The 60,948-nt window shown below is 39.0% G+C and overlaps 2 protein-coding genes and 1 long non-coding RNA gene across 3 annotated transcripts; all 3 read left to right on the top strand.

The window, feature by feature from the left end:
• Nucleotides 1-21,139: 21,139 nt before the first annotated feature.
• Nucleotides 21,140-26,094, top strand: LOC130466773 (uncharacterized). Its single transcript, XR_008926928.1, has 4 exons — nucleotides 21,140-21,263; nucleotides 21,996-22,146; nucleotides 22,386-22,574; nucleotides 25,868-26,094. It is a non-coding gene; the product is annotated as an uncharacterized lncRNA (long non-coding RNA).
• A 10,662-nt stretch (nucleotides 26,095-36,756) lies between these two features.
• On the top strand, nucleotides 36,757-37,419 carry LOC110804452 (uncharacterized). The gene has a single exon (XM_022010045.1). It carries the CDS (start codon nucleotides 36,757-36,759, stop codon nucleotides 37,417-37,419), a length of 663 nt encoding a protein of 220 aa, XP_021865737.1.
• Nucleotides 37,420-37,782: 363 nt separating this feature from the next.
• On the top strand, nucleotides 37,783-38,451 carry LOC130467213 (uncharacterized). The gene has a single exon (XM_056835651.1). It carries the CDS (start codon nucleotides 37,783-37,785, stop codon nucleotides 38,449-38,451), a length of 669 nt encoding a protein of 222 aa, XP_056691629.1.
• Nucleotides 38,452-60,948: the final 22,497 nt, after the last annotated feature.

Here is a 60,948-nt window from a genome sequence, read left to right on the forward strand (position 1 = left end):
CCTGGTGTGGGGATCTCTCAACATACACCCGCAAGGTAGAGATTGAGGGTTCGGGGGACTGTAACTACCGAGAGGAGTACTTCGCTCGTCGATAACTCCTGAGGCAGGATATCCTTACTAGCTCAGCATAAATAATTGAAGGGACATGCGTTAACTATTAAACTAATCTGAGTTGATTTTAGCAATATGCAACATATAATACTAATTCGATCGTGATTATCTGATTTAAATAGCATTAAGGGACCTACCATGATAGTCCGATTTCCCAAAAATATTATATTTATTAGGCGTGATAGAACAATCAGATTTAGTTAGTTTAACAGTTCATAAAAAGGGCGAGTAAAGCAATTAAATCATCGAAAAGGGACACATTACGACGCACCCTTGAGAGGTGCGTCACGGTTCTCAGAAAACTAACCACTTTGACTTTGCTATTTCTCCTTTTTATTTAACGAATCTCAATTATGGGACAGGATACATTCTGTTCGATTTATGGATCGATTGCGACAGAACGCGTGAACAATTTCGCAGCGTGAGGCTTAGGCTAAGGGTTGGAGTCAATACTCAGAACATAATTGTGTGTGTGTTCTTTTTACGTCGAATTTAGGGCTGTATTTATAGGGAAGAGTTCGTGGAAAGATAGAATTGCAGAGTTCTAATCCATAAAGAATTAGGAAAAAACACGTACCCAGGTATTTTCAGCGCCCAGCTCTGGGCGTCAAAGATTTCGGCGCCCAGCACTGGGCGTTGAAAATATAACCCATGCAATTTCAGCGCCCAGGGCTGGGCGTTGAAATTGATGTTTGGGCTGTTTTCTTAGTCAGATTCGGATTCCTAGAATCCGGAGTGTTTGAGACATAATCGAGTCTTTTAGTGCGTATCAATTTCATGACGGAATGCGTCTGGGCCCGTTACGAACTCTAGGCTCGTTAGGATTTAATACATAACTCTTATTTCCGAATCATATTAGGAATAGGATTCTCGCAGTTTTCTATCTCATTTAGGATTTACGTTGGAGTGCAACACCTAACTCTGACAGGTTTCTATCTTTTATGACTTGCCACTTTTAGAAGCTACCCTTTACGACAGTTACTATTTTTAGCATGTTTCCATAAATAGCAGGTTTCGGGTAAAATGAAAAGGGGAATTGAGATTCGTTATTTTATAGGAGATGCGTTGTCAAGTGGAGATTTATGTTTTCATCATCGAACCTTTCCCTTTCGGGAATGGGGACAAAAGTAGGTGTCTACAGTGGGAGCTGAGATCGTCACAAGCAAGAAATGAATACTCCGGAAACGATGATATTGCCGGAAACGGAAATATGGATCGTATCGGAAATATAAATATTATCCAAATCGTAGATTTTGCCGGAAACGGAAACATGGTACGTATCGGAAAATATTATCGGAAATGGAAATATTGCCGGAATCGGAAATATTGCCGGAAACGGAAATATTGTCAGAATCGGAAATATTATCGGAATCGGAAAATAATTCCGGAATCGGAAATATTAAATATTGTTCGTATCGGAAATGAATTCCGGAACCGGAAATTTAATCGGAAGCATATCGTACGAATAAGCATCGGACGAGGCCTGCCGGACGAAGGCCCAGCACGAAGCCAGGCCATCGCCCAGCGAGCAAGGACGCGCGCACGCCCAGCCCAAGGCAGCGCCAGGCCCACCGCAAGGCAGGCCCAGCGCGCCAAGGCAATGCTGCCCAGCGTGGGCTGCGTGGCCCGAGCGCATGCGTGCGGGTGCTCTCGTGGCTCCGTGCGTGTGTGTTTGTGTCCATGCACAATTCCTAAATCTATTAGGATTTGGTGTATGATTAAACTCCTATTTCTATTAGGATTATTTAATTCATTAGAGTCCTTGTAGGATTCTAAGTTTAATTAAATCGTATCCTACTAGGATTCCAATTCCCTTTCCAAACCTCTAAAAATAAGGGCCTAGGGTCATAATTTATACGCACGATTGAAGTATTCAAAGGGTAAGTTTTTGAAAGAAAAATTCAGCCACTCTCTTGCACTAATAGCCGAAAATTCCTAAGCACCTTAAGGGCGATTCTATTTGGTCAATCTTGAGGCGGATCTGGACGTACTGTGGACTATCTACGGAGGGACGACACTTGGAGTCCTAAAGACTTGTTCTTGTTCGGTTCGGGCGCGGCTAGGGAAGGCACGCTACAAAGTGTATGCATCTATACTATGCTAAATGATTATGTGTAAATAATATGCTTTCCTGGCTTTATGGTTTTTCCGCATGATTTATGTATTGTCATATGTATCATAACCTAACAAAACGATCCTACCCCGCGTTTATTTCCCCATCAAGTTGGGACGACCTGAAAATCAGCATATTAATGTGAACGGACAGAACCGCATAACGAATCTTGGCTCCCTTGGATGTTTCATCTCGGGAGTTGGGACTAAGGATACCCATCGCCAACCGGGGGGTGCATACGCTTCGAATGTTGTCCACTCGGCACTTTCGCTAGTAGTACACCCGTCCTAAACCCAATCGCTCGCCCATTAGGTCCCTCTCATTGGTGCATGCCCCCTTGGCTTACATCGTGATTGACCTCTTGGGCGAAATTCGTCTGTTGAAGGCACTACCTCGACCGGGGCATGTGTTGGATCTGCGATAGAAGCGGTACCAAGCCAGGCGCAAAAATTACCCATAGAAGCCTATCATAAACTACATGACATATTATTATTGCCTCATGATGTAATGTTAGTTATGTGTAGGGAAATATGTGATTGTGTGTGACAAACAATGTTAGAAAACCAACGACCTTAAAAAATTGCCCAAACATTCATAAACCAATTGGCCAAAGAGTTATACCGAAATACGTGTTCCGCAAACCCGAACGATCGCCCCGAAAATAAGCGACATTCGGGATGGGACGTTATTAGGCAAGCACGCTAAATTAAAGTCGCATAAACAAAAAATAGACGTGAACAGAGAACGAGAACCAACCAGGGATGCATTTTCAACGCCCCAGGCTGGGCGCCAAAATTTCTCACGCCCTAAGCTGGGCGCTGAAGTTGCTGCCTGGACTTTTGGTCAGGCGCAGCAGCCTCGGTGCCCGCGCAAAAAAATATGTAGCAAAAAATAAACCGTTCGTAAAAATTGCTGCAAGGGCGTATGAAAAGAACTCGATTCTTAAAGCGACTAAAAATATATAAATAACTCTTCGAGTCGTTGTTAGGCCTCCTACGACGACAATGCTCGGCACCAAAACCGAACATGCCAATAACTATGAATGTCACAATGGGAAAGTGTTTCGAAAATCCAAAGAATGACCAAAAGAAAGAACCAAAAGTGTACCAACAAAAGAAAGAGCGAAGAAACCAATAGAGAGAGTCAAAGTCTAGACTAAGTAATGCTTGAAACTTTGGGGCCTAAACTTTAGCTTATCTTATGCATAGGACTGGTCCTGCCACTTGGTGCCGATCGGGAAATCAAAGGTTAGTGCGTCTCGAAGATACATCGCCAACACCAGGTTTAGTGACTCCAAGCTCCGTCCCTCATCCTTCATTTCAAGGATCTCCGCTTCCCCAACCTCGATCCGCACCCCCAAACATGTCCATCGAAGAATTGCGAGACCAGATGGCCCAAATGACCCAACTCATGGGCCAACTGAAAATGGAAAACAAAGCCTTAGCGGCTGCACAAGCCAAAAATGACCTCGATAACTAGAAGAGGATTGAAAAAATGGTCCTACAGCAAACCATGGGGAGCAATTACTTCTCCCTTGATCCTGAACCTTTTCCTGGCAAACTACCAGAAAAGTTTAGTTCATCTGACTTACCAAAGTTTAAAGCCACGGACAATCCCCGTGATCATCTATTGAGCTTTGTGAATGCTATGAACTTGAAAGGCGTGGATAACTCCATGTATTTACCTGCCTTTCCTTTGTCCTTGGAACCTGTGCCTCTCAAATGGTACTACCACCAGGACCCTAAGCTCTTCCCCACTTGGGAAGACTTTGTCAATGTCTTCATCAAGAAATACCCGTCGAACATGGATTTTCAAGTCACCATGCGCGAGCTGGAAGTTCTCTTCCGAAAGAAAAATGAAGGTTTCACAACCTACTTTGCTAGATGGAGGGACCAGGCGGCCCAGCTAATCAATAGGCCTCCCGAAACAGAATTGGGCCAAAAATTCATTGACAACCTGGACCCGGCTTACCGACAACACCTTAGGTACCTGGGACTTGACACTTTCAAAAGAGTTTATGATGTGGGAATAAAGATCGAGGATGACCTCGCAAAAACAATACAAAGTAAACCCGTATACAAAAGCAACGCCTACAACAGGGGCAACACATCCCAAGCCCAATAAGTCCATGCTGTAGAGGAGACTCCCGCCCGAAGAAACCCTGGAAGATGGGTCCGAGACCGAAAGTTTTCCCCACTCGGGTCGACTTTGGTACAAGCCTTTGAAAGACTAACCAATCAAGGAAAGTTGAGACCTATAGGCCCCACCCGTGACCCTCCTGTCAAGGGAAAATATTGGGTCGAAGGTACTTACTGCAAATTCCATCAAGGAAATGGGTATGACACTGAAAACTGCTGGAATCTAAAACATACGATCTAGGACATGATAGAGGATGAAGTGATACCTCACCCTAACGTTGGCAAACCCAACAACAACAAAAGCCCACTCGGCTCTTGTCACCTCTCTCTCGACCAACCAGAAAATGAGAACTTCGACCCTACGGTGTATATTACACCTCAAGGTGCACCACTCGCTGTGGTCCCTATGGATCGAATCGAGAGAGAAGTGTGCGGTGTGTGGAATGATGATGCTGAAGATATCTACCTGTCTCAAGTCTCGGGCCAGGACCTCTTTACTGAAACTTGGCCCGGGTATGCTCTCATTGACACCACCCCTCAGGAACCCGAAGTTGACAATCTCACCCGATCCGGAAGGATATATCAATCGGATATTCGCCCACCTCCTATGGACGATATCTCAGTCAGAAAAACTCCTGAGAATGGACGGCACACCACCGTCACGGAAGTCATTGAAAATCCTCTCTTGAAGCAGCTAAAAAGAACCAAAGCCGAGATTACCATCTGGGACCTCATGTGTACTTCAAAGGAACATCGCGAAAAGCTTATCCGCTAACTTGACCTCATCTCGGTACCTACAGATATCACACCTAACTCATTGGTTAGCCACGTCACAAGTAATGCTGGAGAAAAGGCCATAGTTTTCACTGACAAAGACTTGCCCAAGGAGGGGGGTGCTCATAATAAAGCCCTCTATCTAGTGGTCGGATGCAAAGGACAAAACATCCCCCTAGCGCTCGTAGATAATGGTTCAGCGGTTAACGTTTGCCCGTTGCGAACCGCCCATTTCTTGGGGCTAGGAAATGACAACTTCCAAACCTCCACGCAAGGGGTACGAGCCTATGATAACTCTCGAAGACCTGTGTTGAGAAAAAGCAACCTTACCATACAAACCGGGCCTGTGGCACGCACCACAGAGTTTCAAATAATCGACATCAAGCCCACTTTCAACCTCCTCTTGGGGCGACCTTGGCTCCATGACTTGGGGGGTGTGGCTTCTACCTTGCACCAAATGGTTAAACTTAACCATAACGGGGTAATACTGGAAATCCGCGACCCTCCCCTCGACATCAATTGTACTATGGTTGGAACGGCCGAAACTGCAGACGACCTTTATGGGTTTCAAATGGATGAAGCGATCCAGTTCGTCGTAGATTATGATCCAGCATTCCTAGACCCGCGCGCATCCTGAGTCGTCCCTAGAATGCTGTTAGCTCAAGGTTATTTCCCAGGAACCCCATTGGGCATAAGGAAAAAGGAATGCACATTCCATCCTTTACCCAACAAATCTACTCCCTTTGGCTTAGGCTATGAACCAACGGAGGAAGATATTGCTGACCGTCTGTCTAGGCTACGCCTCAACAAGGCCAAACAAACCACCCTCCTTCCCCCATATCAAAGGACCCTTAACGGGATGTTCATTCGGGAAGGAGAAGAACACCCATGCTGTGATTTCCCTGAAACCTTCGTTCAGGATGGCTTGCTAAAACCCGGATTTGAAATTTTCCATGACTGCCACACCTTGGATGAGGCACCCCACCTCACCAAGACCAAAACAACTGAAATATTGGACAACCAGACTCTATGGACATTGTTTAACGAATCGAGGCCTATGGAGGACGAGACTGTGAGGACTACCCTAGCTTTACAAGATGAAGGTTTCGATCCAACCCGGTTAATCTCTCCTGCATCAACACTAGAAGAGATCGAGAACGGATGGGTGAAGACATATCAGTGGGTCAATGCAAAAGGACCAAAGTTTTACGAGACTAAACCCAAGGCTTGAGCCATATAGAGCACCATAGTAAAAAGCGCCTAGTAGTTCTTTAGATTGGTAGAAAAAATAAAGGCTTTAGATGATCCTAAGACCCCTTAGAATATAAGTTAATTTTATTTCAAGTGTGTTTTCCTTACTTTCCAAATTAATAAAGGCGTAATATTCCTCCTAAAAACTTTAACACTAAAAAAAAAGAGCACCAAACGTACTTGCAAAGAGGCGGCCCACTCTAGGCCCAATAAACAAGGCCCACTCGGTCTTGAATCGTGACATCGAAATTCATCAAACCCCAAAAGAGAACCACATTATCATATTACCAAAACATAAGGGTCTAACCCATGCAACCCAAAGAAAGCAAAAGAAACCATACAAATGTTACTCAAAAAAAAAACTCATAAAAATAAATGCCGCCCCCGGCATCAACACGCACCTCAGCCCACTCAAAAGCCTATACAAAGATCTTCATATCCTCCACACACTAACCCCATTCTCAAAAAAAAATCGAGTCACGAATAGAAAAATTAATCCGGACAAAAATGCTTCTCACGCTAACAGTCAAAAAAGCCTCCGAAATAGCCTCAAAATTGATTTTAATACGAGTAAAAAAGCAAAAGCACAAAACAAAGAGAAAAGAAATAAGTGCAAGAACATATGAAGCAAAGCGTCGAAAAACGACCGCCCAGAAGTCATTTTCAGCGCCTTGGGCTGGGCGCCGAAATCTTTGACGCCCCAGCCTGGGCGTTGAAACTCTCTGCTTACCTAAACTTTTTTCCAGAAAGTGTTCGTCATTTTATCCGCACATAACGGAAAAATAACGAACACTTGGGGGGTACAACACGTATCTAGATATGCGTACCAAAAAATAACTGTACAAAAAACATGATTATCTAGATATGCGTACCCAAAAAAATACGGCAAAAAAAAACAGTAGACGAAAATAATGATACTTCACTCATTTGACCGATTAAATAATATGTTTCCACCTCAGGGCATATCTATTAAGACCCGGCATCCTAGAATTTATTCTAGCTAGAACTACGCGCGACCTGATTCTGACAAGATACGTAGGCAATCCTTACCAAGGATTCGGTCCGATAAAAAAAAAAAACATATATAAATTGTGCAAAAATTGTTAGACATATATATAAAAAATAGAGGGAGAAACAAAAAATGAAAATAAAATAAAACACGCCTTTATTAAAAAATAATAAGAAGGAAAACAAAAGTGCTAAGAAGGAAAAACAAACACAACTGGAATAAACAAAGGGCACCTACACCCTAGCAGGAACTACACTATTCTAGTTCTTCCGGATCATCAAATAAAGTCTTGTAGAAGGCAAGGTTCGCAGGATCCACCCCCACAGTCTTCTGCGCTGCCCCTATATCAATCTCCATAAGAACCTGCTTCTGGACGCTAACTTCCAAAGATGCCAAGACTTGAGAAACATTCTCAGTTACAGCCTGCTCAGCCTCAAGGGCACAGACAATGGCGGGAGAAGGATTATCAACATCAACTAGATTAGTCACTGTTTCTACAGGCGGCTGAGCCTTCCTAACCCATACATTGTTCCGGCGACGATCTCCGCGAGAGCTTGCATTTCTTTTAGCAATGGCAGACCCCTTCATGTTAGGCATCTTCTTAGGCCTAGAACTGGAACGGGGAGGAACTTCCTTTCGCTTTCGATCAGGACGAGCTTTCACAGTCTTAATACCATGGGTGCGAGGATTGGCAGAATCACGGCCCTCATATCTAACCCGAATACGAGGTATCAAAAGCTCAGCCGGCTCCCCATTTCGAGCCTCGATCCTCACAGCTTTATCATCGGAGCTCATCCACAACTTATAGTTTTCAGAAAGACCCACAAAGCCATTTGTAGTTACGCCCCAACACGGGAGACCATCATAATACTTAGCCCATGCTTGAACCCGTGCTTATGAAAAGGCCGCTACTTTAGGTAGTACCGTATCAGAAAAAGGGATGGTCTGCCTTAAGCCGTATTGACGCATGACTCGGTAAGGAAAGATATTAATGGGCCGGGATAGCCCCAACAAAGAAACATAAACCGATACATCAGGACCCCCCGTCATAGTAGTCAAACCCCACCACGGTACCACCCACTTAATAGAACATATACCATGAGTTAAAAAGGAGGCCCACTCGGCCTCGTCCTGGCCTCGGTGCAAACACTTCCGGTTCCCCAAGGCTATAGGGCGATAGTGTTTAGGATCGACAGGAATTTCTAAGAGCCTAAGTCGTTCCATGAGCCAAATCTGCAAAAAACAGGTACGATCAGATCAAAAAATAATAAATAAAAAAACGAAGCCTGGGGCGCAGTTTCAACGGCCAGGACCAGGCGCCGAAAATTTTAACGCCCAGCCCTGGGCGCTGAAACTCAGCTCCAGGGAGGACGAGTAAAAAAGAATGCAAAAAAGATGCGCAAGGAAAAGATCGATTAACTGCAGTAATAGGGGGCTCCCCTTAAAATATTCAGATTTGGCATCCTTCTTCAGCTCATCCGCACTCAGCAAGGTCTCGGCAACAACCAACGGTATGATAGAATAGCAACTTTCCATCTGGCTAATCAAGGGGATCAACCTTATGTCACCGAACTCACCATTGTTATTCGACAGCAAATAATGATTCAACAAGAAAAATACAAGGGCTCGAATGTTCAATTTTTTTCCGGTCATATTGTTACTAGGTCTAAAATGATGTTTTACAAGCTTTGCCAAATTAACCTCATCACCTACAACAATCTCAGCAAGTGTGTTAGCATCTAGTCTTAGGAAAGCCCCTATGGTTGTTTTACCCTCTTCAATGGTGCCAGGGGTGGCAGGAGTAGCATTAGTAGGAAAACCAAGGATCGCGGCAAATTCATCTGGCAAAGGACATATTTCGTTGCCCCGAAAGACAAAACATGATGATCGGAATCCCAAAAGCTTAGGGATGCATGCAGAAAGTTATAATCAATATTAATTTGTTGTAAGCCTAGGAGTGCCTCTAAGTGGTATTCTTTCAACAAAGCCTTTTCTGCAGGAGTAAGGGCTCGTAGCCAACGCCTAACAGCTCGTTGGAGTGAGAAGGGAGGAATCGACATGACAAAAGCAAGGAGGAATTAAAGCTAAGCAACTTCAAGAGAGAAGAAAATTGAGAGTTATAGAAAATAGGGACGTATCTAGCCCCTATATATAGCTGAAGACATCAAGTGACATCCTGATCCCATTCGGAAACGCGTAAAGAAATCCGAAAACCAAAAATCGCCAGGAGAGGACTTTCAGCGCCCACGGCTGGGCGCCGAAATAATTAACGCCCTCCCTTGGGCGCTGAAAATGCAGCCCAAGGCCAAAATTTCACAAAAACGCGGAACAGGAAAAGACTTAAAACCGTGTCGCTAGACGCGAGGCCCTACTGCAATTAAGATCAAGCCCAAAAGCACCTTTAGCACCCAAATATCAAAAAATGAATGTTAAAACTTGGTCAAAACTTAGACTCGTCTCAAGGAATATATGTGTACACTTTTCAAAACAAATATGAGCAAAATAAATATCAAGGTCATTCTTCGAAACACCAAAAAATAATATATTGTTAAGTCGCTGGTTTCTCAAAAATGAAAAATGTTTGTTTGTCAAAAGATTAATCCGGGCCAAGCTAAACCGAATATTATTGGAAAATAAACTTTGTCGCCCGGATACTGAAGTCGCACTCCACGACTTCGTCAAAATAGCATACCACTATAAAGGTCATTCGCACATACGAGCATGACCCCAGGCATGATTAAAAGACGTTATAAGCTACGTACCTCTCTTGGCAAAAATGACCGACGAGCCCAATTGCTTGGGGGCTCGCGAAAAAATATATACTCCAACAAAGAGTGTGCAAGGTTAAAATCATGTTCCCGGACTACGCTATACACAGTCCCGTGTTTGGATAATCTCAAAAAAAAAACAACGGTATTTAAAAAAAAAATATATCGTTAACAGAAATATACACAGTGTGGGCCCACTTATAGGACACACTTAATCAGGGAATATTGCGACCCACGGACAGGTTGTAAACACAAAAGCCCTTCTACATAGGCAAAATGAAAAGAAAGTAAGAAATTCAAAATGCGCTCGCCTACCTTCAACGGGCGGGGTGTGCGTCACTAGCCGCGCAGGTCCTCAGTTTTCGAAAAATAAAGTGTTCAAATTCAAAATAGGCTCGCCACCTTCATCCGGCGGGGTCTACGTCACAAACCGCGTAGGTCCTTATTTTCAAAAAAACAACAAACAAATTTCAAAACAGATTCGTCCTCTTCTATCGGACGGGGCGTCCACCCTCAGCGGACAGGCTCGCCATCTTCAGCCGGCGGGGTCTATGTCACAAACCGCGTAGGTCCTTATTTTCAAAACATAAAAACAGATTCGTCCACTTCTATCAGACGGGGCGTCCACCCTCAGCGGACAGGCTCGCCATCTTTAGCCGGCGGGGTCTGCGTCACTAACCGCGCAGGTCCTTAGTCGCTGCAGCGATAACTTTTTTCGATTTTCCCTTTTTCCAAAAATTAAAGGATTGGTTTTCCGTTTTTCCAAAAAAGAAAGATGTGCTGGATTTTCCTTCGTTTTACGTCCCATAAAAACAAGGGTGTTTTCTCGTTTAGCTAGCCCTGAAAATGAGAATCTTTAAAAACACTTTTACCTCGTGGTTGGGCTTGGCCAGGCCCAATTACACTTTATAGCTTTGATTTCGAAAACATCTGTAGCTACTCCCAATGACAAAGTGAGGGAGTTTCTACGTCTCTTTAGATACTTCCAATGACAAAGTGAGGGAGTTTCTATACTATCCGTTGACAAATCCCAATGACACGTGAGGGATATGTCGACACTTCAAGTGATGACCCTTAAGTCAAATGTTATCACTCGGGGGCTCGTGAGACCCTCGCAAAAAACAGGTCACCATGACTTGTGTGGCGCACTCCGTCTAATACTTTGACCATCGTCTTACTCCAAGACTCAGTCAAAGTGGGGGCTAACTGTAGACACCTACTTTTGTCCCCATTCCCGAAAGGGAAGGTTCGATGATGAGAACATAAATCTCCACTTGACAACGCATCTCCTATAAAATAACGAATCTCAATTCCCCTTTTCATCTCACCCGAAACCTGATATTTATAGAAACCTGCTATTTATGGAAACCTGCTAAAAATAGTAACTGCCGTAATGGGTAGTTGTTAAAAGTGGCAAGCCATAAAAGATAGAAACCTGTCAGAATTAGGTGTTGCACTCCAACATAAATCCTAAATGAGATAGAAATTGCAAGAGAATCCTATTCCTAATACGATTCGAAAATAAGAGTTACGTATTAATTAAAATCCTAACGAGCCTAGAGTTCGTAACGGGCCCAGATGCATTCCATCAAAAAATTAATACGCACTAAAAGACTCTATTAAAGTCTCATACACTCCGGATTCTAAGAATCCTAATCTGACAAAGAAACGGCCCAGACCCTATTTTCAACACCTGGCTCTGGGCGCTGAAATTACCTGGGACGTGTTCTTTCCTAATTCCTCGTGGATTAGAGTTCTACAATTCTATCTTTCCACGAAATCTTTTCTATAAATAGGGCCCTAAGTTCGACGCGAAAAGAACACAACACACAATTATTATACTGAGTATTGACTCTAAACCCCTAAGCCTAAGCCTCACGCTGCGAAACTGATCACGCGTTCTGTCGCAATCGATCCAAACATCGAACAGAACGTATCCTGTCCCGTAATTTGAGATTCGTTAAATAAAAGGAGAAATAGCAAAGTCAAAGTGGTTAGTTTTCTGAGAACCGTGACGTACCTCTCAAGGGGCGTCGTAATGTGTCCCTTTTCCATGGTTTAATTGCTTTCCTCGCCCTTTTATGAACTGTTAAACTAATTAAATCTGATTGTTCTATCACGCCTAATAAAGATAATATGTTGGGAAATTGGATTATCATGTTAGGTCCCTTAAAACAATCTAAATCAGATAATCGCGCTCGATCTAGTACTATATGTTGCATATTGTTAAAATCAACTCAGATTAGTTTAATAGTTAACGCATGTCCCTTCAATTATTTATGCTGAGCTAGTAAGGATATCCTGCCTCTGGAGTTATCGAAGAGCGAGTACTCCTCTCGGTAGTTACAGTCCCCCGAACCCTTAATCCCTACCTTGCGGGTGTATGTTGAGAGATCCCCACACCAGGGATCACAAGGGAACTTACGGCCGTCGTGGTCAAACATAATTGCATATGTCACGATAACCGGGTTTTGTCAGTTTTTCTCATTGTCGTTAAAAACTGAATGGCGACTCCTATATTACTAGTCAATTGGGTGTAAACTCACAGGAAATCCAATTACACTTGATTTGACAAAAAGAAACGTCACACCCACGAGGGACAAGGTCACGCATTAGCCTCGTGCTTTTTCGACCCCCTCACAGCTTGATCTCAAAATTATTAGCACTTGTAGTTGGTGCTTGAATCCCACACGTAGCTTCAAATGCTCCCGGTATTCCCAAGTTCTTAACCGGGAGAGCCATGTTCTCACTAGCTTGCTCACTCACTTCTTGTTCCGTGTCAACACTCAAAGCTTCAAACCGATTATGATTTGACGAGCTAGATCGAGCACGCCTAAGTCTCCTAAGAGTCCTTTCCAATTCAAGGTCAAGAGGATGCATGGAGGATCCTTTGACGAGCACGTCCCCTATCAAGCATAAACACTCAAGAAAACCGTGAGCAATGCAAAGGAAACACTAAAGCAAGAATAAAATATTTTTTTGTATTTTCAAATAATGAAATAGTCTCAAGTAAACTCAATAACAACGACCGTTCCCCGGCAACGGCGCCATTTTGATAAGCGTGTTTTTCGTCGTTGATAGAAAACCACCTATGCAAACAATATTTATATAGCCACTTCAACTACCGGCAAGAGGTAAGCAAAGGGATCGTCCCAAAGAAACGGTGAATTATTGAGTTGGAAGTCAATCTAGTTCGATCAAAGATTTGTTTTGAATTGTCACTTTTAAGAATCTAAAAACAAACAAAGAATTATGTAAAATTGAATCAAGAAAGGGAAACGTTAGGGAGTCAGGAATAGCCTAGGGAAACCAGGGGAAATCAATTCAACTATTTAGCAATGGTGATCATGCAACGAAATGGTGATTAGGCAAATGGCATCTAAAGACGAACCCGCCACCTCTCGGATAGGGAACGTTAAGCGTCTAATCCACGGAAGAGCTTTCGCCTAATCCGAGATTAAACTAACTAGCATATAATAGGTACCGCCATTTGATCACACAAGATAGGCCCACAATGTCTTGCCAAACTTATCCTATGGTTCCACGGGAATCTAATCGAATAGCATTTGCAACTACCACTCAACTAGCATGGATATCCTATCATCAAATCTTATTTAATCACATGAATCAACCAAGAATCAATAATCTATTTCCCCTAATTCATCCCCTAGTTTCTCCCCTTTCCCTAACCTAAAACTACTCACTAATCATTCTAAAAATCAAGCTATCCATTAGTTCAAAACTAGCAAACATGAAATTTAAGGAGAAGAAGTAGAGAATTGAGAGTTCAATTGCACAATCAAATCACAAAATGAAAATCAAAGTAACTTCACAATTAAAATCAAGAATTCAAGAAATTAAGGAATTAAAAAACAATTAACAACAAAGCAAGTGCAAGAATTAAGGAACTAAGAATTTAATTGCATAAAGAAGAGAAGAGTTGAAGAAATTACAGAATTGATGCTTGGAATCAAAGAGTTTCTCTCTCTAACTTGAAGAACAAAAATCTCAAAACTTCTAAAACTGTATTTCTGAAAATAAAGGCGTAAATTGAAAATAAAGAAAATCTTATTTATATTAAACCCCAAAAATAAGAGATTTAAACTCGAAAACTGAATCCCGCGCAGCCGTGCGAACGGGCAGACCCAGGTGCGATCGCACCAGTGCGATCGGTTGTGCATCTGTGCGAACGGGCTCTGCGACGATTCTCCTCCTTCGTGCCGTGCGATCGTGCCCAACAACCGTGCGATCGCACGGCTGTAACTTGGCTAATTCTCATAAAATCCTCGTGTGCTTGCACAGGAATTCAGTGCGAGCGCACAGAAATTTCGTGCGAGCGCACACTTCTGTGGTGAAAACACACAAAATCCCTTGGAGTTCCTGCATCGATTTTCCGGATTCGTGCGAACACACACTTTTGGGGAACGAACGCACATATTGCCTTGACCTTGGAGACAACTTTGTAGACCCGTGCGAACGCACGTAAAGTCCGTGCGATCGCACAGGACCTGTTCGAGCAATTCTCAGCTATTTTCCATCATTTTCAATATTTTTACCTGAAAAGCGCAAAGATGGAATAAGGGGATAAAAAATGCAGCAAAACTATATAAAACTATCCAAAAAGCATAATAAAACTCTATAAAATCCTAAGCCTAGACCGACATAAATGCCGCTCATCACCAAACTATGTTGTTTGTGAAGGAAATAATGCCCTTGGTCCAAGTATGCATTTAATGTTAAGTCTAATAAATGCGGTTCAGTATTAATTAAAAAGTTAATAATTCAGTGAGATCAAGTGAGCTGAATGCCTAGCTAGAGGCCGCTTTAGTTCAAGTGGAATTAATTATATTAATCCACAACTTACTCTTGACTGAACCCGTAGGGTCACACAAATAGTACGTAAACGGATCAAGTATTTAATGGAATTAAATACTCCATCTATGGATATTCGGAATCGACGGATCTTGGTTTCAGTGGGAGCTGAGATCGTCAAAGGCAAGAAATGAATACTCCGGAAACGATGATATTGCCGGAAACGGAAATATGGATCGTATCGGAAATATAAATATTATCCAAGTCGTAGATGTTGCCGGAAACGGAAACATGGTACGTATCGGAAAATATTATTGGAAATGGAAATATTGTCGGAATCGGAAAAATTGCCGGAAACGGAAATATTGCCAGAATCAGAAATATTATTGAAATCGGAAAATAATTCCGGAAACGGAAATATTAAATATTTGTTCGAAACGGAAATTAATTCCGGAATCGGAAATATTAAATATTGTTCGTATCGGAAATGAATTCCGGAATCGGGAATATAATCGGAAGCGCGTCGTACGAATTAGCATCGGACGAGACTTGCTAGACGAAGACCCAGCACGAAGCCAGGCCTACGCCCAGCAAGCCGAGCGCCCAAACACACGCTGCCAAGCCACGCCAGGCCCAGCGCAGGGCCAGGCCCAACAATGGCCTTGGCGCGCGCGCGCGGGCTGATGCTCGTGGGCTGCGAGCAGCGCCAGCTCGTGTGGGCCGCAAGACCTGCGCGGGTTTGTGCGATGCTCGTGCTCGTGCAACGTTTGTGTTTCAATACAAATCCTAAAGCTAATTGAATTTGTTCTATGATTAAATCCTAATCCTAATAGAGATAGAATTTGTTTAATAGAGTTTTAATAAGATTCTAATTAAATAAATTAGTATCCTAATAGGATTCCAAGTCCTTTTCCATAACTCTATAAACAGGTGCCTAGGATCACATATTAAAATCGAGAATTGAAGTATTCAAAGGTAAGATTTTCAAGCAAAAATCAGCCACAAACACTTGCCCCATTAGCCGAAATTTATAGTACCTTAAGGGGGATTCTAGTTGGTCAATCTTAAGGCGGATCCAGACGTGCTATGGACTATCTACGGAGGGACGACACTTGGAGTCCTAAAGACTTGTTCTTGTTCGGTTCGGGCGCAGCTAGGGAGGGAACGCTACAAAGTGTGTGCATCTGAATTATGCTAAATGATTATGTGTAAATAATATGTTTCCTGGCTTTATGGTTTTTCCGCATGATTTATGTTTATTCATATGTATCATAAGCTAACAGTGGTATCACGAGCCTCTTATTATTTTCATAATCTATATTGCATGAACATGGTTAAATTTTACAAATTTGCAAGGAATTAAAGTGGTGATTAGTTTTCGTAATTAATTGCAAATTGCGTTTATTTAATTATATGTACGCAGTTTTTCGACAGAATATTCATTACTCAACCAAATCGAGTGATTTTTGTGTCGATTTCGCATGTAAAAGCCATTCTAAAATTTTGACAAAAAGAGTACTTTCGGCCGAACGCAGAATTCCCAAATTCGAAGCCTAATTATGACTTTTCAGAGGTTTAAGTTTTTCGAACCCAAAAGTTTGTAAATTTAAGATGTTAAATTGAATATTTGCGATTCTTGTTGATAAATCTTGAGTTTTTGATTGACCTACAGTATATGTTTAACAATTATGAATGCCTAGACTTGTTAATTATACAACCTAATTTGTAATTATGATTAATTTGTTGAAATTCGAATAATTTAGAATTTATTTGTTTTTCATAATTAATTAATAATATAATTAGGTATCCATGATTAAAATCCACCGAAAAAATTGTTAATTTATGTTAAATTTTAAATTTTTTTGACCTAGATTTGAATCCATGTTGATCGAAAATTAATTAATTAATAAATTTTCGTTTTTTCGCCCTAAAATTATGAAATTAATATAATTTATTAATTTGTCGTTAATTTAAATTTAAAATTTTAAATTTTTATGAAAACGCTCATAAATGATGCACGCACAAAGCAAAGGAAGCTACGTGTTACCCTTAAGAGGTGTTGTATAGTGCGGGCATGCAACGACGAGCAAGGGAGCTCGTCGCCCATGCGGGACGAATGCAACGAGCAACAAGCAAGAGGCGCGCGTGCGAAGCAAGGGAGATGGGCGTGTGCGACTCAATGGGCGATGGGCGGAGGGCGTGGCGTGTGCCCGGCGAGCAGACGCGTGTGGGCAGCAAGCGAGCTGCGCCACAGCGCGCGCTGCCTCGCCCAGCGAGCAAAGCAGTAGCGTCGTGCTATGCGGGCTGCGCGCAGCGTGGCTTGGCATGGCTGCGATGCGTGTGGCCTGCTCGTGCGCGCCTAGCGATCAGTTGATGGGGCGCGGCTGCCTCATGACTCGATGGGGCTTGGGCGCAACCCCAGGGCCTCATCGTGTTACGATTGACCCGTTTTGAATTTTAATTTGAGATTTTCAGTTCGGAAATCATTTTAATTAATTTTAAAATTGATAATTTAAATTGTATTCTCGGATTTTAATTTTGAATATTATAATTTTTATAAATTTTATTTATACTAATTATTTTACTAAAATTAAACCTTGAATTAATTTAAATTCATTTAATTAAACTAAAAAATAAATTAAATAAATGGATTCAATTATAAATTTATATGAGCTTTAAATTTTAATTAAATTTGTATGTTTCCGGTTAGACTAGAAATGCAATTTTATGTTTAAAATTAGAAAAGAAGATGAATTTATTGGTTTAAGTGGGAGCAATTTTAGTCACAAACTCTTGATTAGGTCTACAAATCCTTTAAGGTTAAACAACTTGATTAGAATTAATAAGGACTGCATAATTGGTAGATTATTGGTGCCCTTGATTAATTGCTGCAAATATTTATGTGATGCATACAATGTGTTTTTACTAACAAAGTCTATGTGGGCCATTCATGATAATGAATGGGTGAATGGTATATATTGTATATGTACTGTTTTGCAGGTTATGAAGTGACTAGTATGGCCCAAATATGATAGAAAATATGGTTTGCGTACCATTAATTTGAATGTAATTGGTCTAAAGCACCAAATTTGTTTTTCAATTCAAATATGGTCTGCGTACCATCAAATAGTTGTAATTAGTTTAATTATAGCCTATCCTATTTGAAGAAAATGGGGCCTCCCACGGTGAAATTCAAGACGGAGTTTCCAATCCATTTTCAAGACGAACTTTGAAGTTGAAGCTTCAAGATGAAGTCGGGCCATACTAGATCACAATTATCTTATGCATGCTTTAAGTTATTTATTGCTTTTAAATATGTCTTAAATATGCATGAGATTGTGTCTTGATTATGTTGCATGATTAAGGATTTTAGTTCACTTAAAATCTAACCAACATAGTAAGAGCCTTAAGTTCCAAACTTAAAAATTGAGTTAAAAGGTGCCATGCCAAAATAACACTTACTTGGATAACCTTTTAATTTACATCAATCTAGTAATAGATTACGCTCAGCGAGGTGTTACCTATTGATCCTAAAGGGGTAAGGTACACAAATAATTGTGAGTACATGTTAGTTTTGGTGAAACTCAACCCGATATAAGTATGGAGTCCTTTTATGTCGTGGCAAAATCGATAGGTTTACCTAATAAGTTCTTAGAAGTACCTATCAACCAAGAGTAGTTTCTAGACTATTAGCAAAAGGATTTTTCTTACCTACAAGATTTTAGAATTGAGTCTAAATACATAATGTGCTTAATTCTTCAATGGGTTTTAGGATCTTGGAATCATTTTATTCACACCTGCCGGAACACATAACTTGAATAAAATGCTTAATGAACATTGAATTATGCATTTATGCTAGAATTTAAGTTTATTAAGAGAAACTGTGAATGATTATTTATTTGTTTATTCTTTTTCAATTGTAGTTTTAATTATGGCAAACAACAATTCATTCAACATTCGATCAATTCTCTAAAAGGAGAAGTTGAACGGGAAAAACTTCCTTGACTGGCAAAGGAACTTGCAAATAGTTCTTATGCAGGAAGAAAAGGAGTATGCCCGAAGCCGCAGGCGAAGGGGTCACTCAGGCAGCCCTCAATCGTTGGATTGATGCCAACAAGGATCACTAGAGGAAAAATTGATATGTGCTTCCCTTCAAGTGCGGCTCATTTATTAAATTGGCAGCACTAGAGAGCAAAAAAAAAAAAACATTTTTACAAGTGCGGGCTCATTTTAAAAAATTGGCAGCACTTGAGTTCAAGTGCGGGCTCATCTTACAAACGAGCAGCACAAAATATTTCCCAAAAATATTCATTTACCGCGTCTCTCTCTTTCCTGTTCTCTGGTTACTGCTCTACCTAAAATCATTTTCCCGCTTCTCTTTTCCCCTCTCTGGTTTCTCTCCTTCCTCTCTCTCTGGTTCTTTTCTGGACATTCGAAAGTCACAACATTCACTGTACAAATCGCACTGTTTTCCCTCACCGCCGCGGCGCCACTGCTGTTCCCCCACCGCCTCGTCGTTTCTGTCCCCCCACCGCCGTGTCGTTTTTGTTCCCCCACCGCCGCGTCGTTTCTGTTCCCCCTCTTTTTGGATTGATTAATTTAGATTGTTTGAGCTTTTTTGCTGCTATTGTTATCAATAATTATATAGCTTTTCTCTATCATATTATAGAGCTATTTGGGTTTAAATTGGGTTTTATGATTTAGGGTTTTTACTGGTTTATTCTTGATTTTTTCTGGGTTATGTTTGATGTTTTGATTTAGGTATTGGATGTCAAGATAATCAAACTAGCGAGTACGGAGTGTGATGTTGCTTGAAGTTTGAAAGCTTCCCTAATGGTTCTTCAGTTTCCAGCGATTTTTTGTGTGTAGATTCTCGATGGTTTTCCTCTATTGGGCTAGCTTGGAGTCGTCGGTACATTTTTTCGGTGAGTTAATAGCTCTAGCATCAATTTGTGATTAATTGCTTTTGGAACTTTTTTATTTTTGCGGTCTATTTCATGTGAAATTTTTTGTAGAAATCTGTAAATTTGGATTAAATTTGTAACTTTTGAGTTGTTCACCTCATGATGGCAATGGTAACGCAAATAGTTAGATGTTTCTTTTGTTCATTACTACATCCAGAATTTTTTGTTTCCTGAATTTTACCACTGACGAAAATTAGAAGGCATGCTTGGGGAAAATTGTTGTATTCAGTTATGCCAGTAATCTCCTTTCGAATTCATCAATATTATTTGGATTATCATGATTAGGGTTTCAATTTTACCTTTTTTAATTGTTTGCTTTGGAGCTGGAATTACTTTAGTGTTGCTTTGAATTATGAATACATTCATACGGAATAGCAAGATTTATGCTTGAGTTTGGATGTGAGCTCAAGATTTATGCCCCGCTCTGTTTCCAGTTTCATTGACCACTACCACCAATCCCTGGAGGCTCATTATTCTCTTTGATTATTTCCACATCATTGGGAACTGCAAAGTTGATATGTCTCTGCACTGTTGAAACTGCTACTTGAGGTGGTGATGATGTCCTCGCTGTTTTATTTTCAGGTTGAGAACCATCCCATTCAACTTTATGCTTTCCAGGTTCCCATACCTTGCTTGTGGCTGCCTTAGTAGTTTTAACCACCCCTACCCTCTTCCTATGTTAACACACTGTCAAGATTGGGTTACTTCTATTCTATAATTTTCTCTACTTATATTTCTGTTTCTCGTCTTTCTGTTATCTGGTTAGGTTTCATTCATAAAGCTTCTTTTTTTATTTGCTATAAAAGTGTATATATGACTTATCTTCCAACATTGTGAACTCAATTACTTAAGAACCTTAGACTATAGTCAGACTTTGAATTGTTGTTGTTTGTTCTTGATTAAGCTATACGTTTTGGCTTGCAAATGTAATTAGCTTGAAGTTTTATGAATTCAGATATTTCAGTTCCGAAATATCAAATTAATAATTAGCTAATTCTCCACTTGCATCCTTATTTTGATTAATAATTAGTCATGCGTGATTACCTCAGTTGTTTTCGTGGTTGCTTATACTGTATCCGTTTCAGATGGAGTACTACTTTAGTTTAAAAGATTCAGAATCAGCCAAAGAGAGACTTAGTAATGTTGTTAACTACATAGTTGGCACTTTTTTCTGACTTATTCTAATTTTTAATGGAGCAGTTAAGCATACTGTTAAGAGCGTGGAATTTTACATAACAAGAGCCTTTGTTCCAACAGCTGGTTTTTCATCTCTGCTTCTCTGCATCATCACGTTCTTTAGGAAGAAACAAGAAAAGGTTCCAGGTAAATAAACCGTTCATCCAAGAATACATTTTCAGGTGTTACTTTTTATTGTCAGCTTAATGGTGGTGGTGAGATAGATAATTACCTGTACCAGATTTTATGAAGTTCCAAAATTTGGAATCTAATGTTTACGGTATGCCTACTATCGTGCAACTTTGCATAAGCAGAACCGAGGTTCCATATTTAAAAGTTCACAACTATCTACTTTAGGAGTCTTGTGTTGTTTTTATGTTGTCTAGCAAAGTATGAAGTCTTTCTTATGTGTACCATATAAAAGCCAAGTCTCCAAGCGTTGCATCTGTTTTTCTCACAATTGGGTTGAGCTTGAGTTCTTTCAATCAAGCTGGGTATTTCCTCAATATACAAGTAATGTTCCCTTTTTTTGTTACAGCAAATAATCTGCTTGCTTGAGCTTGAGACAGTTCCTTCAGTCAAGCTGGGTTGAGCTAGAGCTCTCTGTATGAATTCATTTATAATGATTGTCTTAGAATAATCTGCTTTCTTAGTAATTATTTATGTGCTAGCCTTCAAAGCCATGGAATTTTGAATGATCCCTAGAAAACTAATGCACGCGGCGGTGTATTTTTTCATTTTCTTTTATTTTACATACATTTTTGTCTATACTAGTAGTAATCAGATTCAAGGTAATTATTTTTTCATTTTCATTCTTTTAGTAATTTTTAATATACTAGTAGTAATTCGAGGATCCTTGTTTCTGGTTTCTTGTAACAGCTATGGACTATCTTGCCCTGCTGCTGACTTCGAAGAAGATTCTGTTTCTGCTACTGTAAAGGATGTCCTTTCTAAGCAGGGGATTTTCGTCATTAATGTGGCCTTAAGATCTCCATCCATAAAAGAAGTGGTTGTATCAAGGATGAGAACGGTAAGAAAATCACCTAGGAATTTGGTATATTTTCAGTAGAAGCTGTGTGCGAACTGCGAATCAATATTTAGTCTGCCAGCATGGATTCTTTGCTTGTTTGACATGTTTACTGTTTCAAATTTCAGTAGTGTTTGGCCAAGCTCGAAACTGAAATTTGGCAAACAAGGTGTTTCATAGAAGTAGACTGAAAACACATGCAAATTCATGCATGACAATTTGTTTGTATATTTTCTTCAAAGGTGTACCAATACTGCACATTGTTGCACGTTTCGTCGCTCCCTGGCGTTTGCACTTAGATAAATGAGAAGGTTCAAGCTTGGGGGGAAGACATCAAGCAAACACCTTTCAGTTTCAGTGTTCAAGCAAGCTCAAGTACACCTCATAAGTTATATGGCAGAAAAGCTCACCGAGCCAGCTACTAATTTCGGGTAATTAATAATGATTTTGTTGCATTAATTACTTGACTAGTTCAGCCACATCTTACTTTTTATTTCATGCTTGTTGCATCCTTCACATGCTCACCCACCTGCCTTACAACATTTATTAGCCACTATTGTTCACATGCTTTCTCTCTTTTACTCTCATTCACACATTGAGGGCAACGTGTATCGGTGTATGCTGCTTATTCTTTTATCAGTTAATGCAGTAGCTAAAGTCAATTCAATAATGAAGTTCTATGTTGGTGTATATATTGTTATAGTCAATATCTATTCATCATGGCCGTGGCTGAGCTCGTTTATTTTTGCTAGTTTGCCTGATGCGATATGATTCTGCCTGCTGATATGATTCTGATATGCTTCTTCCATACTTTTGACTTAATCTTCTGTTTTTGATCAGCTTTTGTTCTACTTCTTTTATGATCCTGTGTTTTTGTTCCGATATGCTTATGTTTTTAGTTCACAATATGTTTTATTTTTGTTAAGTTGGTGATTGTTTTATTTTAGTTCACAATATGTCAAAATATGTTAGATTTAAACCTCGGTTGATTCCTTTAGCACTTGATTAACAACCCCCCGGTTGATTTCTTTAGCCCATGTGCGTAGGTACTTAGGTTCGATATTTAGGTTCATTATTTCAAAGTTAGGAGTGAAATAACTTATTTTAGACAAGATATGAGTATATGACCTATATTGACCGAATCAGCCCTAAATGTGCAAACTAGGTGGATTTAAGTTTATTAGTTGAAAGTTGGGAGCGAAATAAGCCATTTTAGTCAAACTATGACCTATAATTAACAAACTAGTCTTAAATGTGCACAACTTGACCAAAGTAGGTAGGAATCACTCTTAGAAACATTAAATAAGTCTAATGAACATGTAAAGGGTTTAACATACTTATTTCGGTTCATTAGTTGAACGTTGGAAGCGAAATAAGCAATTTTAGTCAAAATCTGACCTATAATGATAAAACGAGTCTTAAATGTGCATAACTTGACCATATTGGGTGATAATGAGTCTTTGAAGCATAAAACTGAGTGTATTAAAGACGGAAAGGCTTTAAAATACTTATTTAAGTTCATTAGTTAAGTGTTGGGACTGAAATAAGCCATTTTAGACAAAATTTGACCTATAATGATCATACGAGTCTTATATGTGCATAACTTGACCAAAGTGGGTGATAATGAGTATTTCAAATATAAATCTAAGTGTATTAAACATGTAAAAGGTTTAAAATACTTATTTAAGTTCATTAGTTGCAAATTGAGAGAGAAACAAGTCATTTTAGTCAAAATGTGACATATGAGTATCAAACTAGTTTTTAATGTGGATAACTTGAATAAAATGGGTGATAATGAATCTTTTAAACATAAAACTAAGTGTATTAAACATAAAAAAGCTTTAAAATACTTATTTAAGTTCATTCGTTGAAAGTTGGGATCGAAATAAGCCATTTTAGTCAAAATGTGACCTCTAATGATCAAACGAGCATTAAATGTACATAACTTCACCAAAGTAGGTGATAATGAGTCTTTGAAACATTAAAATAAGTATATTAAACATGTAAAGGGTTTAAAATACTCATTTAGGTTCCTTAGTTGTAAGTTGGGACCGAAATAAGTCATTTTAGTAAAAATGTGGCCTATAATGATCAAACGAGTCTTATATGTGCATAACTTGACCAAAGTGGGTGATAATGAGTCTTTCGGACATAAAGGAAAGTGTATTAAACATGTAAAGGGTTTAAAATACTCATTTAAGTTCATTAGTTGAATGTTGGGACTGATATAAGCCCTTTTAGTCGAAATTTGACCTATAATAATCAAACGAGTCTTAAATGTGCATAATTTGACCATAATGGGTGATAATGAGTCATTGAAACATAAAACTAAGTGTTTTAAACATGGAAAAACTTTAAAATACTCATTTAAGTTCGTTAGTTGAAAGTTGGGACCGAAATTAGCCATTTTAGTCAAAATGTGACCAATAATGAACTAACGAGGCTTAAATGTGCATAACTTCACCAAAATGGGTGAGAATAAGTCTTTGAAACATAAAACTAAGTGTATTAAACATGGAAAGACTTTAAAATACTCATTTAAGTTCATTAGTTGAAAGTTGAGGCCGAAATTAGCCATTTTAGTCAAAATGTGACCGATAATGAACTAACGAGGCTTAAATGTGCATAATTTCACCAAAATGGGTGAGAATGAGTCTTTGAAACATAAAATTAAGTGTATAAAACATGGAAATACTTTAAAATACTCATTTAAGATCATTAGTTGAAAGTTGGGGCCAAAATAAGTCATTTTAGTCAAAATGTGACCAATAATGTATTAACGAGGCTTAAATGTATATAACATCACCAAAATGGGTGAGAATGAGTCTTTTAAACATAAAACTAAGTGTATAAAACATGGAAATACTTTAAAATACTCATTTAAGTTCATTAGTTGAAAGCGGGGACCGAAATCAGCCATTTTAGTCAAAATGTGACTGAACGAGACTTAAATGTGCATAACTTTACCAAAAGGGTGAGAATGAGCCTTTGAAACATAAAAACAAGTGTATCAAACATTGAAAGACTTTAAAATACTCATTTAAGTTCATTAGATGAAAGTTGGGACCGAAATTAGCCATTTTATTTAAAATGTGACTGATAATGAACTAACGAGACTTAAATGTGCATAACTTCACCAAAAGGGTGAGAATGAGTCTTTGAAACATAAAATTAAGTGTATCAAACATAGAAAGACTTTAAAATACGCATTTAAGATCATTAGTTGAAAGTTGGGGCCAAAATAAGCCATTTTAGTCAAAATGTGACCGATAATGTATTAACGAGGCTTAAATGTGTATAACATCACCAAAATGGGTGAGAATTAGTTTTTTAAACATAAAACTAAGTGTACAAAACATGGAAATATTTTAAAATACTCATTTAAGTTCATTAGTTGAAAGCGGGGACCGAAATTAGCCATTTTAGTCAAAATGTGACCGATAATGAACTAATGAGACTTTAATGTGCATAACTTCACCAAAATGGGTGAGAATGAGTCTTTGAAACATAAAAACTAAGTGTATTAAACATGGAAGGACTTTAAAATACTCATTAAAGTTCACTAGATGAAAGTTGGTACCGAAATTAACCAATTTTATTATTATACGGTTCATTATTTCTTTGTTATGAACAATTTAAGTCTTAATTTATTGTACGATTCAATATTTATAATATAACTAAAGTGTATATATATATATATATTTTGATGGTCGATCTTTTTAAGGTATTCAATAATCCGAGGGAGCGGCATTTCACCTTTGAGGAGATAGATGAAGTTCGAGAAATGTTGGCAAACTTCATTACCAGTGATTGTCTTTGATATTTTCTTGTACTGAATCTTAAATTATGGATGCTAGTTTTTCATATGATTGTAATGTAATCGACTTTTATATTCACAATTATATACTATTTAATTTAATTATCTATATAATTGGATACTTTTTATGTGACGTATGGAGGTTAATCAGTGCCGTGGTCCAATTGTAATATGTAGCAGGAAAATCGGTTATATAACAAATCTAGATCAAGTGCGGCTCATTTATAGGCCAAGTGCGGCTCATTTATAAGCCAAGTGCGACTCTTTTATATATCAAGTGCGGCTCATATTTATGCTTGTGTCGCCCATTTCTATGTCAAGTGCGGGCTCATTTTCAAATTTGGCAGCACCAAATATTTCAAGTGCGGGCTCATTTTCAAAATTGGCAGCACCAAATATGTCAAGTGCGGGCTCATATTCAAAAATTGGCAGCACAAAATATGTCAAGTGCGGGCTCATTTTCCAAATTGGCAGCACTTGAAACATCAAGTGCTGCCAATATTTTGGCAGCACTTGAGAAACATCAAGTGCGGGCAGGCCATGTGCTGCACATGTAAAAGCCCGCACAAAACCCCTTAAAATGAGCCCGCACTTGAGGTTTTTTCCTCTAGTGGATGTGAAATGTCTAATGCTTGCAACCATGAGTGCAGATCTACAGAAAACGTTCATCAACTCATATGCTTTCACGATCATCAGTGAGTTAAAGAACATGTTCCAAGATCTGGCTCGGGTCGAAAGATTCGAGACTCATAGGAAAATTCTTGAGACCAAACTTAAGAAAGGCGAGCCCGTAAGTCCACATGTTCTCAAAATGATTGGACTCATTGAGAATATGAGTCGGCTGGATCAGCAGTTCTCTCACGAAATGGCTGTAGACACTATCCTCCATTCTCTTCATAACGGGTATGATCAGTTCAAGCTGAACTACAGTATGAATAGTCTGGACAAAACGCTGACTGAGCTTCACGGTATGCTGAAGACCGCTGAAAAGACGCTCAAAAGTGATAAGCAAGATGTGTTTATGGTGCGTGGGGGCAAGTTCAAGAAATCTAGAAAGAAGAGGAATGCTAAGAAATGTGGCAAGAAGGCCAGCCCAACTAAGAAAACTGGCGCCAAGTATGAAAAGAGGAAGGTCAGTCAACCCACTTCTGAATCCGAATGCTTCTATTTGCAAGAAGAAGTGGCATTGGAAGAGAGATTGCTTGAAGATAAAGGAAGATCAGAAAAACGGAACAGTCGTTCCATCTTCAGGTATTTTCGTTATAGACTGTATACTTGCTAATTCAACTTCTTGGGTATTAGATACAGGTTGTGGCTCACACTTATGTTCCAATCCACAGGGACTAAGAAGAAGTAGAAGGCTAAGCAAGGGTGAAGTCGACCTACGAGTGGGAAATGGAGCACGAATTGCTGCATTAGCTGTAGGAACTTATTATTTGTCGTTGCCCTCTAGGCTAGTATTGGAACTGGAAGAGTCTTTCCATGTTCCAAGTCTTACTAAAAACATCATTGCTGTTTCTTGCTTAGATGCTAAGGGATTTTCCTTTTTAATAAAAGACAATAGTTGTTCGTTTTATTTTAAAGAGATGTTTTATGGATCTGCTAGATTAGTCAATGGACTTTATTTATTAGATCACGACAAACAAGTTTATAACATAAATACCAAAAAGGCCAAAAGGATGATTCAGATCTCACCTATCTGTGGCATTGTCGATTAGGCCATATTAACTTGAAACGCATGGAAAGACTTCAAAAGGAAGGAATTCTAGAACCATTTGACTTAGAGGATTATGGTAAGTGCGAATCATGTTTACTTGGCAAAATGACAAAGCAACCTTTCTCTAAAGTTGGAGAAAGAGCAACTGAACTATTGGGTTTAATCCATACAGATGTATGTGGACCAATGAGTACAAATGCTAGGGGTGGTTTCAGCTACTTTATCACTTTCACTGATGACTTCAGTAGATATGGTTATGTCTACCTAATGAAGCATAAGTCTGAATCCTTTGACAAATTCAAGGAATTTCAGAGTGAAGTAGAGAATCAATTAGGCAAGAAGATTAAAGCACTGCGGTCTGATAGAGGCGGTGAATATCTGAGCTATGAATTTGATGACCATCTGAAAGAATGTGGAATTCTATCAGAATTGACTCCTCCTAGAACACCACAATGGAACGGTGTGTCGGAACGGAGGAACAGAACCTTGCTAGACATGGTTAGGTCAATGATGGGTCAGGCCGAACTTCCAATAGAATTTTGGGGACATACACTAAATACAGCTGCACTCACTATCAATAGAGCTCCGTCTAAAGCTGTTGAAAAGACTCCATATGAGTTATGGTTTGGAAAGCCTCCAAATGTGTCTTTTCTTAAGATTTGGGGATGTGAAGTATACGTCAAACGATTAATTTCAGACAAACTTCATCCAAAATCTGACAAATGTATCCTTGTGGGCTATCCAAAGGAAACAAAGGGGTATTACTTCTACAATACATCTGAGAACAAGGTGTTTGTTGCTCGAGATGGTATCTTTTTGGAAAAGAATCACATTTCCAAAATGACAAGTGGGAGAAAAGTAGACCTCGAAGAAATTCGAGTCGAACAACAAACTCTAGAGAATGCTCAACATGACATTCAAGATGAAACTCAAAGATCTTTAGAAGTATCTGGTGAGGATCATGGTCAATCTAGAGATGTAACCCCGCGTAGATCGCAGAGATATAGATCTCAACCGGAAAGGTACTTAGGTATTTTGACGAACGAGAGCTATGACGTTCTATTACTTGAAATTGATGAACCTGCGACTTACAAACAAGCTATGACGAGCCCTAACTCCAAGCAATGGCAAGAAGCCATGCAATCTGAATTAGACTCCATGTCAGATTACCAAGTATGGGATTTGGTCGATTTGCCAGATGGCTACCAAGCCATGGGAAGCAAATGGGTTTTCAAACTGAAAAAGGACAAGGATGGAACTTATTATTTGTCGTTGCCCTCTAGGCTAGTATTGGAACTGGAAGAGTCTTTCCATGTTCCAAGTCTTACTAAAAACATCATTGCTGTTTCTTGCTTAGATGCTAAGGGATTTTCCTTTTTAATAAAAGACAATAGTTGTTCGTTTTATTTTAAAGAGATGTTTTATGGATCTGCTAGATTAGTCAATGGACTTTATTTATTAGATCACGACAAACAAGCTTATAACATAAATACCAAAAAGGCAAAAAAGGATGATTCAGATCTCATCTATCTGTGGCATTGTCGATTAGGCCATATTAACCTGAAACGCATGGAAAGACTTCAAAAGGAAGGAATTCTAGAACCATTTAACTTAGAGGATTATGGTAAGTGCGAATCATGTTTACTTGGCAAAATGATAAAGCAACCTTTCTCTAAAGTTGGAGAAAGAGCAACTGAACTATTGGGTTTAATCCATACAGATGTATGTGGACCAATGAGTACAAATGCTAGGGGTGGTTTCAGCTACTTTATCACTTTCACTGATGACTTCAGTAGATATGGTTATGTCTACCTATTGAAGTATAAGACTGAATCCTTTGACAAATTCAAGGAATTTCAGAGTGAAGTAGAGAATCAATTAGGCAAGAAGATTAAGGCACTGCGGTCTGATAGAGGCGGTGAATATCTGAGCTATGATATTGATGACCATCTGAAAGAATGTGGAATTCTATCAGAATTGACTCCTCCTGGAACACCACAATGGAACGGTGTGTCGGAACGGAGGAACAGAACCATACTAGACATGGTTATATCAATGATGGGTCAGGCCGAACTTCCAATAGAATTTTGGGGACATGCACTAAATACAGCTGCACTCACTATTAATAGAGCTCCGTCTAAAGTTGTTGAAAAGACTCCATATGAGTTATGGTTTGGAAAGCCTCCAAATGTGTCTTTTCTTAAGATTTGGGGATGTGAAGTATACGTCAAACGATTAATTTCAGACAAACTTCACCCAAAATCTGACAAATGTATCCATGTGGGCTATCCAAAGGAAACAAAGGGGTATTACTTCTACAATACATCTGAGAACAAGGTGTTTTTTGCACGAGATGATATCTTTTTGGAAAAGAATCACATTTCCAAAATGACAAGTGGGAGAAAACTAGACCTCGAAGAAATTCGAGTCGAACAAAAAAATCTAGAGAATGCTCAAATCGACAATCAGGATGAAACTCAGAGATCTTTAGAAGTATCTGGTGAGAGTCATGGACAATCTAGAAATGTAACCACGCGTAGATCGCAGAGATATAGATCTCAACCGGAAAGGTACTTAGGTATTTTGACGAACGAGAGCTATGACGTTTTATTACTTGAAAGTGATGAACCTGCGACTTACAAACAAGCTATGACGAGCCCTAGCTCCAAGCAATGGCATGAAGCCATGCAATCTGAATTAGACTCCATGTCTGAAAACCAAGTATGGGATTTGGTCGATTTGTCAGATGGCTACCAAGCCATTGGAAGCAAATGGGTTTTCAAACTGAAAAAGGACAAGGATGGGAAACTTGAAGTTTTCAAAGCTAAATTGGTTGCAAAAGGTTACAGGCAAGTCCGCGGTGTGGATTACGATGAAACCTTTTCACCAGTTGCAATGCTAAAGTCTATTCGGATAATGTTAGCAATCGCTGCATATTACGATTACGAATATGGCAGATGGATGTCAAAACCGCTTTCTTAAACGGCATTTTAACAGAAACTGTGTTTATGACACAGCCTGAGGGTTTTGAGGATCCAAAGAATGCTAAAAAGGTATGCAAGCTAAATAAATCAATCTACGGATTAAAGCAGGCATCTAGGAGCTGGAATATACGTTTTGATGAAGCAGTCAGTGACTTTGGTTTCATCAAGAACGCAGACGAATCTTGTGTATACAAGAAGGTCAGTGGGAGCAAAATTGCTTTTCTAGTATTATATGTCGACGACATATTACTTATCGGAAATGACATTCCTATGCTGAACTCTGTCAAGATTTGGCTTGGGAAATGTTTTTCGATGAAGGATCTAGGAGAAGCACAGTACATATTGGGCATCAAGATTTACAGAGATAGATCTAAAAGGATGGTTGGACTTAGTCAAAGCACTTATATCAATAAGGTGCTTGAGAGGTTCAAGATGGCAGACTCCAAGCGAGGCTACCTACCCATATCTCATGGAATGACTCTAAGCAAGACTCAGTGCCCAAAAACACTTGATGAGAGTAGAAGAATGAGTGGGATTCCATATGCATCATTGATTGGTTCAATAATGTATGCTATGATATGTACACGCCCGGATGTTGCGTACGCACTCAGTGCTACGAGCAGATACCAGTCAGACCTAGGAGAGGCATATTGGACTGCTGCCAAGAATATTCTGAAGTACCTGAAAAGGCACAAAGATGACTTCCTGGTCTATGGTGGAGATGATGAATTAATTGTTAAAGGGTATACGGACGCAAGTTTCCAAACCGACAAAGATGATTTCAGATCACAGTGTGGGTTTGTCTTCTGCCTCAACGGAGGTGCAGTGACCTGGAAAAGTGATAAGCAAAGCACCATTGCGGATTCTACAACTGAAGCGGAGTACATTGCTGCACATGAAGCAGCAAAGGAAGCTATATAGCTAAGGAAGTTCATAGGTGAACTTGGTGTAGTCCCCTCCATTAAAGGACCAATAGCCCTATATTGTGATAATAACGGAGCTATTGCACAGGCAAAGGAGCCTAAACACCACCAAAGAGTCAAGCATACTTCGTAGATTTCACCTTCTACGAGAGTTCGTTGAAAGAAAAGAAGTCGAGATAAGCAAGATTGGAACTGAAGACAACATATCAGATCCATTGACTAAACCTCTACCTTAGGCGAAGCACAACTCGCACACTGCAGCTATGGGATCAAGCATATTGGAGAATGGCTTTGATGTCCTTGTTTAATGTTTTAAAGTTTTAGAGTTTAATACTTTATAAAATATTATTGGTTAATCATTCACAATAAATGAATAGAATTCATTTTTCCATTTAAATTGTGGTTTATTAAATGATGAGTCCCTTAAATTTGACGATATATTCAAGATAGACTGTCAGAACCAGTCATGTGACTAAGAAATGTCTATCAAGTGAACTTGAATGTGAAAAGTTGAAAATGGTCCCTGGTCGGAGTTTTCTATAAAGATGGACGCATAGAAAACGTTAGACGACTAGAATGCAAGATGACTAGTAGTTCTGTTTCTTGAACTATGTGGACATGGCAATGTCGTAATCATTTGCATAGATACTTACTTTGGGAAGACTAGTATCGGACAGACCTATGAAACTTTACTGTAAGAGATGAAAATCTGTCATAAGTAAGTTTCATTAAAATTATTAGACACTAAATCCTCAATACCTGAGTGATTTGAGATTACTTGTTTGAGAACTGGTTACTTTGACGTTGACCAACCGTCGCACCGTAAAAGGGGCTATAAAGACAACACTCAGGTAATCACCTATCAAACGAAGTCTAATCTCAAGATCGCAAGATTGGGATTGTCCTCCCATAAATCGGGATGAGATGCTTAAAAGTTGTACAAGGCCACTTGGAGAGCTAGAAAATGTAAAATGCATGGCCGTGCTCAGATGAATCATAGGTTATAATTATCGTTTTTTTGATCAGTTGAACTCTGAAACCGAGAAACACCTCTAGACGTAATAAGGATGACAACTCTTACCTTATGTTCAAGAGCAAGCATCGAGCGACAAAGGAATTAGGAAATGCACACTTGTCCCTAAGGACAAGTGGGAGTTTGAAGGAAATAATGCCCTTGGTCCAAGTATGCATTTAATGTTAAGTCTAATAAATGCGGTTCAGTATTAATTAACAAGTTAATAATTCAGTGAGATCAAGTGAGCTGAATGCCTAGCTAGAAGCCGCTTCACTTCAAGTGGAATTAATTATATTAATCCACAGCTTACTCTTGACTGAACCCGCAGGGTCACACAAATAGTACGTAAACGGATCAAGTATTTAATGTAATTAAATACTCCATCTATGGATATTCGGAATCGACGGATCTTGGTTTCAGTGGGAGCTGAGATCGTCAAAGGCAAGAAATGAATACTCCGGAAATGATGATATTGCCGGAAACGGAAATATGGATCGTATCGGAAATATAAATATTATCCAAGTCGTAGATGTTGCCGGAAACGGAAACATGGTACGTATCGGAAAATATTATTGGAAATGGAAATATTGCCGGAATCGGAAATATTGCCGGACACAGAAATATTGTCAGAATCGGAAATATTATCGAAATCGGAAAATAATTCCGGAAACGGAAATTCTAAATATTTGTTCGTAACGGAAATTAATTCCGGAATCGGAAATATTAAATATTGTGCGTATCAGAAATGAATTCCGGAATCGGGAATTTAATCGGAAGCGCGTCGTACGAATTAGCATCGGACGAGACTTGCTAGACGAAGGCCCATCACGAAGCCAGGCCTACGCCCAGCAAGCCGAACGCCCAAACACACGCTGCCAAGCCACTCCAGGCCCAGCGCAAGGCCAGGCCCTGCAATGGCCTTGGCGCGCGCGCGCGGGCTGATGCTCGTGGGCTGCGAGCAGCGCCAGCTCGTGTGGGCCGCAAGACCTGCGCGGGTTTGTGCGATGCTCGTGCTCGTGCAACGTTTGTGTTTCAATACAAATCCTAAAGCTAATGGAATTTGTTCTATGATTAAATCCTAATCCTAATAGAGATAGAATTTTTTTAATAGAGTTTTAATAAGATTCTAATTAAATAAATTAGTATCCTAATAGGATTCCAAGTCCTTTTCCATAACTCTATAAATAGGTGCCTAGGGTCACATATTTACATCGAGAATTGAAGTATTCAAAGGTAAGATTTTCAAGCAAAAATCAGCCACAAACACTAGCCCTATTAGCCGAAATTTATAGTACCTTAAGGGCGATTCTAGTTGGTCAATCTTAAGGCGGATCTGGACGTGCTGTGGACTATCTACGGAGGGACGACACTTGGAGTTCTAAAGACTTGTTCTTGTTCGGTTCGGGCGCAGCTAGGGAGGGCACGCTACAAAGTGTATGCATCTGAATTATGCTAAATGATTATGTGTAAATAATATGTTTCCTGGCTTTATGGTTTTTCCGCATGATTTATGTTTATTCATATGTATCATAACCTAACAGTTTGGTACCACATGAGAAAATTAATGCAACTACTCTTCTTCTACGAAACTATGTTGTTTGGTACTAAATGATAATGCAAACTATTATTATATTGTGAGTATAGTTGTATAGAATTTCAAATCTCTATCAATTATAGAACAAGACTTCCTCATCACATTTACCGTATGCCCTCATTTCTGAGTTTTTCCCCTAACTCTTCTTCGCCCTTTCTTGTTTTCTATACTTTTTCCGTTCTTTATTAATCGTAAGCAAATTTGTCATAACATATCTATTACAAAGTATATGTCTAATTTTGCACGAAACAATCGTTTATAATTTTTTAGGAAAATTCATACTTCACATAAATATTTTTTTTGCAAGAAACAGCCTTAGTCTATTTTCAGGCGTTGATCAGGCCTTTTCGGGGGTTGACTGTGTTGTGTCGATCACTTGCGTCTTCTTCTCTTGGAAAATTTTCTAAACTAGGTATTTTGCATGTTTGACTTTGCGAGAAACAATCTTTTATATATAATTTTCTTTTCTCAATTTCAAACCCTAAAAATATTTATTTGCGAGAAACAACCTTTGTAATTTTTTTTACCTTTGTAACATTTTGTTGTGAAGAGAATTATATTTTAATCACCTTAATTTTTTTTAAGGTCTGAAATTGCCAAAAAAAAAATGTTGTTTCTTGCAAAGTCAAACATATAAAAAGTTTATTTTGGCAAATTTTCTTTTAGAAAAATACGCACGTGACTGGCACGCCACAATCAACGTCGGCAAAGGCCCCGCCAACGCCTGAAAAAGGACTGTGGTTGTTTCACAAAATATTTTTTATAAGGTCTGAATTTGCCGAGAAAAATATACTTCCTCCGTATGGAAATACTTGCTACGTTTGTCACTTTGACGCATGTCAATGCACAATTTTGATCGTTGATATCTTAAATTATTTTCAACCAAAAATTATAAAAAGTTGATATTTTGGAAACACGCATTTAGAAAAATCTAACAAGATCTAACATTACTATTTATCCGACATATAAATCACCAGCAATAGTTAAAGTAGAATATGTGAATAGTGTAAAAAATTCAAACGTTTCAAATATTTATAAACAGAGGAAGTATAAGATTGTTTCTCGCAAAATTAGACATAAAATGTTTGTTTTGACAAACTTGCCTTAATTGTACCTGATGTGGCCTAAAGTAATAGACTGCCACATGGCTCTACTAGGATGGCCAAGAAGGAAGACAAAGGTTCTTCAGCATGAATACCCCGAATTCATACTAAGCCCATATCCGCATCCAGACCCAGGGCCCATCTCTTAGGCCCATGGCCCCATTTGATTGTTAGAGTCCCTGGTCAAATCATGTCTAAAAGCCTAAAGCTTGCAGGCAAAGGCCAACATGCAAAGGGCCCACCAGGTCTAAATCAAACCTTTTATTATCGGACACATGTCCTAATCTTGGAAAGCACCCAATCATCAGGCCAGGGTTTAAGGATCAATTCCCAAGGAACCCTAGCCCTATAAATAGTTTAGATCCCAAGGTAAAAGGGGCACTCAATTCATTCCCACCTACCTTAAAACTATCTTCGCTCTGCTTTCTCTCTACAATTTACTTTTCTCTCTAGCTTATACTTACTTAGGCATCAGAGGGAATATTCCTACGGGAATATTCTTGTTTTGCAGGTTGCCAGAGGATCGTGCCAGCTGATACTTAATACCTCCGAGGAACGCGTGACACGTCATCACCGTAAAAGATTCCACAACATTTGGCGCCGTACGTGGGGAGGTATAGTATCATGGCTGAGTCGCAATCTGAAGGAGAGTATAATGGTGAAGTAGAGGAGAGACGGCCCCGAGAAAGGAGTCAACGCCATATAGAGGAAGCAAACCAAGTTGCAAACGCTGGAAGCACGCCGCGCCGAGTTCAGGAGGCCGAGGTAATTGTGGAGGAGGAACCAGAAGCACCTCCACCAGGCGGCCATCTAAGCCCTAGTGTCCGTGACGCCGTGGTGGATGAAATTTTGGACTTGCCTGTCTCGGTGGGATCACTGCGTGAAATCCTGGTCGGATTCCAACAACAAATGAATCAAACTTTCCGACAGCAGATGAGTACCACGTTGCAGGATGAAATACGAAGGAACATGTTGATATACAACACTGAAAGGGCGGCTCCGCAGAGGCTTCTCACTCTTGGCGTCAATCGGATAAACAGAATGCCACTCAGATCAAACGTATGGAGAGCAGGAGAAAGTTCCCGTCCACAAGCTAGCCGAGGAGCAAGTCCTTTGGCAGAACGCTTGGAGATCGACCACGACCATCAAGCCTTTCTGCCTCGGCGAGAGCAGGCCACGCGACCACCTTCCAGGGTAAACCCACCGGCCATCTTGCGGCCATCCTCGAGACATCAGGAACACTATGAAGCTGAATCTGAACTATCAGACACTAGATCTACTCCAGTTATGGAACATCCCCCATTTTACCCCTCTACTCGAGGAAAAACCTAGATGACGCCCAACAGAGTGAGCATGCGTCCTCGTATGATCTCCAGCCGCCGTGAACCAACTTATCATATCAACAGGGGTTGAATAACTTGACGTTGAGGCACATGAGCACTCCCTTCTGTGAGGACGTAATGAACGCCCCGAAAGAACCTAAAGTCAAAACTCCCACCATTGAAGCTTATGACGACACCACTGACCCAGACATGCACCTAGTTGCATACCTTCACCACATGTATGTCAAAGGAACCAATGAGGCCACGTGGTGCAAATATTTTCCAGCCACCCTTAAAGGAGTGGCGTCCAAATGGTTTAAACGACTGCCCCCGGGATCAATTGCCTCTTTCAACGAGCTACATACCTTGTTCTCCACCAGGTTCATGGCATACAAGGAAGGAAGGAAAATAAGCATGCACTTGGGACGCATTCAACAAGGAAAAGATGAGTCGTTGAGAAGCTATGTTAAGCCCTTCAATCTAGAGGCCGGACAAATCCCAGATCTGCGCGATGGCGTCTCCTTCGATAATTTTATCAGAGGATTGAAGAAAGGGTCATTCAAGTTTGACTTGGTTAAGAAGAGTGTCCGGACTATGGCTGAAGTCTTGGACGAGGCTGAAGCATTTATCCATGCAACAGAAATATGCAGTGCGTCCAAGGATGGAAAGGCTGGTGAGGCGACAGATTCCTCAGGGAAGAAAGAGAAGATAGACAGGAAAGCCCCACGGGTAAATGGTACTTGTGCTCTTTCGAAAGAGCATGATACCAATTCTCCTGGACAAAGGAGAAGACGTCCATAAGAAAGAGAATATTTCGAATACAATACGGACCTTCTCACGATCCTAGTGGACGTCGGGACCAGGTTCGATCTTGAATGGCCCTTCCCCATGAAATCCCATGTTGAGAGTCGAGATCCTAAGCTGTATTGTCAGTTCCACGAAGATATAGGGCATGACACCAAGGATTGTAGAAGCTAGAAGAGATCCCTGGACGGCCTAGCCTCCAAGGGGCACCTAAAGAACTACCTGCAAAGGAGTACTCACGGCACAGGGAAGAATCAGTACAAGAAAAATAAGTCACCCATCTCAGCTACAGAAGGAAATCACAACGAAGGGGGATTTGTAGCCGTCATATCAGGAGGACCAGCCGCTGGGGGACCCACCATGAGGGGACAGAAAGATTATGCCCGCCGTCTAGGTCAGGTAATGTTATCAGGGAAGTCACCAGAGGACCCATTCCCTCGGATAGAGATATGTGAATCGGATGGTGGACGAGTAGTCACCCCGCATGACGACCCCCTCGTGGTCGAGATCAAAATCTCCAACATGAGAGTAAAGCGCATCTTGATAGATACAGGAAGTTCATCTGATATAATGAGCATGGAGTGCCTCAGCCGCCTAGCTCACGATCCTAAAACCATAGAATGCATACACTACCCTATCATTGGCTTTGGAGGAAGCATCAAACATCCAGTAGGCGTCATCAACTTGCCGGTCCGGATTGGAGAGCGTAAAGATGGACGAAAGATGGGGGTGGACTTCCTAATCGTCAAAGATTTAACGGCATACAATGTCATTTTGGGACGTCCCACCCTGAACAGGATTAAGGCAGTGGTCGTCACCCATCTCATGCTCCTGAAGTATTTATGTGACGATGGGGCAATAGGGACTATACATGGAGATCAACAGCAAGCGAGAGACTGCTACCTCACCACTCTTAACCCGTCAGCATGGAGGAAAGATCCGACCGGGACAAAAGGCAAAAGGAAATATGAAGAGGAGCCACCCACTGCCAGCGAGAGTATCCTAGTCAAGATAGAGAAAAGTGGCTAAAGAATAGAATGTCATTAGACTAGTCAGAATACTTTATGTAATATGAGCCTACAAAACGGCCTAGCAATTATGTAAGAGCCAACCAAACGGCTTGTAATGCTTGCCTACAAAACGGCCAGCTTATTTTCGCTACTTAGCAGAATGTTAACTTTATAACAATGTTCCCCTCATCAAAAACTATGATGAACTCATGGCCCAATAAGGCCACTCAAAATCATATAACAAACGCAAGAAAGTGAAGTCCCCCCACGTTGACGAGCTCCGACTAGGCGGCATCACGAGTGGTTAATTGAACGACGACCTTAGAAGTGGCCTAAATTAATTAACACTAATAAAGACGTGAAAGCACAAACAAGACTCAACAAAGCATTCATTTAATATGGACGCCCTCTCCTTTGAAGGCGTCACAAAAGACTAATCGGTTGACGGCCTGAGGAGTGGCCTAGATTAGCCCCCCAAATTAGGCTGATCACCTAAAACACTGGGGTAACCGTCCACAATTGGACCATAAAGTATGTTCCTGAAAAAGTCAGTATAAAGCTGAAATGGAATAAAGACACAAGTGCACAGGAGGCACAAAATATCCATACATGCGCACAAGGCGCAACAAACCCAAATAAAATAATTCCCAAGGGCATCAATGTTATTACAAGCGCCTACGGCGCCACAGAAACCAGCATTAAAATAAAACTGTCTACGGATGAGGGGTCGTCGAGCCTCCATTCTCTTGACAGAAGGCGAGGATAGGCGTCAGTCTTAGACAAGAAACGAGGCCGGTAATTCCGCGTGAAAGACGCTCTGAAAGAGGGAGATCCTCCATTTGGATAATAGACCATTTAGTCCTCCACCATACCCAGCTAGAGGACTTACCCAATACCGTCTTATAACCCCGTCGGCTATACAAGGTAAACCATCCCTGGGGAGAACGAGAAGAAGGAGCGATGTCTACAAGTCTAACAAAGGAAGAAAAGGAAGGGGTGACGTCACTCAACGCACACTTGGAAATATAACCAAAGACATTCGCCCAAGAATTAGGGGTCAGCTGGGCTAGGCCAATGTCATAACCATCCAAAACGTCCATTACAAAAGGGTGCAGGGGAAACCTAAGGCCCAATATGAAGGCGGCCGTATAGACAGCAAGCTCTCCCAGAGAAAGACGGTCTACAGTACTATGGGGACGAGGGCACTTAAAACTAAAGCCACGAGGCAAGAGCAAGAAACGCTCAAAGTCACGTCCTTGCCCCCTTAGGTATCTCAACCATTTCCTGATGGGGAGGATGTTAGAAGGAAACAAGTTCACATCCTCTTTTCCACAAACCATAGGAGGAAGATTTTTTGCAAACTCCTCGTCCGAAGAGCTGGAAGAATCATCTTCAAAATCCTCACGTGGGATACGAGGACGGCAAGCCACACTCTTTCTTCTCCTTGAAAAACGTGCCGCCCTGGAACCCCCGTCTCCTGAATGATGGGAGGAACTAACTCCACCCCTATTTCCATGGGACGGGTTCGAAAAAGGAACCCTGCTGTCCCTCTCTCGTGGTGCTCCCCATGCACCTACGTTGGTTGTCTACTTAATACGAGTCATGCCGTCCTGCATAAGGAACAGGACGTCTGACTTAAGAAAAGAGGAAAAAGCAAAGAACGGGTACGCTGTCCAGATACAAGAGAATAGGCAACTGACAGGACGCCTCCCCAAGAAATAAAAGCATAAAAAAGAATAAAAATTTCAAATACAGAAACTAACCAAAACACTTACCAATAAGTGATCAAACTGCTGAAATGGTCAGGCAAATTGTCCAAACTCCAAGAAAAACGAACGAAGAATCCAAGAACACTCAATACAAACACAAAAGATCTTCGAAGGGAAATTGCTCTCTCTCTAGAAATCTCTTTGAAAATAACAAAAGGCAAATGAGGGAAAACAAACGATTTCTGAAGATTTTAAAGGCAAAGACCAGGCTCCGGAAAGCAACCAAACGTGGCACTCCACCATGACAAGAAGGCTACCTCACCTGTGCAAGGGGCACCCTCCTTGAGGGGAAAATGATGTGGCCTAAAGTAATAGACTGCCACATGGCTTTACTAGCTAGGATGGCCAAGAAGGAAGACAAAGTTCTTCAGCAGGAATACCCCGAATTCATACTAAGCCCATATCCGCATCCAGACCCAGGGCCCATCTCTTAGGCCCATGACCCCATTTGATTGGTAGAGTCCCTGGTCAAATCATGTCTAAAAGCTCAAAGCTTGCAGGCAAAGGCCAACATGCAAAGGGCCCAACAGGTCTAAGTCAGACCTCCTATTATCAGACACATGTCCTAATCTTGGAAAGCACCCAATCATCAGGCCTGGGTTTAAGGATCAATTCCAAAGGAACCCTAGACCTATAAATAGTTCAGATCCCAACACTACTACAAATCCCGCCTTTTGGAGACGCTTTTTGGGCCGTTTTTCGACGCCAAAAAGTGTCGAGAAATTAGCCCTCGACGCTTTTAAGAAGCGTCGAGAAAATTAAAGTCGAGAATATTCTCGACGCTTTTTGGCGTCGAGAATGGAGACGCTTTTTGGCGTGCACCTCCATCCTTCAGCTTCGGCGCTTTTCACCGTCCACAAGATTTTCCCGCTTTACCCCACCCTTTTCTTAATCAATACCTCGACGCTGACTGGCGTCCATGTTTTCTTCAGCCTAGACGCTTATAAGCGTCCACAGGTCTGATTTCCACAAGATTTTTTTCCTGCTTTAACATTTTCCTATTTAATGTCCTCGACACCTACAGGCGTCCAGAAATTTATTTTGGCGGGAAATTTAATTCAAAATTAGCACGATAATACGACCACAAAAAAGTCCAGATTATTTGTATAATTAACCTTTTTTTTCCACCTAATATTCCTGTATCATATATATATAATAAAACATTATTCATCACGTACAATTATAAATTTAAAATTAAAGTGCAACGTAACACAACATCGATCAATTAACCTGAATTGTGAATACTTGGTCTTCAATTAACAATAAAATTAACTTACAAAAACTTAAGTAGTTATAATTCATAGTACGTACATGTATGTTACTAACCAGAATCCAAACATACACGCATCTATATCACTAATCGAAATCCTAACCAAATAGTCCAAAACAACATCATAAATCAAACCCAAGAAAAACTAAAACTTAGAAAAACTAACTAGCTAGGATGTACGACATAGATATACTGTATGTAGATGATCGATGGTAGTAGCTCATAAGAAGCTCAAGTGTCTTGGCCTTTATTTTGCTTTTGCACATTATCACGTTGGACGACCTTCAAAGAAAAATACAAAATGTAATAAGTACATAATAAGTCGGAAACCTGAACTACGAAGGAAATTAAATACAACATTCAGTTCTAGTTTGTTCTATATCACTCACTGAATGTCTATTATAAATGAGCAAAAGCATAGCAGAGCTAGGAACATGTCAAAGACCCAGAGGTATAAAACTACAGCTGAACACACACAGCAGAACACACACAGCAGAACACACACACACAACATGCAGGGAGTGATCATGTCAATGACCAGGTGTATAAAACACATTTTTTGTAACTGATTATGATACAGCATGTTCATACTATCTTTTCTAGCATCATGCATATTATCTTTCACTTTTCTGATATTTGGTTGTCTACTAACTTCAGGAACCCGTGAAGCGCGTTGTTTTATTTCAAGGTGTTGGAAGAACCCTTAGAGGCAACAGTTCTGCAGTATCTGAGCAAACTGTTCCTGCTCCTCTGAATTCTACGCCGCCTCCTTCTGCTGGGATGGTTGTGGATCAGAGCCAACCATCAACTCCAATTCAGCTCAGGTAAGCAGATGGGACTCGTATGGTGGCTCATTTTAACTACAATCACACGATTAATGACATCCGGGCCTTCATTGATGCCTCACGACCAGGAGGAAGTAGAACTTACCAGCTTCAGACTGTCGGGTTTCCTCCCAAACCGCTCAATGATCTGAACCAGACAATAGAGCAAGCTGGCCTTGCTAACTCAGTTGCTATGCAGAAACTTTAAGCTAATTAAAGTAGAGTATGTGACACAAGTATTTGAGTTGAAATCTAAGTGTTGGAGTTGTTAGGTTATGATACATATGACAATTCATAAATCATGCGGAAAAACCATTTAGCCAGGAATACATATTATTTACACATAATCATTTAGCATAGTTTAGATGCATACTCTTTGTTGCGTGCCTTCCCTAGCTGCGCCCGAACCGAACAAGAACAAGTCTTTAGGACTCCAATTGTCGTACCTCGTAGATAGTCCACAGCACGTCCGGATCCGCCTTAAGATTGACCAACTAGAATCGCCCTTAAGGTACTAATAATTTCGGCACTTTTAGGCAAGGTATGTGACTGAATTTTTCTCTCAAAAACTCACTTTGAATACTTGAAAACTCGTTATAAATTGTGAACCCAGGCCACATATTTATAGGGGTATGGAAAGAGAATTGGAATCCTACTAGGATACGAATTAATTAAATTAGAATCCTAGTGAAACTCTTATTTAATTAATTTATCATTTAGGATTAGGAATTTAATCATTAAACGACTCCTGTACGTTTTAGGTTTCGTATACAAACACACACACGCACGCACAGCAGCCCACGAGGGGCGCCATGCGCGCGCGCGCACAGCCCGAGCAACGCAGCCCACGACTGCCGCAGCCTTGGGCGCGCGCTGGGCCTGCCTTGCGTTGGGCCTGGCGTAGCCTTGGGCTGGCGTGTTGTGGCGCGCGTTTCCCTTGCTGGACGTGGGCCTGGCTTCGTGCTGGGCCTTCGTCTAGCAAGCTCGTCCGATGCTAATTCGTACGACGCGCTTCCGATTAATTTTCCGATTCCGGAATTCATTTCCGATACGAACAATATTTAACATTTCCGATTCCGGAATTAATTTCCGTTTCGAACAAATATTTAATATTTCCGTTTCCGGAATTATTTTCCGATTCCGATAATATTTCCGATTCAGACAATATTTCCGTTTCCGGCAATATTTTCGATTCCGGTAATATTTCTATTTCCGATAATATTTTCCGATACGTACCATGTTTCCGTTTCCGGCAACATCTACGACTTGGATAATATTTATATTTCCGATACGATCCATATTTCCGTTTCCGGCAATATCATCGTTTCCGGAGTATTCATTTCTTGCCTGTGACGATCTCAGCTCCCACAGAAACCAAGATCCGTCGATTCCGAATATCCATAGATGGAGTATTTAATGCCATTAAATACTTGATCCGTTTACGTACTATTTGTGTGACCCTACGGGTTCAGTCAAGAGTAAGTTGTGGATTAATATCATTAATTCCACTTGAACTGAAGCGGCCTCTAGCTAGGCATTCAGCTTACTTGATCTCACTGAATTATTAACTTGTTAATTAATACTGAACCGCATTTATTAGACTTAACATTGAATGCATACTTGGACCAAGGGCATTATTTCCTTCAGTCTCCCACTTGTCCTTAGGGACAAGTGTGCATTTCCTAATTCCTTTGTCGCTCGATGCTTGCTCTTGAACATAAGGTAAGAGTTGTCATCCTTATTATGTCCAGAGGTGTTCCTCGGTTTCAGAGTTCAACTGATCAAATAAACAGATAATCATAGCCTATGATTCATCCGAGCACGGCCATGCATTTCACAGTTTCTAGCTCTCCGAGTGGCCTTGTACAACTTTTAAGCATCTCATCCCGAATTATGGGAGGACGATCCCAATCTTGCGATTTTGAGATTAGACTTCGTTTGATAGGTGATTACCTGAGCGTTGCCTTTATAGCCTCCTTTTACGGTGCGACGGTTGGTCAACGTCAAAGCAACCAGTTCTCAAACAAGTAATCTCAAATCACTCAGGTATTGAGGATTTAGTGTCTAATAATTTTAATGAAATTTACTTATGACAGATTTTCATCTCTTACAGTAAAGTTTCATAGGTCTTGTCCGATACTAGTCTTCACAAAGTAAGTATCTATGCAAATGATTATGACATTGCCATGTCCACATAGTTCAAGAAACAGAACTACTAGTCATCTTGCATTCTAATCGTCTAACTTTTTCTTGCGTCCAATTTTATAGAAAACTCCGACTAGGGACCATTTTAAACCTTTGACATTCAAGTTCACTTGATAGACATTTCTTAGTCACAGGACTGGTCCTGACAGTCTATCTTGAATATATCGTCAAATTGAAGGGACTCATCATTTAATACTAAACCAAGATTAAATGGAATATGAAAATTCATTTCATATATGATAAATGTTCAACCCCAATGTTTTACCACCATGGGCCTCAAACACATCTTCTAAAACAGTTCATGGAATTCAAAGCTATGCTTGATTTCCAGCGCTACAATGTGAGTGTTGTTTCTCACTTGTTGCATAGGTTTAGTTATCATGCTTTGCCAATCTTAATATCCTTTTCATCGAATGTTCTTCGAGATAGATGATAAGATCTTTTGAGTATGTTTATTTTGTGATCTAGTCTTTTCTTGCTTCGATAGTGGTTCTACGCATTTTGCAATGAAGAACCATCAAGTTAGCAGACATGTGATCCACCCAAGTTTAATGAAGAACTCATTAATATAAACAACTTTGTCTTATTGCTTCTTAGGCAATAAGTACTTTTACTTCAACTGTTTAGGTTGCTAGTGATGCTTTGTTTGGATTTGCTTATCCAAGCAGTTCACAGATATGTGGAAGACTTTCCAGCTGTATCTTAGAACATAGAAATTAATATTTTAATTTCCCATGCAACAACTCATGGTCTCCAACCCATGTTGCCATTTTCAAAACACGATCCTCTATAGCTCGTCCATATCAATGGTTAACTCCAAAGGGTCTTGCTTGATCCTTTGCCAGTGTTTATGCGTGTAGCATCAATATTTAGCATATCTTTATTTCCTTGAATCAAGAACTATTCCTATGTACCATTTCAAGTACCATAAGTATTCTTGATCTCAATCTAGTTGATCTTTACTTAGATCAATAGAGATTGGTATATGTTCGTCATGGCTAAAGTCATACGATACGTTTTTGGCGATCCTCATATTATATCATACATGATAAATTCTTTTGCAGAATAATTCCCAATTGAATTCTATTCATGTAACTTTAGCTCATCTAGTTTCAGTAGATACTAAATCCAGCTAAATTCTTTGACATATAATATAGGTTTAAGAATCTTACTTAGATTCTTTGATGTTTAACTTAGTAAATGCTTATACATAGTTCAAACATCCTTTACTTAGATTTATTCATATGGGTCGAATATCTCCAATGGAGTCTTTCGTGTTTGATTTAGTAAATGCCATTACTTAATCCAAAACAATATCATAAGATCTTTGTAAATAGATCTTAATACCCAGTATGTACTAAGTTTCGCCATGGTCCATCATTGATGAATAATTTCAAATCTAAGTCATTAGCATTTGAATGTTATTTCACAATAGAGAGATATGTGTGTGATACACATAGGACCAATTAAGTTTTACGTACTCCCACTAAACTTCTTATATATCTATAAGAATCATGTATATTTTATGAAACTAAAATACTTATTAGCTTCACTAAAATACAATTCCAATTCCCAATTGCTTGCTTAAATCTGTACTTAGATTTCCTAAGCTGGCATTCATTTCAAGCATTATTTGGATCCACAAATCCTATGACATGCCATGTACATAGTTTTCTTCCAACATTTGATTGATGAATATGTTTTGTCATCCAATTGCCATATGTACCAATATGCAATCATTGCTTGATTTATAGACTTGAGCATTACGATTATGCATGAGGTTTCAACACAATCCATGTCATGAATTTGCTTGTAACCTTTAGAACTAATCTAGCTTTGCGTGTGAACACAATTTCATGTTTGATGGTTTTTATCCTTAAAACAAACTTGCAATCAATAGGTGTGAAACTATTCTTGCAAATCAACAAAATTTTAATTTTGTCATCAAAACATTGAGTATGTTTTATGGCCTTTAACCATCTAAAACATTTGAGTCTTTATATGGCCTCTAACCATTTTAGGGAATCTGGGTTTCGTCATAGCTTTCTTATAGGTCACAAACTCATTAATCTACATGATAATAGTTTGACTGTTAGTTGTAGGTTTCTTCACTATCTAATAGAAGAATTGCATAGTTTCAGTGACTTGAACTCTATGCCTACTAGGGTATAGAACATCAAACAATAGAATATCAATAGCCACTTAAAAGTCCTTTGAATATTCTGTTCTCCTTGAAGCACTTGTAAAGTCTTCTAAGAGATGTCTATTCTTTAAAGCCACTTCTAAAGTCCTTAAAGAATAAGTTCGGATTATCTGAAGCACTTCGAAAAGCCTCCGGAATGTCCGTTTATGTTTGTTGTTCGCCTCGAAGACTTTCGAGGTCTATTTTCTCCCACTTGTCATTTTGGAAACGAATTTCCAAAAGGACATTATTTCGAGCAAACAAACATTATGTTCTCAAAAATTCGTGGTAGAAACAATACCCTTGTGTTTCATTTGAATAAATCATAATGAAACATATATCTATACTTGAGCCTTAGTTTGTCGAATGACAAACACTAAGCTCCCACTGAGTTTTGCAACTCTCTAGATATATTTTATGAAAAGTTATTCTGAAATTACTTTTCAATAGCTTTGACGAATTTGGTTTAGTTTGGTGGTAGTTGAGCATTTTGTTTTAGAAATTATAGGAAAAGTCTTTATGATCCATCATTGATCGAATCAAGTACTAATTGACTTCGATTATTCCAACTAAGATATGCCATATCTTATGGACCTAGATTGTGAAATTACAACACACAATCATTGATGATCATATTTGGTCTCAAGTAGTCATCAACATGATCTAACCTAGATCTTTATGATTTCTTGCCAAGTGGGATTTATACTTCTGAATCTTTGAACTAGCCAAACAGATTCAAACTTATATCACATTGAGTAAATAAACCTATATTCACTCAAATCTGTGTGAAATAATAAAGTCATAAAACCTTTCTTTAGTTTTGAACTCTATTGTCTAGGCGTTCTAACAATAGTTCATATCTTTTGTTACTTTCAACAAGTAAGACTAGTTGTCTTAAAATGATCTAGAAATCAATCAACTTTCAAAAGTCCATCAAAATAGAGCTTATGAATGTTAACTTGTTGATATGGTCTAAGCAACAATGCCAAAGATTAGTGGAACTCAAATCAAGGGGTTGATTTGAACCTAATAAAGTTCTTTAAAGAGTTGTTTGTTTTAATCAAGCATATTGACCATTTCATTCAAATAAACAAACAAACATTGTTTTTGTTTTTCTTGAATGTGAGTCTTTCTGTGTTTGAAAACAGAAATTTAGGTATGTTGATTATGGAACAAAATAGCCATTAAGTTCCAGCCTTTGAAAGGACTTAAAACAAACTTAGATGACCCTACAATTAATGTAGCAATGCCATGCTTCATTTCCCACTTGTAGGTCATTAGTGTATCCTAGCTTCCATTGTTTGAGTTATTACCGAAGTAAGAACCTCAAGCGGTATATGATACCAAGGAAGTTTGATTGCTAGGTCACTTCTCTTTAAACATAAACTTATAGGTAGAAACGGAATCGTAAATTCCTTTCATTTGTTCCTCGTTTTCCTATTTCTTGTACCCTTTCTTATAGTCTTAAGAATTGATTTCTTTAGTGTTGACTTTTATACTTTGTTAGACATGTCCAATGTCACCAACAAGGTTTTTACTATTTTAATTTATGTTGAATATTTTGCTTCAACTAGATGATCTTACCAGAAGCTTCTAAAGCTCTCTAAGCATTGATCTATTCGAATGTCTAGGGACTAGACTCATTCGAGAATTAAATGGACAAAGATGTTTAGGTTGTTAACCATTGGTAAAGCTGAGCGTTTAAGCTCAATGCTTTATGATCTCAAAACTACAGTGTATTTTGAATTCACAAGCACCAATTGGTTTGCCATTCGATTTTGATACTCGAAAACAACCATAAAAGTCGCTATAAGAAACGTACATTTTAAATTGCTCACTTTCTCTCATTTCCGTGAATCGTTCTTGGATTCACTACCAATCGAGGAAATTTACTGTTACCTTTCTAAAAGGATTTATTGCAGTGCAAGATATTTAATTATAAACAATAATTAAAACATACATTGAAGCATGCAAAGTCTAAATATTTATCATGAATAATAACTTGAAAATGAAAGCAATCATGCAATTTAAACAAGTCATTAGCATTTTATTCGAATTATGTGTTCCGGAAGGTGTGAATAAAATGATTCCAAGACCCTAAAACCATTGAAGAATTAAGCACAGTTTGTCGACTCAATTCTAAAACATTTTAGGTAAGCAAAAGCCTTTTGCTAATAGTCTAGAAACTACTCTTGGTTGATAGGTACGTCTAAGAACTTATTAGGTAAACCTATCGATTTTGCCACGACATAAAAGGACTCCTTACTTATATCGTTGAGTTTCACCAAAACTAACATGTACTCACAATTATTTGTGTACCTTGCCCCTTTAGGACCAATAAGTAACACCTCGCTGAGCGAAAACTATTACTAGATTGATGTAAAGGATATCCAAGCAAGTGTATATTTTGGCATGGCACCTTTTAACTCAATTTTTAAGTTTGGAACTTAAGGCTCTTACTATGTTGGTTAGATTTTAAGTGAACTAAAATCCTTAATCATGCAACATAATCAAGCCGCGATCTCATGCATAATTAAGACATATTTAAAGCAATAAATAACTTAAAGCATGCATAAGATAAATGTGATTTAGTATGGCCCGACTTCATCTTGAAGCTTTAACTTCAAAGTCCGTCTTGAGAATCTCCGTGGGAGGCACCATTTTCTTCAAATAGGATAAGCTATAACTAAAACTAATTACAACTATTTGATGGTACGCAGACCATATTTGAATTGAAAAACAACTTTGGTACTTTAGACCAATTACATTCAAATTAATGGTACGCAGACCATATTTTCTATCCTATTTGCGCCATACTAGTCACTTCATAACCTGCAAAACAGTACATATACAATATATACCATTCACCCATTCATTATCATGAATGGCCCACATAGCTGGTTAGTAAAACACATTATGCATCACGTAAACATTTGCAGCAATTAATCAAGGGCACCAATAATCTACCAATTATTCAGTCCTTATTAATTTTAATCAAGTTGTTTTAACCTTAAGGATTTGTAGACCTAATCAAGAGTTTATGACTAAAAGCGCTCCCACTTAAACCAATAAATTCATATGCTTTACTAATTTTAAACATAAAAATGTATTTCTAGTCTAACCGGAAACATACAAATTTAATTAAAATTTAAAGCTCATATAAATTTATAATTGAATCCAAAAAGTTTAATTTAATTTCAGTCGTATTTAAATTAATTCATGATTTTAATTTTAGTAAAATAATTAGAATAAATAAATTTTATTATAATTACAATATTCAAAATTAAAATCCAAGAAAATAATTTAAATTATTAATTTTAAAATTAATTAAAATTACGTAAACTGAAAATTTCAAATTAAACATTCAAAACGATCTAATCGCAACGCAAACACCCTACGCATCGCACGCCCATGGGCCACACGCACACAGCCATCGCTGGCCATGTGCGCGCAGCCCATGCGCTGCGTCGCATAGCTGCTGCTTCTACCCTTCGCAAGCCATCGCGCGAGCTGGTGCTCGCTGCGCGCGCGCCAGCGCTCGATGCACGCGAGCATGTGCTGGCTGCGCGCGCGCCAGCGCTCGATGCACACGAGCCATCGCTCGCTGTGTGCACTCGCCAGCGCATGCTGTGCGCGCTCGCTTGGTGCGAGCCAGCGCTCGCTGCGCGCGGCATCGACGCTGGGCGCAGCACTCGTGGCACGCGAGCTTGCGCTCGCTACGCGCTAGGCTGCGCGCGCTTGCGCGAGGTAGTGCCCGTTGTGGCGCAGCTCGCTTGTTGCCCACACGCGACTGCCGTGCCTTGCCTTCGCCCATCCCCATTCGTCCATTGCTCATAGCCCACGACACAAGGCAGGGCTGCTGCCTTGTGCTCGTGCACCATGCCCTTGTTCATTGCATTCGTGCCGCATGGGCGACGAGCTCCCTTGCTCGTCGTCACATGCCCGCACTATACAACACCCCTTAAGGGTAACACGTAGCATCCATTGCTTTGTGCGTGCAAGTAATATGAACGAATCGCATAAAATTTAAAAAATTTATATTTAAAATTAATGACAAATTAATAAATAATATTAATTTCATAATTTTAGGGCGAAAAATCGAAAATTTATTATTCAATTGATTTCCGATTATCATGGATTCAAGCCTAGGTCATAAAAATTTAAAATTTATCATAAATTTACAATTTTTATGGTGGTTTTTAATCATAGGTATCTAATTAAATTATAATTAATTATGAAAATCAAATTAATTCTAAATTATTCTAATTTTCAACAAATTAATCATAATTACAAATTAGATTGCATAATTAACAAGGCTAGGCATTCAAACTTGTTAAACATATACAGTAGGTCAATCAAAAATTCAAGATTTATCAACAAGAATCGCAAATATTTAATTTAACATCTTAAATTTACGAAATTTTGCATTCGAAAAACTAAAACCTTCGAAAAGTCATAGTTAGGCTTCGAATTTGAGAATTCTGGGTTCAGCAGAAAAATACTACTTTTGTCAAAATTTTAGAATGCCTTTTACATGCGGAATTGATACAAAAATCACTCGATTTGGATGAGTAACGAAGAAACTGCCGAAAAACTGCCGAAAAACTGCGTACGTATAATTCAATAAACGCAATTTGCAATTAATTAACAATTACGAAAATTAATCACCCCTTTTAATTCTTGCAAATTTGTAATATTTAACCATGTTCATGCAATTTAGATTATGAAAATAATAAGAGGCTCGTGATACCACTGTTAGGTTATGATACATATGACAATTCATAAATCATGCGGAAAAACCATTTAGCCAGGAATACATATTATTTACACATAATCATATAGCATAGTTTAGATGCATACTCTTTGTTGCGTGCATTCCCTAGCTGCGCCCGAACCGAACAAGAACAAGTCTTTAGGACTCCAAGTGTCGTCCCTCCGTAGATAGAGCTGGCAATGGGTTGGGTTGGGTCGAAATCAGGTCGACCCATTTATAAACGGGTTGAGATTTTCCCAACCCAACCCGACCTGTTTAATTAAACGGGTTGAGATTTTCAACCCAACCCAACCCAACTATAAACGGGTTGACCTGAAGTTGACCCGTTTAATTTTTTTTCCCACTTTAAATTGTAAATTGATTTGACTATAGAATTGCGAGGTGATTTTGTTATGGCATATCTCATTGCAAAAAGTAATTTTTCAATATGTATTTGACATGAATCAAAACGTCAAATAATTATTCAATGTTGAAGGGAAAATGAGAAATAAAATCTTTCAAATCACATTATACATATATATATTACATACTTGCTTGCACTTAAACGGGTTAGACGGGTTATTTTCGGGTTGAAAATTTCAACCTGACCCAACCCATTTAATTAAACGGGTTGGGTTGGGTTGACCCATTTAATTAAACGGGTTGAAAATCTTGACCCAACCCTTTATTATTGGGTTGGGTTCGGGTTGGGTTGGTGGGTTGGGTCAATTTTTGCCAGCTCTATCCGTAGATAGTCCACAGCACGTCCGGATCCGCCTTAAGATTGACCAACTAGAATCGCCCTTAAGGTACTAATAATTTCGGCACTTTTAGGCAAGGTATGTGACTGAATTTTTCTCTCAAAAACTCACTTTGAATACTTGAAAACTCGTTATAAATTGGGAGCCCAGGCCACATATTTATAGGGGTATGGAAAGAGAATTGGACTCCTACTAGGATACGAATTAATTAAATTAGAATCCTAGTGAAACTCTTATTTAATTAATTTATCATTTAGGATTAGGAATTTAATCATTAAACGAATCCTGTACGTTTTAGGTTTCGTATACAAACACACACACGCACGCACAACAGCCAACGAGGGGCGCCATGCGCGCGCGCGCACAGCCCGAGCAACGCAGCCCACGACTGCCGCAGCCTTGGGCGCGCGCTGGGCCTGCCTTGCGGTGGGCCTGGCGCAGCCTTGGGCTGGCGTGTTGTGGCGCGCGTTTCCCTTGCTGGACGTGGGCCTGGCTTCGTGCTGGGCCTTCGTCTAGCAAGCTCGTCCGATGCTAATTCGTACGACGCGCTTCCGATTAATTTTCCGATTCCGGAATTCATTTCCGATACGAACAATATTTAACATTTCCGATTCCGGAATTAATTTCCGTTTCGAACAAATATTTAATATTTCCGTTTCCGGAATTATTTTCCGATTCCGATAATATTTCCGATTCAGACAATATTTCCGTTTCCGGCAATATTTCCGATTCCGGTAATATTTCTATTTCCGATAATATTTTCCGATACGTACCATGTTTCCGTTTCCGGCAACATCTACGACTTGGATAATATTTATATTTCCGATACGATTCATATTTCCGTTTCCGGCAATATCATCGTTTCCGGAGTATTCATTTCTTGCCTGTGACGATCTCAGCTCCCACTGAAACCAAGATCTGTCGATTCCGAATATCCATAGATGGTGTATTTAATGCCATTAAATACTTGATCTGTTTACGTACTATTTGTGTGACCCTACGGGTTCAGTCAAGAGTAAGCTGTGGATTAATATCATTAATTCCACTTGAACTGAAGCGGCCTCTAGCTAGGCATTCAGCTCACTTGATCTCACTGAATTATTAACTTGTTAATTAATACTGAACCGCATTTATTAGACTTAACATTGAATGCATACTTGGACCAAGGGCATTATTTCCTTCAGGAGTAACATAGGGCTACATATTAGGTCGATAAAACTCACACCAGGTGGATGAAACTTACACTTGTATGTTTTCTGCTTCTACTATTTGATTGGTCGTTTTGGATATAGTAGTGCTACCTATTATTTGATTCTTTTCATCTTTTGGTGCTTCTCATCTCTCACAATATGAAGGTATTTGATTAATATTTCCTAAAAGAAATTAAAAAAAGGGCGCATCCACATTTCATGATAATAGTTGGCTAGGCAAATTCGGACAACCTTTTCTGTTTAACTTTGGACCATGGTCTCCTGCAGTCCTGTGAAAACCCTTGTTTTCTTGCATTGCAAACATTATACGGAAATCTAGAAATATCTTTGTGCAGAGAGTCTGTTTATTACTTGATTCTAATTTCGGGCCTCTCGTGGTTTCCTAGAGCAAGTGGCTCTTCAGTATGTCCTCCATCTTGTAAATCATAAGGGCCATTTTATTTAAAAAGCAGTAAATAGAATGGAATCAATAGCAATTGAGGAAATTAAGGGAATAGATATTGACCCACTTTTTTCTTTTAATGTACTTGGTTAAAAAATCGAGGAACTTATTACAACATAGAACAGTTATATTTAATTAAACTAACAGTGACGGGTCTGGTCTAGCACTTCAGTACCACCAACCACACCCGTAGATATTCTTGAAGAGTAATATGAACATGAGCACTGCTTTTAGACATCTTCCCAGTTATATTTCTAACTAGTTAGAATCAATATTAGAAGTTTTCAGGTAATTGGGATGTGTGTAACATTTTTAATTTATGAATAAGAGATGCGTTGAAAGATATTTATTGTTATTATAAGATATGTTAGCTATATGGTGAGATAAAATCATCCATATACAAGAGATGAGTTGAGTTGTTTATGTGGGAACCGATAAACCGTATATGGTTATAATGTGACAGTTTAGAGCTGGTATTTGTCAATTTGTGTTTATTTTTGTTATTTTTTTCTTGATGTTTCTTTCTACAATAATGTTTATGTTTTTATATAGTTATCCAACCATTCTATAGAGTATATATGCAAAAAATTACAGAGTCAAGATTTGATGCTTGAGCTGTTTCATTCCTTTGTCGTTTATTTCCTGCTGAAACCGTTAGAATAAAGTGACTTTGGTTTTTGAAGATTAACCAGATCAAGTATAAGATTTGGTGCAATGATCTCTGATCAGTTTTAGACAAATCAGTTCTGATCAGATGCAAGCATCTGTTTTTGTTTTCAGCTTGTTTATCTGTTTTTAGTTCTAGTTTGTTCTATATCACTCACTGAATGTCTATTATAAATGAGCAAAAGCATAGTAGAGAAATGAACATGTCAAAGACCCAGGGGTATAAAAAATACAGCTGAACACATACACAACATTGAGGGATCATGTCAATGACCAGGTGTATAAAATAAACAGCACAAGGAACACACACACACACAACATAACACACACACAACAGGGAACATGATCATGACAACCTAGAAACAACGACTTATTTTATGTTTCTTTGCAGGTAACTATTTCATATATTGGACAGATTGTTATGGCTTATACAGATATCAAGTACAGAAGGTAGATGCGGACAAGATGCTCCAAGAAAATTCAGATATTTGAAGTAACCAAATGCAAAAGGAGTTCAATGAGATGAAATTAGAATAATTACCCTTTTGTGTGCCATTCCCAAGACTTGTTGTGCACAATCAAGAGCTTTTGTTGAAGCAGTTCCTGTACGCACTTGACCTACTAGTTGAGCAAATTGTCCAATAAGAGTTTTAAGCAGCCAATTATTCTCTTTCACTTGCTCTTGCAACTTTCCATTTTCCTTCTCAAGTGTTTCATTTTTCTTGTTGATAGCTGACACTTCTTCTTTCACATTTTCCATCACCAAGGCCATATGTCAAACTTTTCCATACCCATTCTTCCTTAGCACACCATGCACTCCATAAACGTCGCTCTTTCAAACTCCAAGTCCGTAACCAACAGGACGTTCTGGTACCTTTCCACCATGCATAGTGTCCTCAAAGGCTTCATTCTCGAGTTCTTGTTGAGACTTAGAAGGGTCTACATTCTTCAGCGATTCAACCATGGCCTTTGCATCATCCTGCACAAAAAAATTAGGATAACAATGCAAGATTAATTTCAAAAACTGTTTCAGAAACTCATTTGGTGCAATGTGGACTGTAAGTATTTCAATCAAATAGCTTAATAATATGGACTCATAAAACAAAATCTTCAGTGAGTGTGTTTGGAAGAAAGGTCCCGTCCTTGCCCGAATGAGTCTTTATCTAAAGGGCTAATAAGCTCATTTTTACTCCATGCTCGTCTTCCTATATACGAGTATAAATGTAAGAAGTATTAAAGAAAATCTAGAAAGATGACACCATCATGAAATAAATAAAAGAATTAATGATGTGTACATAATCAGCTTGTTGGTTCGCATAGCTATTAGAACCAGATCTATGAAATTGAGTTTGGGAGGCTCGTGCTTCTTTTCCACAATCTGACAATTTATGCACTCACATTCAAAGAGATTTATTAAGAAAACAATAAACAAAGATTAATCAAACTTCATTTAAAAATATGGTACTTACTTTCCCTTCATCTGAATACCAATATCTAACCAACTTTATCCACTCCTTACTGCTAATTCCATGTTGCGGAACTGCTTCTGTGGTCATCTGTGTTTTTGTTTTCTCCTCTGGTTTGTAGTAATCTTTCTTGAGAGAGTATTTATACTGCTTCCAGCTTTTATTGGCACGCTTGAGAATTTGTGTGACGTATACTGGACCATCAGGAATAACAAAGCGATCCTGCAAAAAACACTACTAGAAAAAGGGTTTATAACGACAAACTTTTCCGTCGTTATAAGTCTAAAAAGCCGTCGTTAAAAGCTATAACGACGAACAAAGTTCGTCTTGAGTTTTGTCGTAATAGCTTCCGACGTTATTAGTATTAACGTCAACGTTCGTCGTGAATTTTACACGACGGAGTTATTGTTTGTCGTTATTTATTAACGACAAAATGATTGTTCGTCGCTATTATGTATTTAATGACGTCGAGCAAACAACAAATAACGACCAACAAAGTTAACGTAAAATGAGAATCAAATGAACAAAATAATTTTAATTACCGTCCAAAAACGACAAAATATTTCATCGTTAATGTGACTATATAAAATAAATATATTTTGTCGTTAATATGAAAATTATTTATAACCTGTCATTCATTCCAAACCATAAAAAGTGCATAGAATAATACACTAAATTTATAGTAAACTTAATCAATCACAAAAGATTTTTATAATAAACAATTTTAATGCGAGTCAAAACAACCAAACTACTAAGATCAAATAACTTGGTCTACACTAAGAGTTAAATCTCAATAACTCCTTATTCTTAAACAAAACATAAGAAAATTTGCACCAAATATATAAAACATATGTGTAGCAGCTTCGACCTATTTTTGCATTTCTGATTCAGCTTGTGAAGTTGGAATAGTAACACTAAGTTGCGAGACCAATGCATCTTGAAACATTTTCATTCTAGACTCAACCAAGCTAACACGTTCCTTCATTTCATTGTTCTCAGCTTGTACTTCCTCCATGCGATTTGCAAGAACTTCATTCTGTTTGTTGGCAACATTCAATTTAGCTTGAAGTTCTACTCTACTGGGTTGTGGTCCACTTACATCTTTAAACTTTATTCCTCCTCCAAAATCTACAACCCAATCTCGAGATTTTGATTTAAAAACATGTTGTACTACCTAGCAGAACAAAAAGAAACTACATTAGTAACATAAAGAATACATTTACAAATTGTTTGACTGATCTTTATACATAGTGATATCATGTGATCTCTTTATAAACATGAAGGAAATAATGCCCTTGGTCCAAGTATGCATATAATATTAATTCTAATAAATGCGGTTCAGTATTAATTAACAAGTTAATAATTTAGTGAGATCAAGTGAACTGAATGCCTAGCTAGAGGCCGCTTCAGTTAAAGTGGAATTAATGATATTAATCCACAGCTTACTCTTGACTGAACCCGTAGGGTCACACAAATAGTACGTAAACGGATCAAGTATTTAATGGCATTAAATACTCCATCTATGGATATTCGGAATCGACGGATCTTGGTTGCAGTGGGAGCTGAGATCGTCACAAGCAAGAAATGAATACTCCGGAAACGATGATATTGCCGGAAACGGAAATATGGATCGTATCGGAAATATAAATATTATCCAAGTCGTAGATGTTGCCGGAAACGGAAACATGGTACGTATCGGAAAATATTTTGATGGAAATGGAAATATTGCCGGAATCGGAAATATTGCCGGAAACGGAAATATTGTAAGAATCGGAAATATTATCGGAATCAGAAAATAATTCCGGAAACGGAAATATTAAATATTTGTTGGAAACGGAAAATAATTCCGGAATCAGAAACATTAAATATTGTTCATATCGGAAATAAATTCCGAAATAGGGAATTTAATCGGAAGCGTATCGTACGAATTAGCATCGGACGAGGCCTGCCAGACGAAGGCCCAGCACGAAGCCGGGCCATCGCCCAGCAAGCCAGCGCGCCACAACGCACCAGCCAAGGCTGCGCCAGGCCCACCGCAAGGCAGGCCCAGCGCGCGCCAAGGCTGTGGCAGCGTGTGGGCCTCGTGGCAATGGGCTGCGAGCTCGCGGGCTGCGCACGCGCGCATGGTGCCCCTCGTGGGCTGCTGTGCGTGCGTGTGTGTGTTTGTGTGCTATACGAATCCTAAAGCTATCAGGTTTCGATATATGATTAAATTCCTAATCCTAAAAGGATAAATTAATTAAATAAGAGTTCTATTAGGATTCTAGTTTAATTAATTCGTATCCTAATAGGATTCCAGTTCCTTTTCCATACCTCTATAAATAGGTTCCTAGGGTCATAATTTATACACATTTGAAGTATTCTAAAGGTAAGATTTTGAAGAAAAATCAGCCATACACTTGCACCATATTAGCCGAAATTCCTAAGCAACCTTAAGGGCGATTCTAGTTGGTCAAGCTTAAGGCGGATCCGGACGTGCTGTGGACTATCTACGGAGGGACGACACTTGGAGTCCTAAAGACTTGTTCTTGTTCGGTTCGGGCGCAGCTAGGGAGGGCACGCAACAAAGTGTATGCATCTAAACTATGCTAAATGATTATGTGTAAATAATATGCTTTCCTGGCTTTATGGTTTTTCCGCATGATTTATGTTTTGTCATATGAATCATAACCTAACAGTGGTATCACGAGCCTCTTATTATTTTCATAATCTAAATTGCATGAACATGGTTAAAATTTACAAATTTGCAAAGAATTAAAAGGGGTGATTAATTTTCGTAATTGTTAATTAATTGCAAATTGCGTTTATTTAATTATATGTACGCAGTTTTTCGGCAGTTTCTTCGTTACTCATCCAAATCGAGTTATTTTTGTGTCCATTTGGCATGTAAAAGGAATTCTAAAATTTTGAAAAAAAAACTACTTTTCGGCCGAACCCAGAATTCCCAAATTCGAAGCCTAACTATGACTTTTCGGAGGTTTTAGTTTTTCGAACGCAAAAGTTTTTAAATTTAAGATGTTAAATTAAATATTTGCGATTCTTGTTGATAAATCTTGAATTTTTTATTGACCTACAGTATATGTTTAACAAGTTTGAATGCCTAGCCTTGTTAATTATACAACCTAATTTGTAATTATGATTAATTTGTTGAAATTCGAATAATTTAGAATTAATTTGATTTTCATAATTAATTAATAATTTAATTAGGTACCAATGATTAAAAACCACCATAAAAATTGTTAATTTGTGTTAAATTTTAAATTTTTATGACATAGATTTGAATCCATGTTAATCGGAAATTAATTAATTAATAAATTTTCGATTTTTCGCCCTAAAATTATGAAATTAATATGATTTATTAATTTGTCATTAATTTTGGAAATAAAAGTTTTAATTTTTATGCAATTCGCTCATAAAACTTGCACGCACAAAGCAATGGACGCTAAGTGTTACCCTTAAGGGGTGTTGCATAGTGCGGGCATGCGACGACGAGCAAGGGAGCTCGTCGCCCATGCGGTACGAATGCAGCGAGCAAGGCGAGTAGCACACGAGCACAAGGCAGCAGCCCTGCCTTGCGTCGAGTGCTGCGATGATGCATGGGCGGATGGGCAATGAAGCAAGGCGTGCGAGCATGGCAGGCGCGCGCGCGCGGGCAGCGAGGGGTGCCTCGCAGCACGAGCGCTGCCTCGCCCAGCCTCGCCAAGCAACTGCTACGCTACGAAGCAGCGAGCGATGCTGCGCGCAAGCGTGGCTCGGCTTGCTGCGTTTGCGTGTGGCAGCTGCTCGAGCCTTGCCGTGCGATCACTCGTGAGGGGCGATGATGCCTCGAGGACTCGACGGGGCATGGGCGCAAGCCCATGGCCTCGTCTTGACCCGATTGATGCGCTTTGAATTTAATTTTTGATTTTCAGTTCGGAAACGATTTTAATTAATTTTAAAATTTGTAATTTAAATTGTTTTCTTGGATTTTAATTTTGAATATTATAATTATTATAAATTTTATTTATACTAATTATTTTACTAAAATTAAATCTTGAATTAATTTAAATACGTTTGATTCAACTGAAATAAATTAAAATTAATGGATTCGATCATAAATTTATGTGAGCTTTAAATTTTAATTAAATTTGTATGTTTCCGGTTAGACTAGAAATACATTTTTATGTTTAAAATTAGTAAAGCATATGAATTTATTGGTTTAAGTGGGAGCAGTTTTAGTCATAAACTCTTGATTAGGTCTACAAATCCTTTAAGGTTAAACAACTTGATTAGAATTAATAAGGACTGAATAATTGGTAGATTATTGGTGCCCTTAATTAATTGCTGCAAATATTTATGTGATGCATAACGTGTTTTACTAACCAGCTATGTGGGCCATTCATGATAATGAATGGGTGAATGGTATATATTGTATATGTACTGTTTTGCAGGTTATGAAGTGACTAGTATGGCCCAAATAGGATAGAAAATATGGTCTGCGTACCATTAATTTGAATGTAATTGGTCTAAAGTACCAAAATTGTTTTTCAATTCAAATATGGTCTGCGTACCATCAAATAGTTGTAATTAGTTTAATTATAGCTTATCCTATTTGAAGATAATGGCGCCTCCCACGGTGAAATTCAAGACGAAGTTACCATTTACGAGACGGACTTTGATGTTGAAGCTTCAAGATGAAGTCGGGCCATACTAGATCACATTTATCTTATGCATGTTTTAAGTTATTTATTGCTTTTAAATATGTCTTAAATATGCATGAGATCAAAGCTTGATTATGTTGCATGATTAAGGATTTTAATTCACTTAAAATCTAACAAACATAGTAAGAGCCTTAAGTTCCAAACTTAAAAAAAAATTGAGTTAAAAGGTGCCATGCCAAAATAAACACTTGCTTGGATATCCTTTACATCAATCTAGTAATAGTTTTCGCTCAGCGAGGTGTTACTTATTGATTCTAAAGGGGCAAG

The sequence above is a fragment of the Spinacia oleracea genome, chromosome 2, assembly GCF_020520425.1.
Source record: "Spinacia oleracea cultivar Varoflay chromosome 2, BTI_SOV_V1, whole genome shotgun sequence".
NCBI classification, from domain to species: Eukaryota; Viridiplantae; Streptophyta; class Magnoliopsida; order Caryophyllales; family Amaranthaceae; genus Spinacia; species Spinacia oleracea.

Coding starts and splice junctions, on each gene's coding strand:
- LOC130467213 (XM_056835651.1), top strand. CDS start 37,783: ATGAGGGGACAGAAAGATTATGCCCGCCGTCTAGGTCAGGTAATGTTA.
- LOC110804452 (XM_022010045.1), top strand. CDS start 36,757: ATGAACGCCCCGAAAGAACCTAAAGTCAAAACTCCCACCATTGAAGCT.